The 72,089-nt window shown below is 46.5% G+C and overlaps 1 pseudogene; it reads right to left on the bottom strand.

Moving 5' to 3' along the window:
- Positions 1 to 36,727: 36,727 nt before the first annotated feature.
- LOC118679285 lies at positions 36,728 to 39,313 on the bottom strand (annotated as a pseudogene).
- Between the last annotated feature and the right edge of the window lie 32,776 nt (positions 39,314 to 72,089).

Here is a 72,089-nt window from a genome sequence, read left to right as displayed (position 1 = left end):
CCCCGGCGAGGCGCGCCCAGCGAGTGAGCCCAGGCTAACATCACAGGCACAATCAGAGTGTGTGAGCGATGAGACATTTTATTTTTTTATTTTTATTTTTTAATATATTTTTATTGATTTCAGAGAGGAAAGAAGAGGAAGAGAGAGAGAGAAACATCCATGATGAGAGGGAATCACTGATTGGCTGCCTCCTGCACATCAGACCAAGCCTGCAACCCAGGCATGCGCCCTTGACCGGAATCGAACCCGGGACCCTTCAGTCCGCAGGCCGACGCTCTATCCACTGAGCCAAACCAGCTTGCGTCAATAAGACATTTTAGTTTTCATACTTTCTCTGGCCATATTTGTGGGCTGTCCTGGCTCATGGGGTTGGGAAACGAGGAAATGATAGCTTTGGCCATAAATCCCCAGCCACCCCCACACCTGGGCTTGCACACACCTGAGTGGGGCTCTCACATCACTGTCCTTCCTGTTAAGGACATCTGGGAGTCACCTTGAGGACCGCAAAAGCCTTTGATACATTGTCACTGAAAAGCTTTTAGGCCCCAGCCGGTTTGGCTCAGTGGATAGAGCGTCGGCCTGCAGACTGAAGGGTCTCAGGTTTGATTCTGGCCATGGGCACATGCCCGGGTTGTGGGCCTGATCCCCTGAGAGAGCCATGCAGGAGGCAGCCAATCAATGACTCTCTCTCTCATCAATGTTTCTATCCCTGTCTCTCTTTCTCTCTCCCTTTCCCTTCCTCTCTGAAATCAATAAAAATATATTTAAAAAAAAAAAAAAGCTGTTAGGGCCATGGCTGGGTAGCTCAGTTGGAGCATTGTCCTAATACCCGAAGGTTGTGGGTGCGAACCCTGTCAGGGCACACACAAGAAGCAAGCAATGGTTGCATCAATAAGTGGAACAACAAATCGATGGTTCTCTCTCTCTCTAAAATCAGTCAATAGAAATAATAAACAGAGAAAGAATAGCTGGTAGCAATTTCACAGCTGACAACGGTGCATCTCATTACTGAATTATGAAACGGGAGGCCCAGCCTAAAAAAGCAACATCCTGTCACTTGTCAAGATAAATTCAAGTGAAAAGCTGAGGTACGATTAGGTCGCCTCAGTCCATTCTGCAGCTGAATTTGAAATATCCAAACTCGATGGGCAAGGATACTTAATTGCCTCTGGTACCTGCTTGAAGTTGGACTTGAAACATGAAGGCACGTGTGTGTTTGGTTTCTGCACTGGTCGCTGGGAATGACAGTGCCAACCTTCTGCTATTTTGCAGATTTGGTTCAGGCCCAAAGATTCTTTTCTGAACTTGGATTCTCACCCCACAGATATCACATCTGTGAGATTTCGGTAGAGGAAATAGGTAAGAGCGGGTGGGGTCAAGGTTAGGGAGCAAAGCTGTATAGAATGGCTACCTTTTTAATTCTCTGCACCTGGCACAGAGTAGATGCTCAGTAAATTTCTGTTGAATTAATTTTGATATTTTTTGGCAAAAGTTTGGCATATGGTGGGAAAATACCAAAATTCTAAAGAAATCCTATATAATAAAAGGCTAATATGCAAATCGACTGAACGGCGGAATGACCGGTCGCTATGACGCACACTGACCACCAGGGGGCAGACATTCAACGCAGGAGCTGCCTCCTAGTGTCAGTGTGCTCCCACAGGGGGAGCGCCACTCAGTCAGAAGCCAGGCTCACAGCTGGCGAGCACAACAGCGGTGGCGGAAGCTTCTCCTGTCTCCGAGGCAGCACTAAGAATGTCCGACTGCCGGCTTAGGTCTCCCGAACTGTAAGGACGCAGGCTGGGCTGAGGGACTCCCCGGAGTGCATGAATTTTGTGCACCAGGCCTCTAGTAATATCAATAATATCAGACGGCCCTGTAAGCAAGGTGGTTTCCAATGGCCATGAGAAAAGCTCACCTATTGAAAAATTGCACTTTCTTGCAATGTCACTGAAGAAAGGCATACTACGTCTTGCTGAGGGGTCACTTGAAGACCAGAGGCCTACACACATGTGAGAAATGTTAACATCACATTTTTAGGCTTATTAGAAACAGCCTAAATAATTACGCCATTCCAATTACTAGTGTCTTTGGCTCGTGTCCAGGAGATAGGTCAGGACCCAACATACCGGAATGCTGCATGGCACAAGCGATTGACAGGAGGAGGAAGTGGACTGATACCTTTCATGTGGGAATCACAGATTGCTGCAAATATAAGCAGAAAAGCAGAATGCATATCTGGATTTTTGTGGGGCAAGTTCATTGTGCCCTGATTCAAATTCTCTGTTCCCAAAGTTGAGTGTTTGTTTTTTTTTTAATTGTGATTTATTTACGTGCCTGAGATAAAACAGCTGTGCACCATAATAAAATGCAGGTCGGTATCTATTGGATATTGGCAGCCGGTTACATTCTGCTTCCAGGTTTGGTAGGGATGGCATTTGGAAACTATTTGGCTGTATGGCAGAAATGATCAACCTGTACATTAGACGCCCCTTGAGAGCTTTTAAACAACCCAGCCCACCTCTGACCAACTGGGTGGGGCCCAGGCATTAGTATATTATAGAACTTTGGGGTGATTCCACTGTCCGCCAACACTGAGCACTATTATTAGGTCATAATGCTTTAGACACGCAGACTAACACTGTGTACACCTTAAGCATTGTTTGGGGGTGTTCTTTGTTGATGACTTTAGACATTTTAAAAACCAAACATTCTTTTGCTATTAAAGACTAAAGATGTTCATTTCTCCTTGAAGTGTACAAATCTGAACCAAATTCCATTTCAGGTCTCCTTCGAATACAGAAAAAAACTACTCATAATGATATCCATATTGTGAACTATTTTATTTAATATATTGATATATTAAAATATTCTTATATTACATGAGAGCAGACCATTTGAGGAGCCCATCAGAATATGAGATACTGGGTCTTTCCATTCAGTTCAATGGAATAAACATTTTTTGAATGTTTATTGCATTCTAGGGACACCTAAATAGTGTCCAAACCACTAAAGCATTCATGATCAGTGGGAAATCCAGTTGTATGTGCAAATAACTACAGTCCTTCGAAATAATTTCAGTAGATGAGCTGCTTATTTCAGTATTTTGAGATATGGTCAAGGGCTGATCAGGGGGTCACAGGGAGGCATCAACCTTGTGCTGGAACAAGATAGAGGAGCCCTAGCCAGTTTGGCTCAGCAGATAGCACGTCAGCCTGTGCACTGAAGGGTCCCAGGTCCGATTCTGGTCAGGGCACATGCCCGGATTGCTGGCTCAATCCCCAGTTGGGGGCGTGCAGGGCGCAGCAGATCAATGATTCTCTCTCATCATTGATGTTTCTATCTCCCTCTCCCTTCCTCTCTGAAATCAATACAAATCCTATATAATAAAAGGCTAATATGCAAATCGACCAAAGGGCAGAACAGTCAGTTGCTTTGATGTGCACTGACCACCAGGGGGCAGACGCTCAATGCAGGAGCTGCCCCCTGGTGGTCAGTGTGCTCCCACAGGGGGAACACTACTCAGCCAGAAGCCGGGCTCACGGCTGGTGAGCATAGCAGTGGTGGCGGGAGCCTCTCCTGTCTCCATGGCAGTTGGACATCCTCCGAGGGCGACCCAGACTGCGAGGGGCTGAAGGACCCCGCCTGCCCCCAGTGCACAAATTTCATGCACTGGGCCTCTAGTATTTATATAAAAAAGAAAGATAGAGGAGGATCCATGGGGGTAAAAGGAAGATGGCATTCTGAACAGGGGAACAACAAGCTCCTAGATAAGTGAGTTCATATTGTTTTTGGAATTGGGAAGCAGTCTGGTGGGCCAGTCATGAGGTTTTATACCCCCTAGCCCTATTGTGAAAAAAGAGTTTTCCCTAGTGTCTCAAACAAAAAAAAAGAAAAGAAAAGAAAAGAAGAAAGAAAGAAAGAAAAGAAAAAAGAAAGGAAGGAAACACTCTAATTTTTTGTAAAAAGCTTTTCAGTGAAAGTACTAAGGATATATATATGTGTGTGTGTGTGTGTGTGTGTGTGTGTGTATCCATGTGTTTCTTTATATTATAAAATAAGGCAAAAACTTTTTCGAATTACATGACTCTTCCAAGCACTGTTCTCTAATGTGATGATCATGTAACAACAGTTAGATTTTCCCCAAAGGAATACATCACACGAGGGCAAGCGGCCCCAGCGGACATGCACAAGTTCAGTATTCGTGAGACCACCAGACCAAGTGGAAACAATTGCTTTCAGTCATTTCTGCTTAATTGCGTGCACAGGTGTTCTTGTTTCCAAGAGGAAACTTTAGGTAAAAAGTATGATTAATTCTCATGCCCCTTCCGAGTGCCAGATGAAGAGAAGTTTTCCCCAATTTCGGAGAGAGTAGAGCACGCAGATGTTCAGGTCGTCAGGACGTGAAGAAAGCGTGTCTGACCCTCCGTGGGTTCCCTTCCTCCAGGTTGCCACAGTGCCTCTCTGTGGATCCCAGTGTGGACGCCAATCGGAGCATCCTCTGCATTTATTTCTATTTAGTCCTGGCCCTGTAGGTAGACCCCACATTCTCTGTGTTGTCACCGAAAACCCCACCCCAGCTATGTTACTGGAAAGCCTCCTAGAATAATTCATGACTGTGGACTTGGAACCCAGAAGAGGGATTCGGATAGCCCGCCCAACAGAAATCGCCTACATCAGTGGTCGGCAAACTGCGGCTCGCGAGCCACATGCGGCTCTTTGGCCCCTTGAGTGTGGCTCCTCCACAAAATGCCACGTGCGGGCGCAGATGTACAGTGCGATTGAAACTTCGTGGCCCATGCGCAGAAGTCGGTATTTTGTGGAAGAGCCACGCTCAAGGGGCCAAAGAGCCGCGTGTGGCTCGCGAGCTGCAGTTTGCCGACCACTGGCCTTCATTGACATCTCCAAGCCAGAAATTACACACTTTACACAAAGGAAAGAACATCTTTGCTGAATGGAGGGGACACTGACCTAGAACCCAAGACACAAGCACTGAGGTCCTACCACATTCTAATCTAGCTAATGTCCTTGGTGCAGTCATTCAATGTGATCGTCACATGTTGACCCTCGTGGTCCTTGACTCAAGACGGAGAAAGTAATGCTTTCTTTGTCATACTCTCAGGACTGGAAGAACCTAATCAACATGGGAGAATTTTGGTGTTTTGTTTTTTTTAAATCCTCGCCCAAGGATATTTTCGCATTGATTTTTAGGGAGAGTGGAAGAGAGAGGGAGAGACAGAGAGAAACATTGATGTGAGAGAAACACATCAACTGGTTGCCTCCTGCATGAGCCCCAAGCGGGGCCCAGGCCGGGGAGGAGGAGCCTGCAACCGAGGGCAAGGTGGGGGGATTTTAAAGCCTGTAATGTGTTTACCCAGGTGAAGCAAGGATATTGTGAGCTATTGTTCTTGTTTGGATTTGACAGTTGGTCAAAGCAGACTCTCCTTAAGGTAAAAAAATGTGGGAAACAGAAGAAAAAGACAGGTAAGCAAATCGAAATTCCTAGAGAGAAGCCACAGAAAAATGTTGCATTAAGACTCTCTGAATTATCTTTTCCATAATGAGGGGGCCGTTTAGGAAAAAAAAAAATTATATCTGTATTTTTCACTTTCTAGTTATAAAAATAGCTTTTCTCTGTCTTTAAAAAGTTTTCAAAAAGACTCCACACTCTTCCAATTTATAGATGCCTTTTGTTTATAATTTTAGCTCTATGCATAAAATTTTATCTGGATTGAAATTTCCTAAATCAAAGATATGCAGGAAGGATGTTGTTGGATCAAAATATATAAGCTTTTGATTCATGAGTCCAAGTTGATTTCTGAAAGGTGACACTAATTTATAGCTCATCATCAAGATGGGAGTGTATCCGTTTCAGCAAAACCCTTGTCAGCGTTGCATATTTCGATGTTTAAAAATAAATGCTGTCATTGTTTGGTTTTGCATTTCTTCAGTAACTTGTGAATCTGGGTTTTATTTTAATTGCTTATATTCTCCTTTGACTGGTTTCTTTATTCCCTTTCCCACATACTCATCATGCATTCCTACAGATTTTTATGGCTTCCTGAAATATTAAGACCATTCCATTTTAAATGTTTGCATGAAATGCTTTCTCCCAGATTTTAAAAATCTTTTAATTTGCTTTCTTTTCCACTGTAGAGAGAAATCTTCCTCTTCGTTTTGTCAAAACGATGGTACTTTTTCTTTGTGATTTTTTTTCCCCTTTGGAAAGCAATGTTGTTATTCTTGTTTGGCACCGAGACAAAGCCTTCACTCTCCACACATACAGTTCTTCCCTAATTTCATCCAGTCAATAGATACTCATTAGAAGACCGATACTTGCCAGATATCAAAGTAGATCTTGGCTGACCCGAGCACAAATAATGTATTCCTTCTTCCCAGGAGGAATTTTGCAGCAAATTCAAAATTGGAAGGAGAGGCAGCTTTAGGGCTGGCGTTGGATTTCTTTATTTATAAACTCCTCATTATAGCCAGCGCGTTCCAAACCAAGTCTCCTTCTTTCACTCTGCAAACTCAAAATTACGGCTGTACGAAGCTAAGGAACTTACTTAAAGTCACACTGACAGATTCAAAGTGAGTCTCATGTAGAGATGCTTATGTTATTATTTCTGAAGCGTGTGGACCATAATAATAAAATTGAAGGGGAGGGGGGGTGGGTGGGAAGAGATCAACCAATGAACTTGTATGCATACTAGTATATGCATAACCCATGGACACAGACAGTGGGGTAGTGAGGGGGGTGGGAGCAAGCTGGGAGAGGTTAATGGGGGGAAAAGGAGGACCTATGGAATACTTTCAACAATTTTTTTTTTTGAAAGAAAAAAAAAGGGAAGCCATTTTGATTATTTCTAAATCTAGGATTTTAAGAAACCAGGAAGAGTGCCCAACATGGCAGATGCTTTGTTTATCCAGAATCCAGAGACCCCTGCTTTCCCTTAAGAAGACCTTGGTGGCCTCAAGAACTTCCTCTCATAAGAACCTCCATCCTTCCCTAATCAGGATCCTGGTGGGAAGATGAAATACTTAGATAGAGAGCATAATGAGCAATGATTGGCGGAAACACTGACCTATCCTCCTATCTATAAAGAGGGAATATGCTAATTGACTATCACATACTCACAAGATGGCGGCGCCTGGTCCCCTCAGCTCCGTCTCATCCAGCCAGAGTCCCCCAGTCCCCTCAGCCCCACCTCATCCGGCCTCAGTCCCCCAGTCCCCTCAGCCCCGCAGGGGAAGGCAGTTAGGGGCAATCGGGCCGGTGGAAGAGGGCAGTTAGGGACGATCATGCCAGCAGGGGAGCAGTTAGGCATCAATCAGGCCAGCAGGGGAGCAGTTAGGAAGCTATTAGACTGGTAGGCAGAGTAGTTAGGGGCAATCAGGCAGGCAGGCAAGTGGTTAGGAGCCAGCAGTCACAGATTGTGAGAGGGTGCAGGCTGGGCTGAGGGGCATCCCCCTCCCCATGCACAAATTTCCTGCACCAGGTCTCTAGTCCTATATAATAAAAGGCTAATATGCAAATCGACTGAACGGTGAAACAATCAGTTGCTATGATGCACACTGACCACCAGGGGGCAGATGCTCAATGCAGGAGCTGCCCCCTGGTGGTCAGTGTGCTCCCACAGAGGGAACACCGCTCAGCCAGAAGCCAGGCTCACAGATGGAAAGTGCAGCGGCGATGGCAGGAGCCTCTCCCACCTCTGTGGCAGTGCTAAGGATGTCCGACTGCCGGCTTAGGCCTGCTCCCCGCAGGGACTGGAAGAGGGCACAGGCTGGGCTGAGGAACCCCCTGAGTGCATGGATTTTGTGCACCGGGCCTCTAGTAATCCAATAATAAGAGAATCCTAGAAGCACACAAAATCAGTGGATTCTGCACCAATGGCGGGATTGCCTACTGCCAAGGGTGTGTCCAGCCCCTTATGGTTTTAAGATACGAAGAGTTGATTCATACAATCAATAAAGAAAATATGAACAAGATATATAAAATTAACCAGTCAACTAAGTATAAAAACCTAATAGGGTATATACTTCCAAAGCCACAGAGAACTCACAGGGAACACAGAGCCGTGAGCCACCGCGTAAAGAAGGAAGTAGGCAGCAAGCCACAGCAGTGAGAGGAAGTCCCCATGGATAGGAAACGCGCAGACGTGTGTGACAAAGGTGATGGCAGAATCAAGACGACATCACGCACCTGAGGAAGGCCCTTATTCTCATCTCATTGTGATCCGATCAGAATGACTGAAAATCTTGGTAGACTTTTGTACTCGTCATTATTACGTTAGGGTGTATTTCCGTATCCCCTACTTTTACCATAGAAATTTCCGTTTTATGAATGGGTATCATTTCCTGGTTCTCCTGTTGTCTCAGAACTCCTCAATGGAGTCGGCCATACTAGCTGTCTCTACTTCACGTTTTGTCTAGAACACAATCCTTTGGGCCTTGTGCCCTCCATGGCGATTCAAACACGACTAAGTCACCGACAACCCCTCGTGGTCAGCTCCAAGTTCTGAGCCTGCCTTACTGGGTGGCCCCGCAGCATTTGGTACAGACACATGAAGGACTCCCAATTTTCTTCTCCAGCCCCATCTCTGACCTGAACTTGTGCATATAGCTTCCTCCTCCGAATGTCCACACGGGCCCCTGTTAACCACATCGAATTGAATGTATTTCCACCCCCTAAAACCAATCCTCCCTTCGCTGTACCTATCTCAGTCAAGGGCAAACTCCATTCACCCAACTAGCTGCTCAGGACAAAAGCCTTGCAGTGCTGACCACTCCCCTCTCTCACACCCGTCTCCTGAATCCAACTGTCCTGGGACTCCATGACCAACACCCATCCGAGTCCCTGTCATCTCTTGACATGCAGGCTGCCAGAGCTCCAACCGGCTCTCCCTGCTTCTCTTTCTGTCGCCTGAATTGATTGTCCACACAGCACAGCGACCATCTTACCCAGAAAATACCATGTCACCCCCACCCTCTGCTAAAAATCCTCTATGAATGAACTTGTATGCCTATATGCATAACCCATGGTCACAGACATTGGAGTGGTGAGGGCATGGGTAATAGGGGACAGGAGCGGGCTGGAAGAGGTTAATGGGGTGGGGGGCTGGGAGGAGGGCTCATGTAACGCTTTCAACAATAAAGATTTTAAAAATTCCTCTAATGGCTTTGAATACCCCAATCCAAGACTTTTCTCTTGGTTCTAAGCCCACCTAGGACATGACCCAGACTACCTACCTCCCTGCCTCACTCACTGGCTACCCTCTGTGCCTAGGATGCTCTTTGCCGGATCATTGCATGGCTCCCTCCTTGGCCTCTTGTCCAAATGCCGCATTCTCATCATCCCTTCCCTGACTCCTGGGTCTCACACTAGCCACCCACACACTCTGTGTCCTTACCTTGATTTTTGTTCATAGAGTTCAGGACTCTTAACACTGTGATTGTCTCTATTTCTTCCCTCAAACAGAGAATGCTATTTATTTTACAGATGAAAAAATGGAGGCTTTGAGGTGACGGGTTGAGTCTATGAGGTGTGTGGCTGACAACCCAATGTTCTGAAGTCTACAGGTGCTCTTTTGATTAGACTATGATGCTATGATACTGCACGTAGGAGGCAGGGGGGAGGGAGGGAGGGAGGGAGGGAGGGAGGGAGGAGAGTTAAATGGGAAATTTCTTTTTAATATTGGACAGTGAAGAACAAAGAACTCTTCCTTCAAGCCGTGGCTGTGTCCAGTGAGGAATGAAGCATTTGAATGCCGCTGAGCAGCTAGTACAAGGACTTGGCCACAGAGCTTGGTGACACTGTTTTAAATGCCTGCAGGTGTGGCTTAAAGGCCCCAGAGGAGCCCGAACAGGGTGGAGGTCACCCTTTGGATGCCACAGGCTATTAAGATAATTTGGGCGCTGAGTCAACAAAGATGTGGTCTGTGGCCCCACAAGTCCAAAGGGAAAGGGAAAGCCTTTGAAAGGAGGGGAGGGTAAGTATTCCTGTGTCCCTTTTTGGGAGGGGAAAGGGCAAAGGTCAGCCAGCTGGCCACAATTACGTCTGCGAAAGGGCCAGGGGGCCAGGGGCGAGAGGGAGGACCAGGTAAACGCTGACCTCTACGCCAACTCTGACACAAACCAGCCAGGGCAAAGAAAGTGTGGTCGATTTGCATATTCCCAGACCAATGTTAATGGAGCCATATGTCTACAGGCTCATCTGGAATAGCATAGGCCCGTGGTCGGCAAACCACGGCTCGCGAGCCACATGCGGCTCTTTGGCCCCTTGATTGTGGCTCTTCCACAAAATACCACGTGCGGGTGCGCAGATACAGTGCAATTGATACTTCGTGGTCCATGCACAGAAGTCAGTATTTTGTGGAAGAGCCATACTCAAGGGGCCAAAGAGCCGCATGTGGCTCGCGAGCCGCAGTTTGCCGAGCCGCAGTTTGCCGACCACTGGCATAGGACCCTCACTGAGGACACACTGGTGGCACAAACAGAATGGGGGCCGCAGTCCCTAACAGGGCCTCCCCCCACCCCCCGCAAGCTGATCACAAAGTTCAAGCTCAGTACCCCTCCCCCGTGTTCTCCTTCAGACCAATGGCTACACTCCCTTCACCTCTGGTTTTAGTGCTTTCTCCCCAGCCCTTGTGAATTTCTCTCCCCAGGGCAGAAATCTGTCTTGCTCATCCCCATTTCCCTCAGATCCTGGCATGGATTTTAGCTTATAATGTCTTCAAAAAAATGTGATCAAGGGATTGTGAATGAATGGGGAAAAAAACAACCACCACCACCAATTCCCATTCTGGAACCAACTCTTTGGCTCTGGCCGTTGGAATGAGACCTAAAGGCCGACCATGGAGGAGCAGCGCGCCCAGGGCAGCAGGCAGGACCACGTTCTCTCTGCCCAGCACACGTCTCACATCAGTAACAGGGTGGCCTCATGCACTCAGCGGAAAGGCCTTCGGAGCAAAGCTGGGGGGCGCCCTAAGGAGGAAGAAAGAAGTGCAGCCGGGGACTGCAGAGTCAGCCCCCAGGAGAGTTCCCGGCCTGCACACCTGCCTGCAGGCTGCAGCTCTGCCTCCCCAGCCCCACAATCAAACACACCGATTCCTTTCGCTAAAACCTCACTGTGTCTGTCTATCTATCTAACGATCTATCTATCTATCATCTATCCTCTATCATCTACCTCTCAGTTAACTAACTATCTATCTATCTATCTATCTATCTATCTATCTATCGATTACCTATCCTCTATCATATATTTCTTAGTTATCTGTCTATCTAATAATCTATTATCTATCCTCTACCTCTGTTATCTATCTATCTATATATCTATTATCTATCCTCTATCATCTACCTCTCAGTCATCTATCTATTTATCTATCTATTATCTATCCTCTACCTCTGTTATCTATCTATTATCTATCCTCTATCATCTACCTCTCAGGTGTCTATCCATCATCTGTGTATCTATAGACACGAAGGTTCTGTTTCTCTATTAGACTTGATACAATCGATGCCCATAGGCACCAAGCACACTTGCAAGGGCACATGCCTGTACCCGTCTGCAGTGACTTGTCGCCCACCGTGATCTTGCACATGAATTCCGGCCACAGCGCACAAGAGCGATAAGGTCTTTCAGAAGAGAATTCTGAAGTCTGAGGCACCCTATTACCTTCCACTTGTGGATTCGTCGGTTGCCATAGCAACCTGGGGTCCTTCCCCCAACCACCTGCAGCTGCCGGTCCCCAAACCCTGACTTGATCACAATAGGCAGGAAGAAGGATGCCTTTGTTGTTAGTTCTTCTGTGGATAAGGCGTTTCGATGTTGGGGGGACTGAAAAGTGGGGCGAAATGGAGAAAGGTGGTCAGGAACGAGGGAATTTAGGACATCGTTTTTGTTATCAACCTGGGTTTAATTTTGTTGTTTGCTGGTGTGCTTCTAAGAGAGGACCAGGGGGGCAGAATGAAGTAGTGACTGCGTACCCACGGGCATCGCCCGCCACCAGCTAACTGTGCCTCTGATGTCTTCCCTGGTGTTTTCATCTCCTCGAGAGTATCGCTATGGTGCCCGTAGATACGCGCAGCAATATTTCAATTTCTAATCAGATGTGAAAGCCACTCTAAGACGTCCAACGTGTGATGTTTTATTAATGATTGGAGGGAGCCCCTGGCCTATTCTTTAACGTTCCCAAGCAATTACCCAATTGACGTCCACCTCCCAAAAGAAACACAAGTGTCTGCCTGTGCCTTAGTATAGAGAAACTATCTATATATATAAAAACCTAAGCAACCAACCATCCAACAGTTCAACCATCTGACCGGTAGCTATGATGTGCAATGACCACCAGGGGGCAGACACTCAAGGCAGGAGCTGCAGTTCTCGGGTGAGACACCTGGAACCAGAGAGGAAAGAGCCCGATTCCGGGGTGCATCACCCGAGAGCCACCCTTTCACAATCTGGGACCCATCGGGGGATGTTGGAGAGCTGGTTTCAGCCTGATCCCCACAGGCCAGGCCAAGGGACCCCACCAGTGCACGAATCCGTGCACCAGGCCTCTAGTCCTAAATAATAAAAATGTAGTATGCAAATTGTCCCCTCAACTGGGAGTTAAACCAGGGGGTGGGACCAGCCGGGGGAAGAGAGGGACGCCCCAGATGTCAGCCTGCAGCCAGCAGCCACTAGGGACACTACCAGTTCATGAATTTTGTGCACTGGGCCTCTAGTTATCACACAGTTACCCATTGTGCATGTACTCCAGCACTTTCGATATTGTCATCTCTTGATTCTCCAGCCACACTGCGAGGCAGGGATCAGCAGGACCTATATTATCCTTTCTATCAATGGTTCTCAACCTTCTGGCCCTTAAATGCAGTTCCTCATGTTGTGACCCAACCATGAAATTATTTTCGTGGCTACTTCATAACTGTCATGTTGCTACTGTGATGAATCGTCATGGAAATATCTGATATGCAGGATGGTCTTAGGCGACCCCTGTGAAAGGGTCGTTTGACCGCCAAAGGGGTCGCGACCCCCAGGTTGAGAACCGCTGCTTTATATGGAAGGAGTTAGGCTCAGAGGCATGGAGTGGCTGATTCAAGGTCAGACAGCTGCCAAAGGTCAGAGGCAACATTCAAAGCAAATTCTCTTGGATGTCAAACGTTTATATCCTTGAATATTTCAAATGCCGAGTCTCCTGATCACTGGGCTCTCCGGTAGGACTGAAATCTTGACTCGGCCTGCTCTCGCCGCCACACCCTTGTCCCACAGGTAAATGTCTGAGATCTTAAGGCGAGATGGGTCTCCAGCAAAGTAGTGGTTTGCAGGCCCGTAGAAAAGAGCGCTGGGCCCTGGCTGGGTAGCTCAGCTGGTTAGAGCATCTTCCCTATGTGCCAAGGTTGCAGGTTCGAACCTCAGTCAGGGCAGATACAAGAATCAACCAATGACCCTAGCCCAGTGGTTGGCAAACTGCGGCTCACAAGCCACATGCGGCTCTTTGGCGCCTTGAGTGTGGCTCTTCCACAAAATACCACGTGCGGGCGCGCACGTACAGTGCGATTGAAACTTCGTGGCCCATGCGCAGAAGATGGTTTTCGGCCTGGGCGAGTCTATTTTGAAGAAGTGGCGTTAGAAGAAGTGGGGGGTGTCGGTCGGTCAGGCGACGGGAGACGCGGCACAGGCAGGGCCGAGGGATGCGCAGCGCGTGGGAGGTACATTGTTTTGAGATACGTTCGCTGAGGTAGACCCCTTCCAACTCTCCCATCCACACTCGTCTATCTGAAACAAGTCTACAGATAGACGAGTGTGGATGGGAGAGTTGGAAGGGGTCGACCTCAGCGAACGTACCTCCATCAGATTGAGGACGTTTTTAGCAAAGGCCAGCTTAGGAGGGCCCTAATGAAGTGAATAACAATGTACCTACCTATATAGTTTCAGTTGAAAACATTTGGCTCGCAAAAGAAATTCCAATCGTTGTACTGTTGATATTTGGCTCTGTTGACTAATGAGTTTGCCGACCACTGCCCTAGCCGGTTTGGCTCAGTGGATAGAGCGTCAGCCTCCGGACTGAAGGGTCCCGGGTTCGATTCCGGCCAAGAGCAGGTACCTCGGTTGCAGGCTTGATCCCCAGCCCTGGTCAGGGCTCGTGCAGGAGACAACCAATCTGAGTGTCTCTCTCACATCGATGTTTCTCTCTCTCCCCCCTCCCCCCTATTTCTACTCCCTAAAAATCAATGGAAAAATATCCTCGGGTGAGGATTAACAAAAAAGAGAATCAACCGACGAATGCGTAAATAACTGGAACAACAAATCCACGTTTCTCTCTCTCCCTTCCTCTCTCTCATCGGTAAACAAAGCCTGCGGTGAGGATTAAGGAAAGAAAAAGAAAAAACCTTTGCCTTCCGCTGCCCTTACATCGATGATGTTTCCCTCTCCCGTGACGTCAGCTCGCAGCTTGCCTGCTGGGAGGCACTCCGCCCTCCGTATTTCCTTCCCCTCCTAAGGTGGCTTCAGGCCTCACCTCGGCACTTTGAGGCATAATCGTCCCTGACAAGAGGGTGCCTCACTGACAGGGAGTTGATAAGCATTACACACAGATGACAGGAGCCGGGACATCTCGGATTACTGCTGTGAATATAATAAAAGAGTCTAAACACGCTGGCAGCTCAAACACCAGCCATCTCCTAACTCTCTAGAGGGGCCATTATCTCCCATTTACGGCCGCTGATAACCAGGCGGCCGCCTCCCCGCCATCGCGTCGCAGTTCACTTAACACGTTGCTGGCCGGACGTGATGGAGGAGGCAGGGGCGGTCATCGGGGCTTTGGGGGCATTTATTTTGAACGTTTATCTTCTGTACCCGCTTTGGGATGGATGGGGCCCTACGGGAGGGGCCGTGAAGCGTTCCTGGAGGAGAAGGCTGCGTGGAGGCACCCGCCCTTTCATCTGTGATTCCTTTGCGCATTTGGAGCTGCGCTGTCCGGCCGAGGAAGTGACAGTGGACTTTGTCTCCGCTACCTGGGCCTCAAAGCCCGGAGCAACGAGTGACCAGGCTATTTTTACATCCCGAAGCTCTGAGAAGATACGATTGTTATTTCTTCTGAGCTAGTCCGACCCCCCTGAAGGGACAGATCAAGGGCTGTGTTGTCGGGCGATATAGACAGCCAGCCTCGCCCTGGCTGGTTTGGCTCAGTGGATAGAGCGTCGGCCTGTGGACTGAAGGGTCCCAGGTTCGATTCCGGTCAAGGGCATGTACCTTGGTTGCAGGCACATCCCCAGTTGGGGGTGTGCAGGAGGCAGCTGATCGATGTTTCTCTCTCATCGATGTTTCTAACTCTCTGTCCCTCTCCCTTCCTCTCTGTCAAAAATCAAAAAAATATATATTTTTTTAAGACAGCCAGCCTCAGTGAGGACGTGGCAACAGGCAGCAAGTTCTCGGGCCCTGGACCCAGGGGCCCATCTCCATCTCTCTGGAGGGGGGGATGGTATGAGAGCACAGAACCGAAGGTTTACATACACAGACTGGCAGGGGAGCCCTCCCCACAGACACTCAGCCTGCAGGAATGCATGAGGGGCAGGCTCTTCTCCTAGACGTAGGGCACGTGGTGGGTTGCGAGGGGGGCTCCCTAAGGTGAGGGTGACAAGGCCAGGAAGTGCATTCAATGCGGAACCGTCTAAGCAAGTGACTTTGTGTCTCCGATGTCCCTCTAAGACACGACAGGCCCCAGCATTTGGGTTGTACCTAAAGGTGAAGGCCCTGGGAAAGTCAGATCATTGTACAGGGATGCGGGGGACGAAGGTTGATGGGACTGGTTTCCGGGGATCTGCGTGAGCCTTCCATCTCCTATCTGGGCCCCCAGCGCTTAGAGGCCATCAACGGGCATCTGGTATTCAGAGATGCTGTGAATTCCCTGAAGTGGGTGGCACCTCAGAGGGCTATTTCTGCTCCCTTTAGGTATAAGGACCTGATTTGAAAAGCCAAACGTCCATTTATACAAGGAATTTAAGTACAGTTTGTGTGATGGGAGGTCAAGAACTTCAACTATAGAGCAGGTCTGTCTCCTTATACCTGCCCGGCCTGCCCGGGACCTCTCAGTGTCTTCCCAGACTAACTGGAGATAGTGATCAAGTTATTATGCAATTAAATTACTTTCAAATTCCATTTAAAGTTGGGCTCATAGTGCCCGGCCAGCGTGGCTCAGTGGTTGAGCGTCGACCTATGAATCAGGAGGTCATGGTTCGATTCCCGGTCAGGGCACATGCCTGGGTTGTGTAGGGATGGTGCAGGAGGCAGCTGATCAATCATTCTCTCTCATCACTGATATTTCTGTCTTTCTCTCTCTCCCCCTTCCTCTCTGATAGCAATAAAAATATACTTAAAAAATAAAATAAAGTCGGGCTCATAGTAAACTCAGTAAAGGTAGCTATGATGATGACACCCATTATTATAATTACCTTGCATGCCAAAACATGGAATTTCTGGAGCCTTCTGATTTTAAAGTTAAGGAGATGAATATTTAGAAGAGACTCAAAAAAAAAAGGATGAATTTATAGAATTTGAATATCAAGTTTTCCCATACTATTTCTGAATGTACTTTTATTTTCTTGTTCCTGAAATGTCAATCTTTTTAAATGATAGTTGACGTACAATATTATATTCGTTTCACGACCTAGTGAGATTTCACATGTATACATCTTACAAAGTGATCACCACAAAAGGTCTACTATCTGTCCCTGTGCAGTTATTGTGATAGTATTGATTGCATTTCCTACTCTGTACTTTACAACTCCATGATTTATTTATGTTATAACCAAAAGTTTGTACCTCTTAATCCCCTTCATCTTTTTGCCCATAACTCCATTACCCAACCCTTTGGCAACTATCAGCTTTTCTGTATCTCTGAGTCTGTTTGTTTTTGTTTGTTCATTTGTTTGGTTTTGTGTTGCTTTTCTTAGATTCCACACATCAGTAAAATGATGCAGAAATGCTTGTTATTCTCTGATTTCTTTCATTTGGCATAATTCCCTCTAGGACAGGGGTGGGCAACCTTTTTGTGAGTGCGCGCCAAAACCAGCAAAATCTCTGACTCAAAATTCTTCTGCGTGCCAACCCTAATTTTTTGAGAACATGTTACGCCTACTTGATATCTCTTAAGGTGTACATATGTGAAGAACCTTGAAGAAATAATAAAATTCATTCGAGCGACAAAAACAGTCTATGATGATGAAAAATACATTTATTTTTTCATGTATACATGTACACTGATAGTCCGACAGAAAACTTTATGACTCCGTTTGGTATTATCAGTGGGGCTTTTGCTGCCGCATCACTGATGACAGAGATTTTACATCAGGTTTATATTTCGTGACCTTCAGAGATATGCACGCGCTACTGCTTCCATCCGTCAGGCTACTCCTATTACGAGACTTAGCAAAATTCATCACTGAGAACAAAGATTCACAAGCTTATGTGGATGAAACCAAAACACTGGTCGGATCTAGGAAGGCAGGGAGAGTGAAGGCAGAGGCATAGAAATTGCTCTTCCCCTCTCTCGTCCATCCATGTCTATGGTCTTTAAGATAACTTGTTATGTAAAATTATTTATTTATCTAAGATGCACCTACACTGAATTTATCTGAAAAATAAAAAAGTCGCTATTAAGAAAAAAATTGTAAATGGAAGATTATAAGAGAGGGTTTCGCATGCCAGCAAAAGTTACTGGCGTGCCATGTTTGGCACGCGTGCCAAGGGTTGCCCACCCCTGCTCTAGGGCTAGCCACTTCTTCTTTATCCAGTCATCTATTGGTGGACATCTGGGTTGCTTCTTTACACGGGCTATTGTCAATAATGCTACAGTGAACATAGGGGTGCACCTTTTAAGCAGAAAACTACTGTCCTACGACATGGTACATATGTCATGGATTAGTCCTTTCAATGTGGCCTTCTTTCTAGAAGGTGTTACCAGTAGAAATACTCCTAATTTAGTCACAGGAAGTAAAGTCACCCGACAAAATTGTTTAACATTTGATCATCAAATGTTCACTGGGGGATGATTCAAAAAAAAAAAAAAGATACAATTTGTGGAATTAGTTTCTGACCTGTAAAACCATTGATTTCACAAAATAATTTCCAGTCTTGCAAATAAACTGGTTCCTCCATCTTTGAAAATACCCCTTTGCAAACGCTAAAAGTTAGAAATTGTTCTATTTGTGGGGGGAAAAAAGAGAAAGAAAGCCAGGAATGAATGAAAACGACCTGATTATTTTTAGAAATGCTTACTTACTAACTTTGGAATCAGGTTCCATCCATCAAAGGTAAGTAGATTGGGGTGGAAATAGTTAATAGGATGGCCATTATGCCATAACTGTGAAAGGATCTCTGCTCTCTGAAAACCATTTTCTTAATTATTTTAGGTTAACGCTTATGTCCATGGCAGGGGGAGGGGAGGGGACGTGTGTAATCTGAACCCCCCCGATATGGTGCCTGGCCTGCATGGAGATAACATTAAAGATTTTATTGCTGATACATTATAAATTATTTCTATTACTGCGGTCCTGTGGGTATTGCATTATCAGTGCACTTTGCCTATTACCTCACTTAATGTTATTAACACACTTTGGAGTCTAAAATTACAGTTTTATCATGGAAACCTTAAACACACAATCCAAAGTACTGAATGAAGTTATTATCTTGACTGACCAGACCCGTTTTATTGTCATTTTATCACTCATAAAATCTGAGATTCGATTTGATGTAACTATTAACTGAAGCTCCGTCCGCAGAAGGAGCTGCCCAGCTGTAATATCAATATATTAATATATAAGATGACTTCATTTTATTAAAGGTGAGGTAACTGAGAAAAACCTCTTTTAATGTCTTTCTGCGGCTAAGAGATTGAGCCTGACCTGTTTGCACTTCTGCACCACCAGCAGCGACAAAAAGTTAAGAGCACCTGCTCGCAGCGTGTCGAGCGCCGTCTCTAACCTGCGTCTGGCCTTGATTAAACGCCTGCGATGCATTTTTCAGCCGCAAAGTTGCGTCGCCCATCCAAGTGTCAAGAGGCGATGTCCAGTCTTAAAACAAAAGGCCTTAAGGATTCACCGTCATTAAAGAGACGTGGTCCGCCCGTCAGAAATGTGGACTGGAGACACGTGAGTGTGTCATTTCAACAGCTTCTAAACTAAGATCATGGGGTCATCTCGCCAGATCAAGCCAGCAGTCAGAAAGCCACAGGTCAGAGCAGTGATGGCGAACCTTTTGAGCTCGGCGTGTCAGCATTTTGAAAAACCCTAACTTAACTCTGGTGCCGTGTCACATACAGAAATTTTTTTATCTTTGCAACCATAGTAAAACAAAGACTTATATTTTTGATATTTTATATATTTAAATGCCTTTTAACAGAGAAAAATCAACCAAAATATGAGTTCGTGTGCCACCTCTGACACGCGTGTCATAGGTTCGCCATCACTGGGTTAGAGCTTGGGCTGCTTAAGTTTTCCTACAGGGACCCTCTCCTGGGCTTGGCCCTGTGCCTACAGGATAGAAAGAAAGTTCTCGTCGGGGGGCTGATTTCATTTTTAAAAGGCAATGCTTCTCTTGTCGTGTTAAATGCCATCTTGATATCCGTTAAAAACCCTTTTTATTTTTATTTTTATTTTTTTATTATTGCTTAAAGTATTACAAAGAATATTACATATGTCTCCTTTTTTCCCCCCGCCCTTGACAATCCCCTGGCCTCCCCTAACCCCTAGTGTCTTATGTCCATTGGTTATGCTTATATGCATGCATACAAGTCCTTTGGTTGATCTCTTACCCACCCCCCTCCTTAAAAAAATAATGTTGGAACTATGCTACAGTCAATGGCCAGAAACCATATAAGAGGGTAAAGGATGTGGGTGCCGCTACCCCAAGAATGATCATGATGGGGACACACTGCAATTCCGTAGTATGTAGTAATCCTCGCTTGACTTTGCATACCTTTGGACAAGGTTGGACTCAGGATGGGGCAACGAAGGAAGCATAACAGACTCTCAAAAAACCAGATTCTCGAGGCTCCGAAGAGGCTGGCTGGAGAGAGATTTGGGCTGGCCAAATGTCTGCTACTCTAACCTTCCGTGTTAGCACCGATAAAGAAGAAATACCACCTGCCTCACTATGCAATTATTCAATCATTTCCTCTAGTCCTGTCCTATCACATCAACATGAAATACGGCCCTTGGAGATAGCACGGCTTTGAACCTCTCCACCTCTTCTCTAATCTCACACAATGAAAGTGTGTTTATTGAGCATCTACTGTATGCAAGACACTACACCACAGGGTATATACAGAAGCAACTCTTTCCCTAGCCGGTTTGGCTTGTGGACCAAAGGGCCCGGGTTTGATTCGATTGCAGCCTCCTCCCCGGCCTGGGCCCTGGTCAGGGCTCATGCAGGAGGCAACCAATCGATGTGTTTCTCTCACATCAATGTTTCTCTCTGTCTTTCCCTCTCCCTTCCACTCTCCCTAAAAATCAATGGAAAAATATCCTCGAGTGAAAATTAACCAAAAAAAAAAAAAAGAAGAAGCAACTCTTATTGCCAATGAGATGGCCACCTGGCCACAAAATGACATCAAGTATAAAGTCCATCATGTTCTTATTCCCCAGCAGTTTATTCGGAGTTCTGTCTTAATTGGTTTGTTCAGCTAAAGGACAGAATGGGCCGGGTAACAGATATTAAAACCGTATTATTTGAGTAGCACCCTCAAAACCCACAGGGACTCACTTCATTGTGGGATGTGCAAGACATACACCTCATTCAGTTTTGATTTGCAGATGAAAACAAGTCCAGGCCAAATGAAGAAGACTATGGGTTCGTGAGAGTAGCCACTTGCTACTTCGAATGTCGCAAGTCTATAGGAGAAGGCAGGAGCTTGGAGCTCAAAGACTGGGTCCGTTGAATATAATGCTCTTTGAATGAATCCATTCATTCAGCAAAGGTCTTTCCCAAGCCTTCTGGTATACCAGATGTGTGCCAAGAGCTAGATCTGTGAGGTTTAACTCTTGAATTATGTTCTAGGAGGCTCATCGCTAGAGGGCAAGCCCGTGCATCTTGAAGTATCTGCTCTTTGGACGAGGTTGTGCTCAGTTACAATGGGGCAACCAAGGAAGCATAACAGACTCAGTGGGTCTCAAAAACACAGATTCTTGAGTCTTGGATTCTCTTTGTCCTGGGAGTTTGAGCTGACTCATGGGGATCTTGACTGGATTCAGATAAAGGGATCTGGAGTCCCAACCCCACGTGGATTCACTAGACAAGATGGTGCCCCTTTCAGAACCCCATGGTTGGGGGAGGAGGGGAGGGAATGCACAATATAAACAGAGATTCCACAGACCAGCCCCAGCGATAGGATGAGTATATTCAAGTAACCGGCCCCACACTGGCAGGCACACAAAACCCTCATAGCAACAGAGATGACAGCTTGGTAACAGCAGCTGCTGCTTAATTGAAAACATTAGAAAAATATTACATTATATCTGTATCCCCTGTTTTTATGTTTATTTTCATCCCAAGTGAGAAAATAACCCAGGAAAAAATACAAAAAGAAACATGAAACAAAGGTTCAGGACTCGCCGTGGCAAATGAATAAAGTGTTGCTTGGAACTTAATATCCTGGGGACTCATCCCACTCTTCATAGGACTGGGCAGTCCATTTTTTCTGTGTTCCAAGGGCCAAAAATGCCACCCATGATGTTGGATTTAGTTCCTAGTCAACCGTACACATTTGATTAACTTGGAGGAGAAATGACACGTGTGTGGGTCCTCACGTATGTCTGGGTTTGCGTGTTAGGGAAGCGGTGTTAAGATGTCAAAGTGCCTCTACATATGCAGGGATAGAGTTGATACCCAGCATCTCACTCATGTGAAGCTCATGACACGAGCCCCGCCCTAGTAGAGTGGCCCATGCACCTCAAAACCAACACCAAAGTCTGGGGCCCCGTTAGAAGAGGGTTAGTAAGAGAAGAAGAGTATCCATGAGGTTTTAGGCAAGAAAAGTAGACCACGTACAAGTTTATATCTCAAAATAGGAAGCAAGAAAGGAATTAAGTTTCACGTGGCCTCTCTACTCATTCCGATCAGACGCTTGAAATTTACTTGGGTGACACAGAAAGCCACACAAAGGCAAGAGATGGGGTTGCTTCAGTGGATCTTTGCCCCAAAAAATCATGCCAAAGGCACAACCCTAATACATCTCATGGGCCTTACACATTCCTTGGCGTGAGGTCAGGATCCATCTGGCCACTGGAAACCGGGCAGCCACGTGTGCCAATGACATTTCCAAATGTGGGTGACACCTCAAAGGTTCTCCCTGCGAAATAAACATTGAAAGTTCTACTTGATGGAGGTGCGCTCACCAAGGAAGCGCGCTGTGAACGCATCAGTCAGCGACTCTAGCCTACAGTTATACCTGCTGTGATATGGTTCCAGAATTCAAAGTCTTTTAAAGATTGACGACAGCGGACAAAAGAAAAAACGCTATCCTATAAGCTCCTTGGAGTCAAGAATTGTGTCTTTCTCCTATGTCTACTCTGGCGTATTGCTGGGGTATAACCTTTGCTTGAGTTTTCTGTTTGTTTTTGTTTTAAATCCTCACCCGAGGATATTTTTCCATTGATCTTTAGAAAGAGGGGAAGAGAGAGAGAAAGACAGAGAGAAATATCCGATGTGAGAGAAACACATCGATTGGTTGCCTCCTGCACGTGCTCCGACCAGACCCGGGCCAGGGAGGAGCCTGCAACCGAGGAACGTGCCCTTGACCGGAATCAAACCGGGGACCCTTCAGTCCGTAGGCAGACGCTCTATCCACTGAGCCAAACCGGCCAGGACTGGTGGTATAACTTTTGATCACATATGCCCATGAGTGAGGAATACTGATCAATAAGCCAGTTCCAGCACAGAGCAAAAAGGTTATGTTCACGTCTGGCATCTTCAGGGGTTTCAGGGATTTAGCAAGAAATTGTATTCTAGAGCCGGCAGAGCCTCAAACAAAATTCTGAAGAGAGAAAAGATACACAGGCTTCGTGTGAAAGGCTGCAAACTATACGATTGCCACTAAATGCCATTCTAGGAAGGGCTACACTATGGAGACAATATAAAGATCAGTGATTGCCAGGGGACAGGGGGCGGGGGGCAGGGAGAGAGATGAAAAGGAGAGAATGCTTAGTGCAGGAGCAGTTCTCTGTATGATACTCTTGCAACAGCTACTCTATAATGGTGAGTGCGTGTCATGGCATATTTGTCCAAATCAATAGACTGTGCAGCAGCAAGAGCGAGCCCCACTGTCAACTATGGACTTTGGATGATTACGTGTCAAAGTGGGTTCGTCTCTTGTAATAACTGTCCCCATCATGTTGACAGTGGGGGAAGCTACTACACAGGAACGGGGGTGTATGGGAACGCTCTGTGCTTTCTGCTCAATTTTGCGAAGAACCTAAAACTGCTCTTAAAAAATAGTCTTGCCCTAGCTCGGCGGTTCTCAACCTGTGGGTCGCGACCCCTTTGGGGGTCGAACGACCCTTTCACAGGGGTCGCCCAAGACCATCGGAAAACACATATTGAATATATAATTACATATTGTTTTTTGATGAATCACTATGCTTTCATTATGTTCCATTTGTAACCATGAAAATACATCCTGCATATCAGATATTTACATGACGATTCATAACAGTAGCAACATGACAGTGATGAAGTAGCAACGAAAATAATTTTATGGTTGGGGGTCACCACAACATGAGGAGCTGTATTAAAGGGTTGCAGCATTAGGAAGGTTGAGAACCACTGCCCTAGCTGGTTGGCTCAGTAAACAGAGCTTCGGCCTGTGGACTGAAGGGTCCTGGGTTCGATTCATGGTCAAGCATATGCCCAGGTTGCGGGCTCGATCCCCAGTGTGGGGTGCGCAGGAGCAGCCGACCAATGATTCTCTCTCATCATTGATGTTTCTAGCTCTCTCACTCCCTCTCCCTTCTTCTCTGAAATCAATAAAAATATATTTAAAAATATCTTTTAAAAATTCTACAGGCTTTAGAAAGCCTCAAATGTCATGAAAAGTAAAATTATACATATATATATATATATATATATATATATATATATATATATGATTTAAAATTTCTGGACTTTTGTACTGAGCTGAGGGAGCCCAGTCATGATGGGTAATTACTGAAGAGAAAATCAGAAAGGTGCTCTGTTGACAAGTATGAACACAGAGGTGTGTGGTCAGGAGGGTCAGCTCAGGTGCCCACCTCCCCTGCAAGCCGCATGCAGGCAAGTTTCTTAAAGTCTCTGGGCCGAGTTTATACATCTGCAAAATGGGAATAGGAGCACTCACTTTTCATGGTTGTGAAGCATCTATAATAATAAAAGCGTAATATGCTAATTAGATGGAGGTCCTTCTGGACATCCTTCCGGACGAAGCCAGGGCTACAAGGGAAGCCAGGGTCTCCCGGGTGCCGGAGGGAAGCCGCTGCCGGCAGCCGGGGGAAGGAAGGCCTATTCCTGCACGAATGTTGTGCATCGGGCCTCTAGTATTTGAGATAAAATTTGTGACAGTGCTTAGAATCGTTCAATGATTGATACATAATTGAAACTCCAAAATCCGCCCATTGAATGCAACTGAATGTTTGAGGTCTCACTGGTGTTCTCTTGTATGAATAGAATTAGCAGAAAGGAAATGACCTGTTAATATGGAAATTTTAATTGACTATGATAAAATATCTCTACAAACAATGAGGTATGGGAAAATTAATTCATATTTATGAAGTTTTCTTCTCCAGTGATATTCATAATTTCTATCTGCCAAGCATGGTTAAATTATATTTCTGAGATCAAATGAAAGACTCCTTAAGTTTCCATCAATTGCTCACTCTAAACCTATCATTGCCTATTATGTATCGTAATGTAATTAAAATACTGAATAGCCCATAAAATAAAAATATAAGCATATCTAATGAAAACTAAAAAGCCTTAGAAAATAAATTTTAAAATGCATATTGTAAGAATTATTTACATAAATTTATATTAATTATATGCTAATCACCCTATATAAATCCTGAAATTTTTATGTAGTGCATGAAACAGTTCTTAAAAAAAAAAATGAAGCCAGCACAGAAAATACTGTATGTATGTTATAGTATACTATAGTCAGCATAGTGTATAATATATTATTATATTATGTTTTATATTGTATTGTATTATATTATATTATATTATATTATATAATATCATATTATATCACATTACTTTGGAACATTATTTTGCATTGAAAATCAGAAATGCTAAGACACTATGACTTGGTACACTTAGTCAAACTGTATTTTTGTTTCTATAATACAACCTTGCCATTTTCATATCACCTTGAGAGACAATTTATTTATTAAGCGCTAGATCTGAATTAATGTTCAGTTGATAATAGATTGAAACGCTGCAAAATTTCGTAGCAAAATAAGGTTATTAAAGGTCTTATACACTAAATGATGTTATTTCTGGGTATTAAAAATCTACCAAGTTTTTATTGAAAATTAGAATTTCTCTTAATCCTACTGATTATAATTTCTCCAATCTAAATATATAACAAATAATCTCACATTGACATAGTAAGCCTCTTTCAGATGAATTATGTATGGGAAACATGATCAGATATCTTAGCAACTGAGAATGTCTGATTGGCCTGTAATCTCTCCAGACTCGTGTCTAATAAAGGGGTAATTCCATTTCATGCCGTGATCCTTTCCAGTTCGAGATCTGAGTTCGATATCTCAGTGTTTGTATAATCTCAACGTTTATGTGCAAGCATACTGATTCATCGTGCGGTGGCTCTGTTAGCGGCTATAGGGGGCTTTTACATCAATCCTATAAAAAAAAACACACAAAAAAAACCACAGGTCTATGAAAATGACCATAAATATTGTTACTAACATGCCATTTCCATTTCCGTTGGAGATTAGAGCCAAAAGGGCATTTAAAAAGACAATCTCCCTTCCTGTGAGCATTTTAACATTCTGCGCGACATCCTGAAGATTTCAGAGGACTTGAGAGGAGGTTAAATTAATCTGAAAAGCTTTGGCAAACTTTTGACTGTAATTCACGGTCACTGTGGCAAGCTGAATGAAAGTATCTTTGGAGTTCGCCTCATCACACCACTGACACATTTGCCATCTTTGGCCTTTTGGAACTATGGCTCGGGCCTTTCCCAAAGGTGGGGGGAGGCATGAAGGGGGGAAGGTCAAGGGCAGGTGGAAAGGGAGGTGGGGGAGAGAAGGCACAGGCAGCAGGAGGAGGGAACACCCCTTTGCTAATCACACATCACAAGCAATGAAATTTCTCAGGCGAGGAGCCTGCCAGGTGCATTTCAAAGGGAAGCGTTGGGGGGAGTAGGTGTCACTCAAGGCAGATATTTATGAAAGATGACAGTTTGCAAATATCTCAATCTTGGACAAGCCTGCACCGGTGACACGGAGGAGCGTGGCCAAATTGGACGAGTCAGCAGCCAACATTTATTTCATCAGGACCTGTCCAGTCCCCACGGACGGCTTGATAGTCTGGGAAGAATGGGGAGCAGAGGGGCTCACTCTGCCGGTTACGCTCAGTCCATCTGCACGGAGCACCCCCCAAAGGGTCTAATGAATATGCAAAGCAGGATCCCAAGGAGCTGGGAAAGCTGTGTTTGCAGAGCTAGCCTGCCTCTGGATCTCAGCAATGCCAAAGAGGAAGCGTCGTCATTACAGAAATATTGATGGCTGCTCCTGCCAGCCGACGGGGACAGAGCAGGGAGTCTAGCCAGGGCGGAGACCTTCATCCCCATACAGACACCCTGTGGGTCCAGAGGACGCAGAAGTGACCGTGGTGGACGCCGTTCCCCTGGCAGCTGTCCTGAGGTCCCTGATACACTGAGCAGGTGAACTTGTTAATAACAGAAGTCTATATCCGCCCCCACCACCACCCTCTGCAGGGGATGAAATAGTAGACATGGGTCTGAACGAATGCTAAGATAAATGCCAGGGGGGGATTTTATTAAAAAATATATTCCATTGACTTTTCACAGAGAGGAAGGGAGAGGTACAGAGAGCTAGAAACATCCATGAGAGAGAAACATCGATCAGCTGCCTCCTGCACACCCCTTACTGGGGATGTGCCCGTAACCAAGGTACATGCCCTTGACTGGAATTGAACCTGGGACTCTTCAGTCCACAGGCCGATGCTCTAGACCAGCCGTGGGCAAACTACGGCCCGCGGGCCGGATCCAGCCCGTTTGAAATGAATACAACTATTGAAAAAAAAGACCGTACCCTTTTATGTAATGATGTTTACTTTGAATTTATATTAGTTCACACAAACACTCCATCCATGCTTTTGTCCCGGCCCTCCGGTCCAGTTTAAGAACCCATTGTGACCCTCGAGTCAAAAAGTTTGCCCACCCCTGCTCTAGACACTGAGCCAAACAGGACAAAGCGAGGGGGGAATTTTTGATAGTATTTCTTTGTTGGTTGGTTGGTTGGTTAATACATTTATACCCACTGGGAGGGCAGCCCCTTTATGTATATACTAGAGGCCCAATGCACGAAATTTGCATCTGCCCCTCTGTCTCAGCCCCTGCCCACCACGGCGGCCACCTCAGCCCTCGCAGCCCTGGCTTTGTCCGGAAGGATGTCGAGAAGGATGTCCGGAAGGTGATCCAGAAAGACATCCAGTCTAATTAGCATATTATGCTTTTATTATTATAGGCTAGTGTCCCGGTGCACGAATTTGTGCACATTGAAAGAAAATTAATTAGAAGAAATATTTTAATATTGCTTTTTGCCCTTTCTCTATAATAGAAGTGTCAACCAAATTCACGATCGACAATGACAGACTGAAACACACCAGTATGACTGGCGCGAGAGCTTGACAAGTATATGTATCGTGCATGTGCGAGTCAACTTAGCCTTTTATAGATATAGAACAAACTTGCTTAATTAGACCTGCTTCCTGAAATAGCTAAACTTTTTCCAGTCCAGTGAAGCACCCCAACTTCTCTTTCAGGTAATTGTCAGCAACACAGCAGTAAATATCAACACGAAGCAGATGATTATTGTAGATCAGGCATGGAGAACAAAGGGTAAAATATTGAACTGCAGCAGTGTTTGACTATATTCTGCGCAGTGAGAAAACCTGAAGTCATTTTCCAGGTCCACCATTTCTTACTTCTTTACAGTCAGGTCAAATTTCTAAATTTTCTAAATCTCTGTTTTCTGGCTAATGAAAAGAAAATAGGATTCTACAGAGTCTCCTATGTACCTACTCCAGGACTTCTGTGAGGATCAAATGAGATGAGGCACGGGAAACGCTTCACAGACATTTGGTTAAAGTGTAAAATGTTTGCACCTGGCTATAAAACAAGTCAAGTTCCTGGGCTGAAGAAACTGCAAGGAGGCTAGCTGCTAGGGAGAGGAAGCCGAGCGTTGCTACCTGACATCATTACCCGGCACCCACAGCCACCATTTCTGGGCTGGGCTGGGCTGTGGGCCGCATTTTGCACCATAGGATCTTGGCAGCATTGGCTGCGATTTGGTAGGGTGTCGCTCTGGGGTGGTGGCGGGGCCTGTGTCCCACTTGGGGGGGAGCTGAGTGTTGGTTTGTAGGCACCAGGCCCACGGTGCCGTTTCTTTTTAAATGGCCAGTGTGCATCATGGCAGTTCCTGCGTTGAGCATCTGCCCCCTAGTGGTCAGTGCACATCATAGCTACTAGTCGGATGGATGGACACTTAGCCTTTTATATCTACACTAATAAAAGAGAAAGATGCAAATTGACCATACCTTCACAACACCCACAAACCAATCAGGAGTGAATATACAAATTAACCTCATCGCCTCTATGGAGACTGACAGCAGGGAGGAGGCAGCTCCCAGCATGGCCTGCTTGGCCATCGCTGCAGTGAACTGGGAGCAGGCAAGTGCAGCCCACAGGCAGCTCCCAGCACAGCCAGCTTGGCCGTCCCTGCGGTGTGGAGCAGGCAGGCCTCGCAGAGAACCATGGGGAGCGGGCCTAAGCCATCAGTAGGACATCCCCTGAGGGCTCCCGGATTGGAGAGGGTGCAGGTCAGGCTGAGGGACACCCCCCCCCCCGCATGAATTTTGTGCACCGGGCCTCTAGTATATAGGAAAAAGAGTAATTGCCACAGGGAAGATATGGAGAGGTATTGTTTATTGCAGAGATGAGCAGGAGCGGCGATTTGAATGCACTGAGCAGCCAGGCCACTTGCAGCTACTTTAAAGGGGGACAGGCCCACAGGAGTAAAGGGACACACACAGTGGGAAGTGCTGGAGCTACTTATAGCAGTGTTTCCTCATCTCTTCTGTAAACATAAACAAAAAGGGAAGTCACAGCACCCATTGGCTTCCTCCCCAGCATCTGGGATGAATTATGCCTAATGAGAGGTTTTAAGCCACGTTGTCACCCCCAGGCGCGTGGATGCTGCGCTTAGCGGAGTCGCGGTTGCCAGTGCCGCCGCCCCAGGCTCCCAATTCCCCGTAACCGCACAGACAGAGTGGGGGAGTGCGGGCGGCCAGGCTGGCTAATTGAAAAGGGAGAACATTACATGAAATGTGAGGAGTGCGTAACGTGCTGGGGCGCAGGCAGCACCTGCTGTCGGTGGCTAATTGTGCCGTTCCCTGGCGTGTCGGACCTGCGCATCCCTCCCTGGAACCGAGCTGCCCATGTGCTTCGAAGGCGCCCAGCCGGGTCCTCTGACTCAGGGCTTGGATTACAGGATGGACCAGTTGGGTGACAGCATCCCCCGTGGACTCGCATTTCGTTTCAGTGAACGTACGCACATGTGACCCGCCTTGATCGAACCCTGGCTGGGCTGGGACCGGAGTCATTGCTGCCACTTAACACAGAGACCTCTGGTTAAAGAGGAAAAAATGAATGCAAGGAGGGTATTTGGTTTTAGTACATTTGAAAAAAAAAAAAGAATAAGAAAAGCAGGAGAGAGAGACGTTGGGAAAGAGAAAAGGACAACAACAAAAAAAGGGAAAAAGCAATCAAGCAAAAATAAGAGCTTCGAATACAGGAGAGTTTTTTAAAATCAGAACCAGTGCTCCATAAAAGATGGCAATATTCATAAATGTGCCTCCTCCTTTGCTGTTATTGCTGCAAACAGGCATCAGAAAAGACAGACTTCCTTGTAAAAATTAATTATATTGTCAGCGAACAGTGGCCCTAACAGTGCATTGATTCCAAACCCTAATAGAAGATGCACGTGCCCGTTTATCCTGTTTCCTTACAGAAGCATTAGCGTTCAGCCAAAAATTTATATTTAGAGAAAATGACCCATGCAATCATTTTCATGGAATCTTCATTTAGCAGCTGATAGTCGGTGACAGACATCTATACTAATAAAAGGGTAATATGCTAATTACACAGGGAGACCTTCCAGGAGATGTTCCGGAAGTCCTTCCGGTCAAAGCCATGGTGGCGGGGCTGAGGCAGAGGCGGTTAGGGGCGATCAGACTGGCAGGAGGGGCAGTTGGGGGCAAGCAGGCTGGTAGGGGGGGGCAGTTGGGGGCGACCAGGCCAGCGAGGGGGCAGTTGAGGGCGATCAGTCTGGGAGGATCAGGCAGTTAGGGGTGATCAGGCCAGAAGGGGCAGGGGAGGGGGGTAGTTGGGGTTGATCAGGCCAGCAGCCTGCAGTGGTTAGGGACAATCAGGCAGGAAGGTAAGCACTTGGGAGCCAGCGGTCCTGGATTGCAAGAGGGATGTCCCCCAAGGGGTCCCAGATTGGAGAGGGTGCAGGCTGGGCTGAGGGACACCCCCCTCTACCAGCCCCGTGCACAAATTTCATGCACTGGGCCACTAGTGCTATATAATAAAGAGCTAATATGCTAATTAGACTGAACAACAGAATGACCATCCGGACGACCTTCCGGACAAAGCCGGGGCTGCGAGGGCTGAGGCAGCTGGGGCTGCAAGGGCCGAGCCCCCTTGCACGAATTTCATGCATCAGGCCCCTAGTACTGTAATAAACTAACAAAGGTCTAAATAATTTCCTAAAAGGTCAAACTTGAGAATTTTGCATGCCATAGATCTTGGCTAGTCCTGTTTTTTTTCATCATCCGAATCCTGGGAATGTTTCCGAAAAGAACCTTGCAAATTCTGGCAAGTTTGTTTCTGGATTTACGTCTAAGATGCATTGTGAAACCTGAAGTGGCTTCCATGGATGTTAGAGGCGGTGCGGTTAAGGGTGAGGGGTTTGGGAGTGAGGCAGTCTAAGCCCACAGGGCACTGGCAATAACACATAAGCTGAGTGGCCAAGCAAGGAACATGAGCTCTCTGAGATCCTATGCCTTCGTTTGTAAATTATAATCGAGCCTGTCCATTTAGCAAGGCAGGACGGGGACCAGCGAAAAGATGTAGAAGATATATTTTCAGGATTTTGGAGGAAACCAATGGCCACCTTCTGCTTACTAACTAGACATTAAAACAAGACCCCCTGCCTAACCAGTTTGGTTCAGTGGGTATAGATAGAGTCAGCCCGGGGACTGAAGGGTCCCGGGTTCAATCTTGGTCAAGGGCATATACCTGAGTTGCCGGCTTGATCCCCCAGTAACGGATGTGCAGGAGGGAGCCAATCAAGGATTCTCTCTCATCATTGATGTTTCTGCCTCTCTCTCTCCCTCTCCCTTCCTCTCTCAAATCAATAAAAATATATATTGCCGTAACCAGTTTGGCTCAGTGGATAGAGGGTCGGCCTGAGGACTGAAGGGTCCCAGGTTCGATTCCGGTCAAGGGCATGTACCTTGGTTGTAGGCACATCCCCAGTAGTGGGGTGTGCAGGAGGCAGCTGATTGATGTTTCCCTCTCATCGATGTTTCTAACTCTCTACCCCTCTCCCTTCCTCTCTGTAAAAAATCAATAAAATATATTTAAAATATATATATATTAAAATAATAATAATAAAATAAGAAAGAAAACAAGACACCCTCCCCCCAACGTGCTAAACGCATTAATATAGTCTTCTGAGCTTCACGCAGCAACTACAAATGACAGACAACATCTCTCCTCTGCCTGGCAATCATGTAAATTCTGTACGCAGACACGAGCCTTCCCCCAAAGTGGATCTGTATTGAGTGCTCCCCCCGGGGACACACTGTATACGTAACTCGATGCGTCTGTTACTGTTGTAATTGGGAAGCAGGAAAGCCATGGCCGCGGATAGAGAGCAGAGAGCAGAGCCCAGGCCCTCCGCGATGACAATGAGATAGGATCCGAATGACATCTCCAGCGTCATGTTCGCCAATTAGGTGTTGGGAATATGTGCGCACTGCTCCGGCCACCTGTCATGTCCCCGGCTTCCTAACGGGGCGCGGGAAGGCAAGCAAAAGTCAGGGGCAGACAACAAACAAAGATGAGGGTGAAGGCGAGATTGGCCGAAAACCACAGATTTCAGAAAGCAACTCCCCGAGACCGTGGCTGTGGGATCATTTTCACGGAGAACTGCAATGGTTGCCCAGGCCTGTTTTGGTGCAAATTTTATGGACACCCCTGGCTGGCAGCTTAAGGAAGCTATGGTGCTATATTGTATTTGTTCCCATTTTGTTTTTTTACTTCAAAATAAGATATGTGCAGCGTGCACAGGAATTTGTTCATAGTTTTTTTTAAAACTATAGTCGGGCCCTCCAACGGTCTGAGGGACAGTGAACTGACCCCCTGTTTAAAAAGTTTGAGGACCCCTGCTATGGATCATCTCAGAAGCAACAAAAGGTGCTAGGAGTTGCCCCTTGCTGGGGTGCCACCAAAAAAAAAAAAAAAAAAAAAAAAAAAAAAAAAAAAAAAAAAAAAAAGGAAAAAGGTGCCCATGTTTTCCCAATGAGGTTTTTTCAAAAATGAATTACACCATTAAGTGCCAAGAAGAAAATTAGCTATGAGCGTTTAAATTTCAAATGATCCCCCTTCTAATTGTAAAACAGTGGCACTTAACTGCTATTGATCCTGAGGAGACACATTAGGGAGCAGGGTCACCATAACTGTTAATATTCACGGCCTCCTGAAAGAGCATCAAAGGACATTTTAATGTCATCGGCTTTCTCAGGGAGTTTTTAAGGAAGCTCTGCCTCCGCCAGCCTATGACTGAAAAGGACATGCGGCAGACAAATGTAGAAACAAATGTGACGGCAATTTTCCGCTAATCAAATCATAACTCAAGATTGATTATTATTTTTTTTTTTTTTTTGGCAAAAGTGGATGTCATATAGATTTCCAAAGCCGGGCGACATTTAAAAGTCAGAGCAGTGTATATGTTTTCTATAGACTGGGACGTTCCAGAAGATTGGCCAATGGGGAGTTGGGGTTTTTTTGTTGTTGTTGTTGTTGTTTTAACGCAGAGTTGTAAGAGAGAGTGTTCGGGAGTGAGGGATGTCAACTGTCAGGGGCATTTCATTCAAGGCTCCGTCTGCCCGGCTTTTTTTGAAATGTTTATTAGATGAGACAATAAACCCCACGTGAGTCCTCTGTTTTTTAAAAAAAGGTAGAAATTACATTTAGAGACACATCCGGGGAGCTTTCCTCCCTCTGCCTGGATCCTACAGTGAAAATATTGAATTTGTGGCATTGTCAACATCTACAACGCTGACTTAGTCAAGCTAGGAAGCAGGACAGCAGTGCTTGTTGTTAAAATTAACAACTCTTGCCCGGCCGTCGTGGCTCAGTGGTTGAGTGTCAACCTAGGAACCAGGAGGTCAGGGTTCGATTCCCGGTCAGGGCACAGGCCCAGGTTGCAGGCTCCATCCCTGGTGTGGGGCATGCAGGAAGCAGCCCATCGATGATTCTCTCTCATCATTGATGTTTCTCTCTCTCTCTCTCTCCCTCTCCCTTCCTCTCTGAAATCAATACAAATATATTTAAATTAAAAACTCTTATTCCAAATCCCTCTGTTGCAGCCCAAGAGAAATAACATTGTATTGGACGTCCCCCAAAAAAGCAAACTTGCGTTAATCTTTATTTCCAACCAAATCAAGTCTTTACCTCGTTCCTAAGGGTATTGCTCACTATGCCAATTGATTTTTGCTAAAAGAGTATTATTGTTATTTTGGTTCCTAACTCAAATATGTATCTTCATTGCCTACAGAAACACATTTTTAGGGTGTAAATTTTGGCAAATATAATCTTGTAGGAATTTGCTAAATAAAAAGGGAGTTTGCAAAAGGAGTAAATGATGTCTTTGGGTGGTTTAAATTCTTATTGCTTATAAGAATTTTATTTTTATGAGAGAGAGAGAGAGACAGACAGACAGACAGACAGACATGGATTTGTTGTTCTACCCATCTACGCACTCATTGGTTGATTCTTGTATCTGCCCTGACCAGGGATTGAACCCACAACCTTGGTGTATCGGGATGATGCTCTAACCAACTGAACCACCATTCTTCATGGCATCACGGAGGGTTTTTGGGGAGCACCTGGGAACAGGTAGAAACCCACTGGTGTACAGAATGTATATACTCTTAGACTCAGCGATTTACCAACTGGAAACTAAGCAATATTATTTCTTGTGTGTCTGAAATTTAAACTTACTGCAGAGTCCAGTATGTTCACTGGCTAAGTCTGGGAACACTAGGTGGAAAGCCAAAGACAAAGGAGATGCTGAACAGGCCAGGACCATTTAGTTCAAAGAAATACGAAGCCATGCTGAACTACTTAAAGCAAACAGAAAACTAAATGTTGTGCAAATACATGGCCAATTGACTTTTCATGATGGTGCAAATACAATTCGTTTGGGCAAGGAAAAGATGCTGGACCACCTGCATATGTTAATATAGGGAGGAAAAAAAAAACAAAAACTTGACCCCATCTTACATCATGCACGATAATTAATTCGAAGGAGATCATATACCTAAATGTAAATGTTAAAAAGATAAAGTCCCTAAAGGCAAACACAGGAACATATCTTTACAACATGATAAAGTCCCTGAAGGCAAAAAAAACAGAGAGATTCCCACTGCATTGTTGGAGCAACAGGGTCAGGGACCTGAAGCAAACTCACAAGGTGCAGTCCCCCCTTCCTCCTCCAGCCATGCGGTCTCTCTATCGCCCCCTATTGGCAGAGCCTATAACAGAGGCGGACAGGGGCAACTGGCAAAGCAGGAATGAATGTGGACAGAGTCTTTCGTCAGTATCCCAGACGGCTGGGAGACAATATGTAAATGACTGTCATTGGTTAGTTTCCTGCCCCACTCAGTCTCCAATAATATATACCCAGGGAAACAATGAATTTTAATTAGAAGTCAGTCCAGAAACATACTGAGAAAGTAAGATATAGATATATATATATATATATATATATATATATATATATATATATATATATGTATATACACACACACACACACACACTAGATGCACAAAGATTCGTGCAAGAATAGGCCTTCCTTCCCCTGGCTGCCGGCACCGCCTTCACTCTGGCCAGAGCCGCCTTTTCACCTTCCCACCTTCCCATGCTGCCCAGAGGCCCGGAGCGGCTGGGGCGGTGCGGAATGCCTGTGTCGTCGCCCAGCCACTGGCCGCCTGTATATGCAAATTAACCCGCAATCTTTGGTGGGTTGATTTGCATACTCACTCCTGATTGGCTGGTGGCCGTCGTGAAGGTCCGGTCAATTTGCATCTTTCTCTTTTATTAATGTAGATTTGCTCTGAGTGTGTTAAGCCAGGAGTGTTACAAGAAGAATAAAAAAGAAAAGGGAAAGGAAAGAGAAGAAAAAAGGAAAAGACGGGGGAAACAAAGCTAATATAAACAACATTCTAAGAAACAGAAGAGTGTCGGTCTAACCGTTACTCTTATACGGCCGGTCTAAATTATTGCCGCTTCATTCACTCGGAAATATAATTCATTCATTTTTGGTACACGGGATATCAGTTTATATCTGACTTAAAAAGACCACACCTTTGGCTCTACATCTCAGACCAGTCTATGGACAGAAACAGCACAATTCTGACCCGAAACACGAGAAAACTAAGTGAGTACACGTCACATTTCAGAAAATTCTAGTCGTGGGTCTAGTTGTCGAATTATTTGAACCCTGTTTCCTACACGTGTGATCTAAGTCTTTTTGTCATTGAAAAGGTGAGTATTTTCTATTCAGTAAAAATATCTGTAAAGGCTCCTCCTGTTCGGCCGTGAAAACACACTGGGAAGAGAGTTGTTGCCAAAGCAAATGAACTTTATTAGCATCCCATCTCTGAACAATGGAAAGCCTGCGTATGCGCTGTCAGCGAATGAGACACTGTGGAGTCTGAAGTCCACAGCGGATTTCATCTTCCAACTCTGCTGTTTACTTATCAGCTTTTAGAGAGGACGTGGGAGAAACAATACTGACTACGTCGCTGCACATCACAGTCTTTGTCACTGGGATGCTGACCCTCTTCTTCTTTCTTTCCTTTCTTTTTTCATCTTTTGAAAAGATTTTATTAAAGGTCTTTATAGAGCAGTGATGGCAAACGTTTTGAGCATGTCAGCATTTTGAAAAACCCTAACTTCACTCTGGTGCCGTGTCACATATAGAAATTTTTTGATCTTTGCAACCATAGTAAAACAAAGACTTATATTTTTGATATTTGTTTTATATATTTAAATGCCATTTAACAAAGAAAAATCAACCAAAAAAATGAGTTCGCGTGTCACCTCTGACACGCGTGTCATAGGTTCGCCATCACTGTTACAGAGCAACATCCAGACTCCAGCTCCAGCTGCCGAGGAGACCCTGTGATGCTGTGGGTATGGGCTCGGGCCTGGCAGGCGGCCCTGGCTTCCTACCCGAGATGGGGGTGCTGGGCAGTATCTCATCTTTGGGTCCCACAATGCTCACATGGTCAGGTGGGGGCTTCTTAGGGCCTCTCTTACCACCTGGGTCCCAAGGAAGCGTGACCTTCACTTTGATGCCCAACCCACCTCGCCTGGGCAGCCCATGGCGCACTGCAGTGTCCACGTAGCAGTTAACAGGGTCCCAGCTGCGGATCATCAGACCATCGACAACCTTCACGGATGCAGCCCTCTGTCCTCGGAGTTTCCCAGACACCACAACCTCGCAGCCCTCGGCCCCACTCTCCATGCTGAACTGCGGCACAGCACAGCAGGCCCCCGCACAGCAAGGCCTCCTAGGACCGTGGTCGGCAAACTCATTAGCCAACAGAGCCAAATATCAACAGTACAACGATTGAAATCTCTTTTGAGAGCCTAATTTTTTAAACTGAAACTATATAGGCAGGTACATTGTTATTCACTTAATTAGGGTGCTCCTAAGGCTTAGGAAGAGCCACACTCAAGGGGCCAAAGAGCCGCAGGTGGCTCGCGAGCTGCAGATTGCCGACCACGGTCCTAGGAGTTTATAACACAGAGACTGTGCCTGGGCAAAGGCCCTCAGACGACTCGGGACCACCTCCTCAGCACAGAGCTCTCCGCTGCCCTCAGGGAAGCCAAACCTCTTCTGAACCACAGCAGTCCATTCCCAGATCCGTGGGCCCTTCTCACCAGGAACATTCTGCGTCCCGTGGCCCAAATAATCATTTCTGTCCTGTTCGGTGTCACTCGGACCTCAACTCCAGAGTAGCCAATGTTGAAGTATTTACTTATTTTTCTCAAGTATCAAGCTAAAAAGAGAAAATGTCATTACTTGTAACCCATCCAGTAGCTCACTGGTTTGGCTCAGTGGATAGAGCATCAGCCTGTGGACTGTGGACCAAAGGGTCCTGGGTTCTATTCTGGTTAAGGGTACGTACCTCAGTTGCAGGCTCATGCAGGAGGCAACCAATCGATATGTCTCTTACATCAGCGTTCCGCTCTGTCTCTCCCTCTTCCTTCCAATCTCTCTAAAAATCAATGGGAAAAATACCCTCGATTGAGGATTAACAAATAAATAAACAAAAAGTCCATATCGAGGAAGGCCCTTGCCTTTGGGGTTCAGATATGGAAACCCAGTCCCCCCAAAAGCCAGCATGAAGGAAGCTGCCCTGCTCTGCTCTCAGATCTGCAATTTATTACCCGCTTCTCTAGGCTCAGAGCCCTGCCACCAAGACCACAGGACACCCCGCTCCTGTTCCCTACGTGGGGAGACGAGCTATTTATAGCTGCAGGCCACCAGGCTCGCATGCACTGAGCAGCAGACATGCCCAGGAAGTCCCGCTGCTATTCCAGCTCCCACACTCCACCCTCCTCACGGGCGGGGGAGTGAGAGGAAGAGGAAGACTGTAATTTGGGTTTGTGCGTTTTATTATTCTTTTATTTTATTTTTTTTAACCTGGGATGCCATTTAGAAATCTTAAAGGGGCCCTGGTCCTCGGTGCCCGCCCAGCTGTCCTGATTAGTGGCTCTGCGTATGCAGGTCAGATCCGGGGATTAATGACGGCTAATTTGCCCGAGGTTGGTGCAGCCCAGGCAGCAGGCTCTGCAGGACCAGCTTTCGCTGCCATATGGGCGGAAGCAGCTGTTTCAATTACTTTCAATGCCCAGATGTGTCAGGCGAGCCACCCGTCCTCGGTGGGGTACATCAGCCGCGCGGCAGCTAATTGCTTCAATCGCCGAGGAAGCGTGGTGCCGGGGACCCCGAGAGGGGCTTGGGGACAGCCGAGTCCACCTGTCCTCGCCGCTCACCAGGCCGGCAAGTGGACAGGCCGCAAGGAGACTCCGGCCTCCGCCGGCGGGCCCGCGTGACACCTGAGCGGCCTGTCTCCGTCAGGTGCGCATCGCGCGAGGACAGACCGAGGCCGGTGACACGCCCGTGACCTTGGCGCGTCTCCCTCCCAGGCGGCCGTATCTGCCAGGAGCCGACGGGATGCAGGGCTGGCGCTCCGGGCCCGCCAAGGAAATCAACATCCCCGTGATGCCAATTAACATGCAGCACAGATTGGCCATTTGAATCCGAAGCTTCCAGGCACCTTTTGAAAGGTTAGCCTCCCTCTCCTGGCGCCCAGGCGGTCGGGGAATCAATGAATCGATGTGTGTGTGATGTTTTCTGGTGAATCCGATGGAGGCCGAAGGGGAAGAGGAAAGGACGGTCGCTGCCACCCACTCCCCTCTGCTCTGTGCGGTTCTTGGGGGGCGGGGGAGATCAGAACCAAATATCAGGGAAAGCCGTGTGCTCCCCTTGTGTGGACAGGGAGTGACGAGGAGCAAACCTGGGGGAGATCGGAAGCCGTTACCATCATCATAATACAGCCATTTAGGAAAAGAATAAACATTTGTTTTGTGCTAATTCCGCAGTAATCAGGGTGATTGATTGTACTGTACTTGGCTACCGTGTTGCCATGGTTATTGCAAGCAGCCTGGTTATTAACGGCCTGGCCTCCGCCGCTGTGCTCAGTTTGAGACCATTCATCAGAAACGCGAGTCTGAACTTCCCGGCGGCATCCCAGCCACTTCGCAGCCCAAAAGAAGTGAGCTCTTTCGCGGTTTTGTATTCTGTCGCGTTCCATCTGCGTTATGGCGTGGTCTGTCCCCTCCTGGGGTCGCATTGCTTCTCTTTAAAAAAAAAACACGGCAACAATAGGTCTCCCATGTAAGTCACAGGGTCAGCCTTTTTTCAGATGGGTCTGCTGGTGAGGATATATTAATGCAACTGAGGCAGAAATTGTCTTGAAGAAACAGGGGTGGGTTCTGTGTGGGGGAGCGATTTGGGAGGGCCCGGGCCCAGAGCCTGGGAACTAAAGGTCTCAGGCAGAATAGGCCAGAGTTTAAACCCACGTTCCAACCCGGCCCTCCCTGTCCAAGTGACATCTGAGTCCTCTTTTTTACAGAAAAAAAAAAATAGGTGTCTTTTTTTATTTCAGAGGGGGAGAGAGAGAGAAAGGGAGGGGGGAGAGTGAGAGAGAGGGAGAGAGAAACATCAATGAGAAAATCATTGATTGGCTGCCTCCTGCATGCCCCCTACTGGGGACAGAGCCTGCAACCTGGGCACATGCCCTGACGGGGAATCAAACCAGCAACCTCTTGATGCTCAACCACTGAGCCACACCGGCCAGGGCCTGAGTTGTGTCTTCTTGATCCCAGGATTACTGACTCCTCTTCTCAAGCCGGCCACTCCCAGCGAGTCAGTCTACTTCCTTTGTTCTCCTTACCAGTGGTGGTGGGGGTGGGGTGTGTTCCTGTGTGTTTGGGTTGATAACCATCAAAAACCACGTTTTCAGGAAGAACCTCAGAATTCTCGGAGACTGGGTGCGCACGGGCGCTCACGGACTTATCTGTGACCCCCACTCAGAACCAGGCAGACTGCATCCGCGTTCTGAAGTCACAGCCCGCCTGTGCCTTCCTAACAGATGACTTTAAAGCTTAATAGTGTAGCCCTAACCGGTTTGGCTCAGTGGATAGAGCGTCGGCCTGCGGACTGAAGGGTCCCAGGTTCGATTCCGGTCAAGGGCATGTACCTGGGTTGCGGGCACATCCCCAGTTGGGGGCGTGCAGGAGGCAGCTGGTCGATGTTTCTCTCTCATCGATGTTTCTGACTCTCTATCCCTCTCCCTTCCTCTCTGCAGAAAATCAACAAAATATATTTTTTAAAAAATAACTTAATGGCGAAAGAAGCCACAATGACATCCCATTTCTTAAGCTTCAGAGGTGGGTCTGGATGGTTCAGGTCCCCACACCAGAGGCAACTGCTTCTCTGAACCTCCGTTTCTTCCTCTGAAAATGTCAGTAATGGTCTCTCTGAGCCGTGCTGCTCATAGACTTCAGGAGGCAACTCAGGTGGCACAGCGGGCGGTGCCTGCCCAGCTCACCTACACTCAGCACACGTGGCTGTTTCATCTGCACAGGACGGACCTCGGGGAGGGAGACACGAGAACTGCTTCCACTGTTTTTTTCTTTTTTTTGCGCAGTTAACTTTTTTTTTTAATATTTCAAGAAAAACTATGTTAAATATAATAATATTGCCCTAGCCAGTTTGGCTTAGCAGATAGAGCGTCGGACTGCAGATTGAAGGGTCCTGGGTTCGATTCCAGTCAAGGGCACGTACCTCGGTTGCAGGGCCCTGGTCGGAGCTCATGCAGGAGGCAACCAATCGATGTGTTTCTCTCACATCGATGTTTCTCTCTGTCTTTCCCTCTCTCTTCCACTCTCCCTAAAAAATAATGGAAAAATATCCTAGGGTGAAGATTAACAAAATATCTATATAATAATGTTCCATGCAATAAACATTAATCTTTCAAGGAAAATAATTTTAAATATAATAATATTACCAAAACTATACTAACATAGTATAATATCACAGAAGTTATAGGAAATATTAAAGATCTGCAAATCACAGGATTACTTCTATTAGATTCTAAAATATTCTTTTTCTCTGGCTCTATTTTTGTCCATCCGTTTATGTTGTTCATTAGATTCCACCAATGAGTGAGATCATGTGATATTTATCTTTCTCTGAGTGGCTAATTTCACTTAGCATAATGCTCTCCAGGTCCATCCATGCTGCTGCAAGGATGGTTAAGAATTCCTTCTTTTTTACAGCAGCATAGTATTCCATTGTGTAGATGTACCACAGTTTTCTAATCCACTCGTCTGCTGATGGGCACTTAGGCTGTTTCCAGATCTTAGCTGTGGTGAATTGTGCTGCTGTGAACATAGGGATGCATATGTCCTTTCTGATTGGTGTTTCTGATTTCTTGGGATATTGTCCTAGAAGTGGGATCACTGGGTCAAATGGGACTGCTTCCACCTTTTTAAAAGCCTGTCACATGCAGCTGGTTTCAACCTTTTCTGTGTACTCTGGAGCACAGAGCTTTGGCAGTGCACAGCAGTGCGTTTTACTTCACACAAAAAAAAAGAAGAAGAAAAAAAAACAGATTGAAAGCATAAAAGGACTGCAGAGAAGTGAGCAACTTTCTCCACAGTTTTGTTTTCCCAAGCAAATCTTGCCTTTCTCCTTCCCAGAGATAAATAATGTCAAGAATTTATGCCCTGGCTGGTGTGGCTCAGTGGATAGAGCATCATCCTGCAGACTCAAGGGCTCAGGGTTCAATTCCGGTCAAGGGCACATCCCCGGGTTGTAGGCTCCATCCCCAGTAAGGGGCCGTGCAGGAGGCAGCTGATCGATGATTCTCTCTCATCATTGATGTTTCTCTGTCTCTCCTTCTCCCTTTCTTTCTGAAATCAATAAAAAAAATATTTTTTAAAAAAAGAATTCATGAGTCAGTGGAAGGTCAGGGATCCAAGATGATGACGGACGAAGTGGAAGCTACACTCACCTCCTCCCAAGACCAACCTGGAATTACAACTGAAATGCAGAACAATCTACCCAAGTAACCAACTGAAGGTTAGCTTAAAGCAGTGATGGCGAAGCTTTTGAGCTCGGCGTGTCAGCATTTTGAAAAACCCTAACTTAACTCTGGTGCCGTGTCACATATAGAAATTTTTTGATCTTTGCAACCATAGTAAAACAAAGACTTATATTTTTGATATTTATGTTATATATTTAAATGCCATTTAACAACGAAAAATCAACCAAAAAAATGAGTTCGCCTGTCACCTCTGACACCCGTGTCATAGGTTCGCCATCACTGGTTTAGACACACGGGAGCCTAGCTGCTAGGGGAGTGAGCATGGCCTTGAGGAGACATGAGTACCAAGGACAGAATGAGAAGCAGGGCAGCTCCGGCTCCCAGGGTAGGAATACGATTTCACAACAAAAATCTGTCAAGCTTCCTGAAACCATGTGGCCACGGGAGATTGTCACTAAAAAAGGATTCAGATGACAGCAGAGCCTTTTCTAGTGCCACTGCCTGGGGACGCGAGAGGCGGGCTTTGCTGGGAGGGGGGGCCTTGTCCACAGGCGGCCGGCGGCTCGGAGAGCATCTCCTCCCGGAAAGAATAATGTTTGATGGAATGTCATCTTTTTTAAAATATATTTTTTTATTATCAATTTCAGAGAGAGAGAGAGAGAGAAATAGAAACATCAATGATGAGCAAGAATCATGGATTGGCGGCCTCCCGCACACCCCACACTGGGGACTGAGCCCACAACCCAGGCATGTGTCCTGACCGGGAATCGAACTGTGACCTTCTGGTGCCTAGGTCAATGCTCAACCACTGAGCCACGCCAGCCTGGCTGGCATGTAATTATTTTAAATTTTTTTTCAGAAGACCTCTCAGATAAATACACTTATAAGCCGCGAGGGAGGGGACCCCCACCTTGTTAGATCCTGGTGGCAAAGGGTGCTATTGCGTGTGTGGTCAGTGCACATCATAGCAACTGGTCATTCTGGTCCTTCTCCCATAATGGTCGCTTAGGTTTTTATTATATAGACTAGAGGCCCGTTGCATGAAGATTTGCGCAATAGGCCTTCCTTCCCCTGGCTGCCGGCACCAGTTTTCCTCCAGCACCTGGGACCCAGGCCTTTGGTCCGGCCGCAGCAGAGAAGCCAAGCCTCTTCAGTCTTCAGTCTTCACTCTGGCCGGAGCCTTCAGTCTTCGTTCCGTGCCTGTGTATGCAAATTAACCACCATCTTTGTTGGGTTAATTTGCATACTCATCTGATTGGTTGGTGGGCAAAGCAGAGTGACACCAATTTGCATATTTCTCTTTTATTAGTGTAGATTACTAGCCAAGGCACAGGGAGGTCCCTCTCTGCAGTGTTGATGGTTGTCCTGGGTCGTCCGTTTTGCCGTCTGCCCCAATGATCGCTTGCTTGATGCCTTGGAGACCTGCCGGTGTCTTAGTAGCCACAGCAGGCGAACACTGTGTCTCAGGTGAGTTCCTTCCTCCTAGGGCGGGGCTGGTAGCAATCACCGCACAGACGTAACACGTGGCCACGCTGAGTGTGTTTAAAGGTTTGGCTGAGAGGTCAGGCTTTCATGCTCATCACTCCGCTTCATTAAACAGGGGGACTTCTCAAATATTGTTTTCTCTTTCAGAAACGGAAAAGACAATGAAGCTCACGGAAGGGCCGCAAAAATTCCAGAAGAGAGTTGGGGTCAGGGGTTACTAGTTCAGCTCCTGGCTGGCGCTTTCTCGTTACAAAGAGAACTCGATTCAAATCGACGTTGGCTAAATAAGCATTAAAGGGGGGGCGGGGGTGGTGATGGCGCTGGAAAAGAATTGTGTGTAGTTAAAGCCGTAGAGAGATGGAGGGAAAAGCCCGGATCGGAAGAATGAAGGAACGTCTAAGGAATGTCTTAAAGGACTGGCAGGAAGTGAGGTCTTGGCAGGCAGTGCTACTCAGAACCCAGATGCAACCCTTCATTTGATTCATTCATCGCTGTTCACTGCACATCTGCCCTGAGCGAGAAACTGTGCCGTGATGAAGAGGCTGAGACAAATATTTCAGTCTCTGCTCTGAAGAGATATTCAGTTTACCAGGCAATAAATAAATGAGAAAAACGAAGAAGAAAAGGAAGAGGGTCATCGGAGGACCAAAGCCAAGCCGGTGAGACACCCCCCCCCTCCCGCCCCCGGGCCACAGGCACTTCAGGGACTGAGCAGGAAACGTAAGTAAAAGTTACCAAAGAGTTTTTCTTATCCTCACCCGAGGACATGTGTATTGGTTTTTAGAGAGAGGAAGGGGGAGAGAGAGAGAAAGAAACATCGATGTGAGAGAGAAACATCCATCAATGGCTCCCGTACGTGCCCCTGACCAGAAATAGAACCCAAAACCTTTTGGCGCACAGGGCGATGCTCCAACCAACTGAACCACCCGGCCAGGGCTAGCAAAGATGTTCGACGAAGCTTAATACCAAGGCGGGGATAAACAACAGAAAATATATCAGTTCTAGAAGGAAAGGGATATTTTAATTGGGTGCATAAATGTAGCAGTTATTTTATGTCATTTACACGGGGGAAGTTAAACTCTGAATGTTGATATTCTCCTATGTTGAATAAGGACAGCAATAGAATATCAAAACGGTTAAATAAACTGTTATGTAAAAACATACGAGACCCTCAAACCCTTGTCCCCTTCCCACAGCCTCAACTTACACTGTTTGCTTCCAAGTTTAAGTATAAGCCTTTTTGCACAATCTCTACATCAGTGGTTCTCAACCTTCTGGCCCTTTCAATACAGTTCCTCATGTTGTGACCCAACCATAAAATTATTTCCGTGGCTACTTCATAACTGTCATGTTGCTGCTGTGATGAATCGTCATGTAAATATCTAATAGGCAGGATGGTCTTAGGCGACCCCTGTGAAAGGGTCGTTCGACCGCCAAAGGGGTCGCGACCCACAGGTTGAGAACCGCTGCTCTATACGGACTTAAATTTCATCTCGGCATCTAAGACGGCGTTATGCACCGAGAAGAAATCCAGTTTCTCTTTGCCGATGAGCGGCTCCTTTAATGAACAGGAACCTTCAGAAAGTACACGTGAGTGGCGCCATGGACCTCGGTCTGCAGGGTTCTGTCCCCTCTCTTCGCCCTCTGCTTATTGACAGGCCATCCAAGAATGAAAATTTCCTTTCAATCTGCTGAGAGCAAAGGGAAATGACTCCTTCCCAGCGGAACGAAACCTATTGGCAGCGGTAAAATACACTTTCCTTTAAGCTTTTGGACAGGCTCGATATAAATTTCCATGCCTGGGGAGGCGGGCAGGGGCCACAGGACAAGATAAATGTCATCACTTATGCCTGATGATTGTCTATCTGTCCAGAAGTCCCCCTTTGTTTAAGAGAGAGGGAAACAATCAAGGGTTCAAGTTAGCCCGTCAGCCATGTGGTTTCATTCTCTGATGCATATTGAAATACTTCCGAGAGATTTATCACCCTGGTTCATACAGTCAGAGTTCCAGTAAACGAGGCCCTTTTCTGAAGGTTAAATATTTATGCTCCTACTTTCCTGCCCCAAACGGACGCGAGGAAACCCACACTAGCCACGGAGCCATGGTGACAGGCCGGGTCAGGGCAGGAAATGGCAGTTGGCCCAACACCCGGAGAATCATCTGCTCTCTTATTGTCTTAGAATGAATGAAACAAAGAAATAATGCATGAATAAAGGATGGATGCATGGATAGATGGATGAATGGATGAATGAATGAATGAATGAATGAAACAAAGAAATAATGCACGAATAAAGGATGGATGATGGATGGATGGATGGATGAGTGAATGAATGAAACCAAGAAATAATGAAGAAATAATGCATGAATAAAGGATGGATGGATGAATGAGTGAATGAATGAATGAGACCTCCTAGGTGACCAGTCCCAGGAAGCAGAAGTAAATCTCTCTAGAAAATCCAAGTCTAAGTTAGTCTACAACTCACCCCATATCCAGCCTAGTGAGACGGATCTTAGACAAGATAATTATTATCCTTTAGACCAGCGGTTCTCAACCTGTGGGTCGCGATCCCTTTGGGAGTCAAACGACCCTTTCACGGGGGTCGCCTAAGACCATCAGAAAACACATATATAATCACATACTGTTTTTGTGATTCATCACTATGCTTTAATTATGTTCAATTTGTAACAATGAAAATACATCCTACATATCAGATATTTACATGACAATTCATAACAATAGCAACATGACAGTTATGAAGTAGCAACGAAAATAATTTTATGGTTGGGGGTCACCACAACATGAGGAACTGTATGAAAAGGTCACGGCATTAGGAAGGTTGAGAACCACTGCTTTAGAAGAACAGCCATTATAGTGAATCAAATCCTTCTACAAACAGTTAAGCTTCACAGAATTCCATGGAGTAGACAGAGAGAAATGATTATTTTATTTTACGGATGATTATGTGGTGTTTTAAGTGCATGAAGCTGTGTCCACCGGTGGTTAAGGGCGGGACTATGACAATTACGGTGATCTATCGGGTTTGCTTCTAATTATGACAACCACAACAAAACAATAAATATGTATAAGTCAGTTACAGTTCAACAAGAGTATACCAGGTTTCCACACTTGATCTTCACAGCTATCCTTTAGGCCAGCCGTGGGCAAACTACGGCCCGTGGGCCGCATCCAGCCCGTTTGAAATGAATAAAACTAAAAAAAAAAAAAAAAAAAAAAAAAAAAAGACCGTACCCTTTTATGTAATGATGTTTACTTTGAATTTATATTCGTTCACACAAACACTCCATCCATGCTTTTGTTCCGGCCCCCGGGTCCAGTTTAAGAAGCCATTGTGGCCCTCGAGTCCAAAAGTTTGCCCACCCCTGCTTTAGGCATTTTTTATTTCAGTTTGGTTTCTACCTAATATTTATTGGTAGGAAAGCAAAATGGATGGGTTTTTTGAAGTCCAATAAAATGACTCTACGCACCACAACCCACTCCCTGAGAATAAGCCATTTTTAGCTCTCTCACTTACTGTGTCTACTGCTTATCCTCATGTTTAAAATGGCATTTTTGCATTGCTATTTCTCGATTGTTCCATTTTGGACATTACGTATTGACTTCCACTATGAGAAATAAAAATCAAGTGCTGAACTTCCTCCCCCAACACACACAAATACATACTTCCCCCCTCAATTTATCAATAGCCTTATAACAAAGTTTTGTTAAATCAATATTTAACGAGTATATCATCATGACCACTTAAATGCTGTTGAAAGTTATGACACAAAGTACTAAATTTCCCTTATTTCTCAGTTTTGCTCAACTTCTTCCTTTAATTTTTTCCCCACGAATAAAGGCAGTATTTTTTTCTTAGTTTCCTACATACCTATCAAAAGATTTTAATCCAAAATCGTCTCAACATGAAGAAAATATGTAATCAGGTAATATCATCATTTAGGAAAAACATAAACATTCCGGAGTCTTTGGGCTTGTTGTCCCAAATTCAAAAACAAATAGGAACACCAAAGCAAATTAAAACAATAGTAGGAAGAAGAAAGAAAATAATAAAGATCAAAGTCAATGAAATACATAATACAGAGAAAAATCAATGAAACCAAATATGATTCTTTGAAGAGATTTGTAAAATCGACAAGCTTCTAGCCCACTTATCAGTAAAGACAAAGAGAGAAGAACTAAATTATAAACATCACGACTGTGAGAAGCAGTATCACTTAAGATGCTACGGATATTACAGAGATAATATGGAAATATCATAAACAACACCATGCCAATACATTCAACAACTTAGATGGATTTGGTAAATTTCTCGAAAGACACAAACGACCAAAGCTCATTTAAGAAGAAACAGGTAATCAGAATGGCCCTGTATCTGTTGCAAAAATTAAATTTATGGTTAAAAACTTCTGCAAAGAAAACCCCAGACCTATAAAGCTTCAGAGTTGAGCATTACCAAACATTTAAGAGAGAGAGATAACGCCAATTCCTCACAACCCCTTCCAGAAAACTGAATAGACAATAACACTTCCCAACCTGTTTAATGAGGCCAGCATTACCAAAAGACCAGATTTTGACAAATACATTCCCCCAAAATAGTCTCCTTGACTAAAAAAGCAAAAATTCTAGGTAATACCTTAACAGACTGAATCCAACAATTTATACAACTGATAACACATCATCATGACCAAGTGGGATTTATCATAGGAAAGTAGGGTTGCTGTGTAAAACTTCAAAGATCAATCAATGTAATCTACTACATGAACAAACCCCAAACAGTAAATTATGTAATCATTTTAACACATGGAAAAATAAGCATTTAGCAACTTCCATTTCTGATAGAATTTTTTCAGCCAAGAATAAAAGGGAATTTGCTCAACCTGATAATGCACATCTATAAAAACATATAGCTAACATCATATTTAACGGTGGACTAAACATTTTCCCCTTAAGAACAGGAGTAAGACAAGAATGTCTACTCTGACAATATTAATCCAACATCATCCGAGGGATCCGGCCAACCGAATAAGGCAAGAAAAAGGTATAGATGGCGCCCAGATTGGAAAGGAAAAAATAAAACTGGATTTACTCACAGATCATGTAGGAATCTGATGCAAGCTACAAAAAAAAGGGAGAGATACAAGAGTTAATCAGTGAGTTATAAAGACTGCAGGATATACGATTAGTAGACAAAATTTATAACTAGAAATAAATTAGCACATAAGTAAACAGAAACTGAAGTTTACCTAATGATACCTTTACAAATACATGTGAAAGACCTTATGCTAAAAATGATATTCATGCAGGAACACGTGTCAAAATTGAACAAATTATACGCTTTTAATGCATTCAACTTATTGTCTGTCATTAGACCCCAAGAAACTGTTTTTAAAAAGTTATGCTAAAACCATCTGTTGCATATTATTCTAGCATATCATTTAGCCTTCACATGTTACAAATACATGACTCGTCTCCATATTAAATCCTTCCCTGTTATTTGTTTTATTACCCCATAAAAATTAAAGAGCATACAACTGCAACCAATATGGATGCGTTATTTCTCCAGAGGACAGTTCCTCACAGTGTGAGGAAGAAAACAGCTCTAATCATCACCTTATCACAAAACAAAGAGAAGAGAATTCCGTCTTTTGAATCACCCATTAAAGCAAATAAAACTTAACAAACTGCGACTCAGCAAAGACACTTTCCTTTAATCAATTTTTAATATGTTTTTATTTTTTATTTTAGAGAGCGAGGAAGGGAGGATAGAGAGATAGAAACATCAATGAGAGAGAAGCATCAATCAGCTGCCTCCTGCATGCCCCCTACTTCGAATTGAACCTACAACCATGTGCCCTGACCGGGAATCAAACCAGTGACCTCTTGGTTCATAGGTCCATGCTCTACCACTGACCCACACCGGCCTCCTAGGAAAGAGACTTTCTTGACCAGAATTGCTCATATGCCCATCCCAAAACTCTGCCAGAAGGATAGATCCCCATGTCTGACTTATGGTAAGCAAAGTTAACTGGGGAACAACCTAACTTTCCCCTGAGGGGTCCCGGATTGCGAGAGGGCGCAGACCAGTCTAAGGGACCCCACCGGTGCATGGATGCACTGGGCGTCTAGTAAAAATATATTTTAAAAGGAAGGAAGCAAGGAGAGGGAGGGAGGAAAAGAGAGAGGAAGAGAGGGAGGATGGGAGGGAGGGAAAAAGGAAAGAGAAAAAACAACTCTCCAACACGCAGTCTTTTCTGTCTTACACCCCATCCCCTCCTCCATCACTGATAAATCGATCAATACACCTTCCCAATAGACATGCGTGGAATGGCTCTACAGTAAACCCTAACCATCATCTACTCTTTCCATTCAGCTCCTAGTTTGGTCCTTCCAATGCACAGGCAGGGATCACTTTGGGACAACTGGACATCTGCCCTTCTCCCCCCCACCCGCCCAACCCCCCTTGCATTGCAGCCCTTCGGGACCCACGAAACGAGCACCCGGGATGGTTCTGATAACCCAGAAGTTTTCACGAAACTCTGAAGCTCTCTATCGCCCGGGAGCCTGATTGTATCTCTCATGAAACGTGTTCAAGAGTAAGGAGGCCGCCCTAACCAGTTTGGCTCAGTGGATAGAGCGTCAGCCTGCAGATTCAGGGGTCCTGAGTTCAATTCCGGTCAAGGGCATGCACCTTGGTTGCGGGCACATTCCCAGTGGGGGGCGTGCAGGAGGTGGCTGATCGATGTTTCTCTCTCATCAATGTTTCTAACTCTCTATCCCTCTTCCTTCCTCTCTGTAAAAAATCAATAAAATATATTTAAATATATATATGTATATATATGTGTGTGTGTGTGTATATATATATATATATATATATATATAGAGAGAGAGAGAGAGAGAGAGAGAGAGAGAGAACCCTAACCGGTTTGGCTCAGTGGATAGAGCGTCGGTCTGTGGACTTAAGGGTCCCAGGTTCAATTCCAGTCAAGGGCATGCACCTTGGCTGCGGGCACATTCCCAGTGGGGGGTGTGCAGGAGGTAGCTGATGGATGTTTCTCTCTCATCCATGTTTCTAACTCTCTATCCCTCTCCTTTCCTCTCTGTAAAAAATGAATAAAATATATTTTTTAAAAAAACGAGTAAGGAGGCCTGGGGTCGCGGACTCTGAGTATCGGCCGCATTGCTGGGGAAGGAGCTGTTTGGAGAGAGTAGGATAAAACCCGCCTCCCATGTTTACACACTGAGCGCCCCACACCAGCACTCCTTCGCTTACTGACTCCTTCAGCCTGGAGATTCAGGATGAATAAGGGTTTCCCCACGGCCCTTCCCCGCCATGATTCAGCCCGAAGAGTTAATAAGCCACCTTCAAGCCCCCTCCTGCCCTGAACAGACATTTTTTTCCATTTTTCCACACGGGTGAACACGAAGAAATAATCCGATAGATTTTTCTTCTCAATTAGGCCTCTTGTTTGTAAACGGAAAGAGTGCTCGTGCTGCTCAAGCTCGCTGTGCACCGCACACGGCCATTCTGCCCGGGGGGACTGGCCAGGGGGAGGATGCACGGTTTTGTTCTATTCTTCAGGCTCCTGGTGTGTGCGGGGCCATTCAAGCAATCGGGAATCAATCTCTCTCTCTCTCTCTCTCTCTCTCTCTCTCTCTCTCTCTCTCTCTCTCTCTCTCTCTCTCTTTGATGTGGGCCTCCCGCTACCAGACCTGCCCAGGTGGGTGAGTAGCCCGAGCAGTGAGGGCAGGTGAGTGAGAGAGGAGGATGAGGGGAGGGACAGGCTGATGGTCCTAGAGACAGATTCCCAGATTCCCGCCTGTTCGCTTAGATTCCGCAGGAAGAAAAATGCCCAGCCTTGTGATCACAGAGGTTATGAACCACTGAGACTTCAGAAATGGCCATTAAAAGATCTATGTAATATAAAGAATCAAAGTATTGTTCAAGCTTCTGGCAAAAAGAGAGAAGGGAGTGAGGGAGACTGGGAGGGAGGGAGGGAGGGAGGGAGGGAGGGAGGGAGGGAGGGAGGGAGGGAGGGAAGGAAGGAAGAAAGGAAGAAAGAAAGAAAAGGAAGGAAGGAAGGAGGGAGGGAGGGAGGGAGGGAGGGAGGGAGGGGAGGGAGGGAGGGAGGGAGGAAGGAAGGAAAAGGAAAGGAAGGAAGAAAGACCCCCCTGGTGTAGCTCAGTGGTTGAGCGTCAACCTATGAACCAGGAGATCACAGATCACAGTTCGATTCCCGATCAGGGCACATGCCTGGGTTGCGGGTTTGATTCCCGGGAGGCGTTCAGGAGGCAGGAGGTAGCCAATAAATGATTCTCTCTCATCATTGATGTTTCTGTCTCTCTCTCCCTCTCTGAAATCAATAAAAATATTTTTTAAAAAAGAAGAAGGAAGGAAGGAAGGAAGGAGGAAGGAAGGAAGGAAGGAAGGAAGGAAGGAAGGAAGAAGGAAGAAGAAGAAAGAAAGAAAGAAGAAAGAAAGAAAGAAAGAAAGAAAGAAAGAAAGAAAGAAAGAGAAAAAGAAAACAGAGCCAGAGAGATAAGGGCATTCAGATTACATTCTAAGGAGGCTGGTTGTCAAGGCTGCAAGGAACCCCAGGCCCAGACAGCGTCTGAGGGACAGCCTTAGGCACACTCCTGCCTTCCACCTTCGTGCGAGATTGTGCTGGATTTGGGCCAGACATCAGGAATTAACTTCCGGCCCCCGTGGTGAGGTTACAGTCATGACACAGGCAGGCAACACATGAGAACATCACATTAGCAGTCTACCCTGATCTCCATGGACCAACATGGCAAGGGACACCCCAAAAGTGTGAGCCCACCAGGGAGCTGTGCCCTGTGCGAATTCTTGGCATTCAAGGCTCCCTTTGGTCAGATCTGGGGCATTTTCGTGGCTCTGTCTGGATTAAATGGCTTTTCATTGCCAGGAGGTAGGAACAGATCGGGCCTTGTTCTCCTGTGACCAACCCCTTTCCTCCTCCCTCGGCCACCTGTTTTGTGGGTCCCACCCCATCAAGGAATGAGGGTCTGTCCTCGTCACCAATTTCCCAACATCCAGTGTCAACCCTGTCCAGCAAATCTGCAACAGTGGAATGAGGCAGAGAGATTCAACACGAAATCCTTTCTCTTTTTTTAAAATATATTCTTATTGATTTCAGAGAGGAAGGAAGAGGGAGAGAGAGATAGAAACATCAATGATGTCAGAGAATCACTGATCGGCCGCCTCCTGCACGCCCCACACTGGGGATCGAGCCTGCAACCCAGGCATGTGCCCTTGACCGGAATCAAACCTGAGACCCTTCAGTCCCCAGGCCGATGGTCTATCCACTGAGCCAAACCAGCTAGGGCTCCATTGATTTTCAGAGAGAGGGAAAGACAGAGAGAAACATCGATGTGAGAGAAACATTGATTGGTTGCCTCCTGCATGAGCCCTGACCAGGGCCCGGGCCGGGGAGGCGCCTACAACCAAGGTGCATGCCCTTGACCGGAATCGAACCCGAGACCCTTCAGGCTGCAGAATGACACTCTATCCACTGGGCCAAACCGGCTCAGCTGGTACCATTTGTTCTAAAGGATGAATGTACCCTTCAGCAGCGGCGTGCGTGTTAGGGTTAACTATGCACATTTTGCATCTCAGTGTTTTTTTGTGTTTTGAAACTGCACCCTGATGTGGACTCCTACCTCTGTCCAAATCACCAAAAACAAATAAAACAATAAAATACAATAAAGCAGAACTGCATGGGCAGCTGAGTACCCCGCCGCCCTCCCAGCCCTGGGAGGCACTCCGCCCACCCCTCGCCCAGCAGGTCATCTTTGGTGACTTCCCCGGTCTTCTCCCCTCCACCCCTCAATTATGAAACCCGCCAAACTCTCCGGGGAAGAAGACCCAGAAAAAAACAAGCATGGCAGCCAGAGACAGAGGGATCAATACCTTCCGAGTCCGAGGGTGTAATGGGCCCTGGAGGTCCGTTAATTATCAAACAGAAATTCTCTTTCAAGAAGGGGAGGATGCATTTTAATAGAAGCTCTGTAATCAGCCGGTTCTGTCCCTGGCTTCCTCGTCCTTTTCACGTCTGTCTCCCTTCACCTTTCTTTCCTTTGACAACGCTCGCGTGTAAAATGGCTCACGGAATCGCTCTGCTTCTAATTATTTGCTGGAACAGCCAACGAGCGGAGAGAAAGGCGAGGAAGTGACACAGATGGCTGCAGGGGCTGGGTGGCCTCACCGCTGTGTCCTTCTCACACCTGTGTATGTTTTGTTTCTTTTCTCGTGTGTAATTTGTAAGTATGCACAAAACACTGGCCTGGGTTTTATTTTATGACGATGTTAGATGTTTGGTCTGTGAGTTTGCTTTGATATAGACACACAGCCCAGCCGGTGTGGCTCAGTGGTTGACCTGTGAGCCAGGAGGTCACCTTTCAATTCCCGGTCAGGGCACATGCCCAGGCTCAATCCCCAGTGTGGGGCATGCAGGAGGCCGCCGATCCATGATTCTCTCTCATCATTGGTATTTCTCTCTCTCTCTCCCTCTCCTTCCTCTCTAAAATATATATATACATACATATATATATATATATATGTGTATATATATATGTATATATATGTATATGTGTGTGTGTGTGTGTGTGTGTGTATATATATATATATATATAGAGAGAGAGAGAGAGAGAGAGAGAGAGAGAGAGAGAGAGTTAACATAGACACACAGTTTGCTCAGCCCTCAGTAAAAAGTGGTTCCATGCTGGCCCAGAAGTCACCATTTGCCCAGATGGAGCTGGTGTGACTTGTGTGGGTTGGGGGTGGGGGTGGGGGTGCGGGGGTGGGGAGTGTCTGGAAATCAAAATGTAAAACCAAGAGGAGGTAGGAGTTTGGATGCCGACTCCACAGCAGGGAATAATTGAGAAGGAAAAAAAAAGTCCGATTCCGGGGCAGCAATGAGAAATGAAATCCTTAGTTGGGCCAAAATAAGAGGCCAAATCCCCAGGATACATCAGGGTCAATGTAATGAAAGCAGAATATTCCCAGTGAGGGAAGCCGTCACCCAAGTGTCGCGTCCTCAAAGCTGAAATTGTTAGGCCCCGGCCGGTTTGGCTCAGTGGATAGAGCGTCGGCCTGCAGACTGAAGGGTTCTGGGTTCGACTCCGGTCAAGGGCACATGCCCAGGTTGCGGGCTTGATCTCTAGTAGGGGTCATGCAGGAGGCGGCCGATCAATGATCCTCTCTCATCATCACTGATGTTCCTATCTCTCTCCCTCCCTTCTTTTCTGAAAGCAATAAAAATATATTTTTTTAAAAAAAACAAACTGAAATTGTTGACTCCCCTTTCTGAAAGCCGGTCTTACTAATGTGAGACCCGAAGTTCAGCATCAGACACCACAAACCTTGTACCATGAATAGCAGGAGCTCCGTACTCCGTAGACCCCTGACGTATGGAGAGAGAGCAGGGTCTGGTGTCTGAGCTGGGAGGCAGGTCCCCCCATGGTCCCCCCATCTCCTCTGAGCCACACCAATGGCCATTCCCATCGAGTCGCCATGACTCAGTGATCAAAACACGATGATGGGTGAGGTGGCGATGTGGAACCTGCAGACAGGACGAGGGACCAGAAATAAATGTCGGAGGGGTGACCATTTCCTCGTGACTAAAGGAGCCCAGCCAGTGGCTTCCGAGGTGAGGGGAAGACCAAAGAACCCCAGGGCCTCGTCAGAGCCGGGAAGCGACATGTCAACCATCCCCCAGGGGTCCCCTTTAACGGTAACACCAAGCGTAGATGGACCCACTGGCCGCTGCTGCAGATCCTAATACGTTTTCGACAGAAACAAGCCAGCCCCCACTTTGACGGGACACAATTGTGATGTGATGGTGTAGGAAATGGAGCTCGGAGACCCATCTCCAGCACGGTCAGCTTCGGATGGAATTTGCTGAACCTCCCCAGGGCAAGCAGAACGTAGGGAGGAGGGAAGAGGATGTAGGAACAAAGAACTGTGCACCTGGGCCAGCATCCTGGTGGGAACCCCCACCCCCACCCCCCACCCCCACCCACACCCCGCAAGGCGTCTGCCTCAGTTAGACAGGGGAGGGGGAGGCAGCTAGAAAGGGCTCAGCCCCATTTTTTATTTTATTTTATTTTAAATATATTTTATTGATTTTTTACAGGGAGGAAGGGAGATAGAAAGTTAAAAACATCGATGAGAGAGAAACATCAACCAGCTGCCTCCTGCACACCCCCTACTGAGGATGTGCCCGCAACCAAGGTACATGCCCTTGACCGGAATCAAACCTGGGACCCTTCAGTCCTCAGGCCGACGCTCTAGCCACTGAGCCAAACCCATTAGGGCACAGCCCCATTTTCTAAATGGCCCAATGGGAGACAGCAGGACCCAGGCAATGTTATAAGGAAACAGGTGACCGAATAGTAGTCAGCCAATGAGGAACCGGAGAAGGGACTCTCGTGCAATAGGATGCATACCACCTGTGCTGGCTAATTGCAGTGCAGTGTGCCTGTACAACCAGGAGGGACACCCATGCTCAGGAGTGTATTCAAAGTCTCCTTTTTGCCATACTTCCGTCTCCGAGTCCGTAATTTGAATCTGGACAGGTGAGCTATTTCTCACAAGGGGAGGGGGCCCTCTCTCTAGGAGTCCAGGGCTTGCATGGGGCAGGCATGGGACAGCTTCCTTTCAGCACAAACAAAGGGCAAAGTCCAAGGTCGCCTATGTCAGGCTAGAGCAGTGGTTCTCAACCTGTGGGTCGCGACCCCTTTGGGGGGTCGAACGGCCCTTTCACAGGGGTCACCTAAGACCATCGGAAAACACATATATGATTACATATTGTTTTTGCGATGAATCACTATGCTTTAATTATGTTCCATTTGTAACAATGAAATTGGGGGTCACCACAACATGAGGAACTGTATTAAAGGGTCACGGCATTAGGAAGGTTGAGAACCACTGGGCTAGAGATTCAGAACAAGATGAATGTCTATCCTCCGAGCAGCAATGGTTCCTGGGAAATGATGCCTGCGTGGTTTATTGGCCCATCTCAGAGTTTATTAGGGCTCAGCCCGTGTCAGGAATTCCGCTGTAATAAGCTCATATTTTCTGGGTGGAGGGATCGACCATCAAATTGGGCTGTTCTTGAACCTGAATCTTTGATATCCCATCTCTGTTCAAGGTCACAAGAAGAGAAACTCAAGAGAGGAGGGCAGAGATAAAGAGACGGAAAGACCACCCCATGGCTTTGGGATCAGAATTCCGATATTTACGCATTTATCTCAGCAGGTTTTTCTTATTGTAAAGCTCACCTTTTTTTTCATAGTTTTATTGATTTTTAGTGAGAGAGGGAAGGCAAGAGAGAGAGGGGGAAGCAATGATGTGAGAGTGACATCATCGCTGCCTCCTGCACGCCCCTTACAGAGGGTCTAGCCCTGAAACCTGGGCATATGCCCCGATGGGGCATTGAACTGGCAACCTTGCGGTGCCCAACCACTGAGCAACACCAGCCAAAGCGTTAAGCTTCTATTTACTATGGGACATATATGACAGAGGAATTTTTGAGAGAGAAATTACAGGTAAAGTCAAATTCACTTTTCCTCTCTACAGCGACCACACCCATATGTCTACAAAATGACCAGGTCTTCACCTTTTCATTTGCTACTCAAGTCACCGGAGGAACATGAGATTGAAGGCTGCATAAAACGGCGATCCCCAACCGGTGGTCCACGGTCCACTGGTGGCCCGTGAGGTCCGAAAGGTTGGCGACCGCTGGCATAAAAGCCAAGAGAGAAAAAGGTAATGGTAGCCCTGCCTGGCTTGGCTCAGTGGATAGAGCGTCAGCCTTCAGACTGAAGGGTCCCAGGTTCGATTCCGGCCAAGGGCAGGTGCCTGGGTTGCAGGCTTGATCCCTAGTGGGGGGCGTGCAGGAGGCAGCCAATCAATGATTCTCTCTCATCATGGATGTTTCTATCTCTCCTCCCTTCCTCTTTGAAATCAATAAAGAAATATATTTTTTAAAAGTAATGGTATTTTTACTTGTTGAATTTCTCACCATTCTTTTTATGCCCCCTTTGGGTGATCGTGAGCCATTGGGAGACTTGCGTTAAGGGAAATTTGGATGCTTTTCTCCAGTTAAATAAAATTAAAAAATTAAAAATACCAATGGTTTTGTTTGCTTGCTTTACTCAGACCAGCCTGAAAAAAAAATGGTTTAAACGTGTTAAACGTGCTTCCGGGGCCGCGAGGGCTCACAGAACATCGTTTGTGGGGGACCCGTCGGAAAAGGCCCAGTCTTGCCAGAACGCCCCCGGCAGAGAGAAACCCTCGCTGAAATGACACCACGGCTCTTTTCAACGGATTTTCGAATTCTCCACCTTTGCATTTCATCATGAGTGTTTCAGGGAAATTATGCTGAGATCGTGCCAACCAGTGGCTGCAGACTTCAGGTTGATAATTGCTCTTACTCATTTCGGGTTCCCAGAAGGCCAGACGGGGAACGTCAATGCCCGACAAGACGGGGTTGATGATGTACCGGAACCGGCGTTTTCTTGTTCAACGCGCACCCACACAGGCGTGAGTCTGCAAGCAGCGATTGTCATTACGAGGACCGTGAGGAAAGCGGAATCTTGGCATTTTAAGAACTGGATCTGGATCTGGTGGCGTTGGCCAAAGGACGATGGTTTCTTTTTCCTAGAAAACTGGCACAGCCCTAGCCAGTCTGGCTCCGTGGATAGAGCATCAGCCTGCGGGCTGAAGGTTCCCGGGTTTGATTCCCATCAAGGGCACAGACCTTGGTTGCAGGTTCCCCGGCCCTGGACGGGGCGCGCGCAGGAGGCAACCAATCGATGTGTCTCTCTCACATCAATGTTTCTCTCGGTCTCTCTCTCTCCCTTCCACTCTCTCTAAAAATCAATGGGGAAGAAATATATTCTTAGGTGAGGAAGGAAGGAAGGAAGGAAGGAAGGAAGGAAGGAAGGAAGGAAGGAAGGAAGGAAGGGAGGAAGGGAGAGAGAGAAAGAGAGAGAGAGAGAGAGAGAGAGAGAGAGAGAGAGAGAGAGAGAGAGAGAAAGAAAAGAAAAGAAAGGAAGGAAGGAAGGAAATTGGCATGATCTAACCTTAATTTTATTTTTGCAAATGCCTCTCCCATTTTTTTTTTCAATTCCTCTCTCCAAATAAGAGGCTTGCTTCTAGCCACAGAGTGTATATATGATTAGGGTAAAAACGTGCATACCCATACCTACACACATCCCCATGGGCGTAAACATACCCACTTCTGTCTTCATTAAACGATGTGGTTTCAGAGCCACCAGAGATCTCAGGGAAACGTTACCAAACGACCCTCCACTATCTTACGTGGAAGAACGGAAGGCTTGGGAGCTAATGAGTTTGCTTTAGTTGAGCCTGAATTACATGAGCCTCTTGAGGAAAATGGCTCAAAAAAAGAATCATGCCTCCACCCCCCCCACACACACCCAAAAATAATACCTGTTACAGATGCTAAAAAAAAGAAAAAAAAAACTCACCTGAGGATATTTTCACATTGGTTTTCAGAGAAAGTGGGTGAGAGAGGGAAAGACAGAGAGAAACATCAGTTGGTTGCCTCCTGCACGTGCCCCGACAGGGGCCCGGGCAGAGGAGGAGCCTGCAACCGAGGTACATGCCTTTAACTGGAATCGAACCCGGGACCCTTCAGTCTGCAGGTCGATGCTCCATCCACTGAGCCAAACTGGCCAGGGCGAACCTGACTTTTTTTTTTTTAACTCATCTAGTCAACAGAAATGATTAATTGCTGTGGACGACAAAAGTGTTCACGCTGAAATTTTATCAGAATATTGCTTGGAGGGACCATTACCGTAAGATTATCTTGTGCCATACTGTGAGGATCTTTAGTACTCTGCCTAAATGTATATATAAAACTTGATAACTTGTTGGGTGGAAGCCTAAATAAATCTGCCATGTCTTCTATATCAATGGTGATGAGATGCCACAAGAATAATAACATTTGGAGATCATTTTACAATCCACCAAGAACCTTTACCTGTGGTATTTCTTTTTAATATATTTTATTGATTTTTTACAGAGAGGAAGGGAGAGGGATAGAGAGTTAGAAACATTGATGAGAGAGAAACATCAATCAGCTGCCTCCTGCACACCCCCCGACTGGGGATGTGCCCACAACCAAGGTACATGCCCCCTATTGGAACCGAACCTGGGACCCCTCAGTCTGCGGGCCTATGCTCCATCCACTGAGCCAAACTGGCCAGGGCTATGGTATTCCTTTAATTACAGTTATGTTCACCCAATACCAAAGATGCAGAGTTCAAGAGCAAGAAATTTAGATATCCCAGTGTTATCATCCCCACTTCATTGTTTGGAAAAAAAAGAGCATTTCATTTTCTTAAGTGAAAAAAATCCAGATTGTCAAAGCGAAAATCAGTGTATCCTTGCCTATGCTATCCTGTCTTCCTGTTAGCAAACATTATCATTGATAATATATTTTCAGTAGAAAAAGTGACTGTGGTTCAGCAATCTATAATAATAAAAGCGTAATATGCAAATCAACCGAACGGCCCAACAGTGGAACGACCATCCGGACGACCACGCTATAACACCCAATGGTGCCAGGCCAGCCAAGGCAGGTGCGATGCGATTGGTGGGGGGCCCTGCCATCGCTCCATGATTGCCCCAAAGAGGGAGGCCCAGGCTACCCCGCAGCAGCCCTGTGGTGGGTAGGCGGGGCCTCCCTCTGTGGGGGAAATCCATCCTGGAGCCCTGGCTGAGTGGGCAGGGCCTACCTCTTTGGGGAGATCGATTGTGGGGCTCCTGGACTGTGAGAGGGCACCGGCCAGGCTGATGGACCCCCCCCCCCACTCCAGTGCACGAATTTCATGCACCAGGCCTCTAGTTATGGTTATAATTGTTGTGGTAAGCCACTATTACACAGCTCTGGGCAACGTCTGCTACATACAGGGATGTGAAAATCTACACGATAGGTACCATCACACGTTCAGTGTCAAGCGACCGGAGACTCAAGACAGTCAGACAATATCTCTAGAGTCACGGAATCTGTCAGGGGCATAAGCAGGATTGGAACCTGGTTAGCTCGACCCCAGCTCAATTGTTCTTAACTCTTTGCTGTGCTAACTTCATAATAAGACAAGGCTCACATCCCATAAGACCCTGGCACATTGGAAACAAGCAAAAACAGAAATCAAAGCTCAAACCCCCTAAGGTTCAGTTAGTATAGGAGAAAATCTATTTTAAAATATATTTTGATTTCAGAGAAGAAGGGAGAGGGGTAGAAACATCAATGATGAGAGAATCATTGATCGGCTGCCTCCTGCACGCCCCCTACTGGGGATCAAGCCTGCAACCGGGGCATGTGCCCTTGACTGGAATCGAACCCTGGACCCTTCAGTCTGCAGGCCAATGCTCTATCCACTGAGCCAAACCAGCTGGGGCAAGAAAGAAAATCTTGACAGAAAAAAGAAAATTTCATGAGGAGTGTGTGTGTGTGTGTGAGAGAGAGAGAGAGAGAGAGAGAGAGAGGAGGTAGGTATGTGTATATATAAAAGATATGTCATTTACATATAAATAATACATACGCGTTATATCTATATTTTTATTCATGGATATGTGTACGTTGAAAATAACATGGAGAAATATTAAATATATATTAAAACCTTTTTTCAAAAGAGAAATAACAGATAATATTAGTAAGATCTTTTGCAAAACCCTACAAAACAGGAATTAGAATTTATTTGATAAGTTTGATGCAAGGGACAGATTGCCACCAGCGTTCCAGGCGACTTTTTATCAGGATTTAATTGTTAGAGTTGCTTCATTTCAAGGAAAATGACTTCGCCCCCGGGATATGCAGATTGCTAGAATAATAAGCAACATTTCCTAACGAGGGGAGGGCCTCCGGCGGTTCTTGCAAGAGCAAAAAAATTTCCAGGAATTATCCTTACTGCTATTATAAATTAATAAATTTTCACGGTGCCACACCGCAAATCTTTGGCGCTGACCTCTATGGGGCCATTAATATCTTATGATATTGATTTCAAAGACCAAGTCCAGAACCTGATGGTAAACCTAGAGGAAGTGTGTCTCTCATGATAGATGCTGGTGTGAGAGTCACCGAATAATATCCAAGTATGTCATCGCGCCCACTGGGGCTCAAGCTGGGCTCAGGGATCACATGTGTCCTGTCCAGGCATCTCTGGGCACAGTTCCTATAACCTACCACCTAAAACATCACTGCTTCCTGAGCCCTCTGCACCTGTCACGGGTAAATTAAGTGAAAATCTAGCTTAGCGCCGTTCTGATGGCAAAGATGACTGCCATCGTGCAAATGATTACTCTCATCAGAAATATTGCAAAGACACTGGGATGCCCTAGCTGGTTTGGCTCAGTGAATAGAGCATCAGCCTGGGGACTGAAGGGTCCTGGGTTCAATTCCTGGTCAAGGGCACATGCCCAGGTTGCGGGCTTGATCCCCAGTGTGGGGGGCGTGCAGGAGGCAGCCGATCCACGATTCTCTCTCATTATTGATGTTCCTCTCTCTCTCTCTCTCTCTCCCTCTCTGAAATCAATAAAAATATATATTTTTAAAAATGACAACAGCTCTGGCTGGTTAGGCTCAGTGGATAGAGCATCGGCCTGGGGACTAAAGGGTCCCGGGTTCGATTCCCGGTCAAGGGCACATGCTAGGGTTATGGGCCCAATCCCCAGTGGAGGGCGTGCAGGAGGCAGCCGATCCATGATTCTCTCATCATTGATGTTTCTCTCCCTCTCCCTCTCCTTCCTCTCTGAAATCAATAAAAATAAAAATAAAAATAAAAAAGCAGTGATTCCCTTTCTGCCTCCCCCGCATCCTCCCCTGCCCCCAGTTTACTGCCTTGAACTATGACTTTCATTCACAGGCTGCTAGCTGTGTTTTGCAACCCTGATCCTTTTGGAGCAGCGGTTCTCAACCTGTGGGTCGCGACCCCTTTGGGGGTCGAACGACTGCTGTTTCACAGGGGTCACCTACGACCATCAGAAAACACATATATCATTACATATTGTTTTTGTGATTCATCACTATGCTTTATGTTCAATTTGTAACAATGGAAAAATACATCCTGCCTATCAGATATTTACATGACGATTCATAACAGTAGAAAAATGACAGTTGTGAAGTAGCAACGAAAATAATTTTATGGTTGGGGGTCACCACCACATGAGGAACTGTATGAAAGGGTCGGCATTAGGAAGGTTGAGAACCAATGAGTATCAAAACTAGACAGCAGTACATATAAATAGCCAGAAGCATGCTTAGGAGCGGCCGGTCAGTAAGCCGCCTCCTCAATCCTCTCAATGTCAGGGAGAGGGGGGTGTCTTCCCCTTCTCATCATGGCTATCAGCCCCCCAGGCCACTCTCCCCAAGGGGTCAGCATGGGAGACACACGTCCTCCCGCCTGCTCATCTTTTTTTCTGTCACTATTACTCATCCTCTCTGCTCCTCCTGGAGGCTGACCTTTCGCCAATGTTGCTTCTGCTTCAGAGACGTCCTGGGGTAAAGAAGAGGGCAGAGTACGGAGAGCAAAGGCCGGTGGAGCCAGAGGCCGTGTGGGGACCCGGGAGCCCTGTGCCACCTGCCTGAGGCGAGAGTTCACCTGCCCTCGGCCTTGGGAGGCGCACGGGGTCAGCCCCCACCTCCCACGGCTGCGGCCAGGCTGAGTTTCTTACTATTCCCCCAGGAGAGCACAGCTAACGGTAAGAACAACATGATGGTTGACTCATCTGTTTGCCGTGGGATATTTTGTGGAATAAGGATCAGCAACTATCTGGGTGACTTAGAAGGAGATGTTGGGGACACAAATCAATTCGTTGACGGGGCTGGTGCTGGTCGCTGGAAAATGTTCTGTCCAAGATTCGCATTTGCCATGTTGGTGCAATCCCTGAGGTCGGCATCGATGGAGGAGGAGGACCAAACGGGCCCCGTCATGGAGTTCGTTTGAATGAAAATCATTGCTGTGTCTATCCACAATGCCGTTCCTAGGAGACACGGGATTCTGGTTGGGTGAATGACTCCCCTGAGCCATTTTTTAAAGAACCAGCAATGAAATAAGCATACTAGGCCCTCTCCAAAGGTTGTGTGGAAACACAAGTGAGATCATGCAGATCCACGCACCTCAGAAGAACTGCAAAAACGCTTACAAAGGGCACATGGGACTTGGGTGGACATCATTCAGCAATTCTTTTTTTGTGTTTAAGTTTCAGATGATCAGCCCTAGCTGGTTTGGCTCAGCGGATAGAGCGCCGGTCTGCAGACGGAAGGGTACCAGGTCCGGTTCCCTGGTCAAGGGCAGGTACCTCGGTTGCAGGCTCCTGCTCTGGTCAGGGGGGGTAGGGGAGGGAGGCAACCAATTGATGTGTCTCTCTCAAATCAGTGTTTCTGTCGCTCCCTCTCCCTCCCGCTCTCTCTAAAAATCAGTGGGGAAAAATATCCTCAGGTGAGGATTAAAAAAATAAAAGTTTCAGATGATCAAAAAACAGAGGGGATTCCAAAATGAGGAGAGGGCCAATAATGACTTATTCCTGGGGCCTAATACAGGGAGAGAAGCTTGCCCAGCGGGCGATGGAGAACTCGGTGTTTGCGGCGTCTTGAGTGAACCTGATGTCCCTGAGCAGGCATGTCTGCTTGCTGGTGTCGCTGAAAGGCAAGCAATCTTCAGAGGCAATGAGCTAGCTCACAGCCCACAGGGGCAGCCCTGGGGACTTTCCGGGGTGTCCCCCCCCCCGGGCCCTGATCACTGACAGGTCTCAGGGGACTCTACGCTCAGCTGTGATCTTGGCATCGTCTTTGAATGAGAGCAACAGGCATCATCAAGCTTCTGCATGGCCATCAAAGACTGCAGCAGAGAAAGAGAGAGAGAGAGAGAGAGAGAGAGAGAGAGAGAGAGAGAGAGAGAGAGAGAAGGAACTTCTCACTCGGTTGTGGGAACACCCAGCTCACACTCTGAGTCGGGCTTAGCTCAGAATGCTGCATGTGGAGTCGGCCAGGAGGCCTGGGGGTCGCTTCTTAGGACTGGCTCAGGCAGGAGAGCTTGGAGAAGGCTCCATCCCACCTCCCCTCAGTGCCTCCTACTTACTACTTTTAAAAAATATATATTTTAATTGATTTCAGAGAGGAAGAGAGAGGGGGAGAGAGAGAGAGAAACATCAATGTTGAGAGAGAATCATTGCTAGCTTGACTCCTGTACGCCCCCTACTGGGGACCAAGCCAGTAACCGGGGCCGGTGCCCTGACCAGGAATCAAACCGTGACCTCCTGGTTCATAGGCTGACGCTCAGCCACTGAGCCACACCGGCCGGGCACGCATACTTCTTTTCTGCACCACCTCACTGGCCTTCCCATGACGGGTGGTGAGTTTGCGACCTCTGTCATTTCAGCGGCATTCTGGCATGTTACCATTTTTGCTTTGCAATGCTTTTCTTTTGCAGAAGAACCTCTTTAAGGAAGAAAATGGAAACAGCTCTTCAAACCGCCCTACATTGTGCTGCCACCCCAAGCATTTGCTACGTGAAGACGCCTCCATTGGAGTCTATCTCCAGGTGTGCCCTGCGACCCCCTGATCTATTCTATCGGTTCCCATTCCATGTGCCTTTCTAGATTACTGCCAGTTGAAAAAAATGATTTAATATTTCCCAGGACAAGTCCTCCTTAATTATGCTTTTCTCAGTGTGTTGGGTTATTCCCACTCTTCATTCATCCAATGAGCTTTCTAATCACATAAAGAAGCAGCATAGCCCTAGCCGGTTTGGCTCAGTGGATAGAGCGTTGGCCTGCAGACCAGAGGGTCCCAGGTTCGATTCCAGTCCAGGGCACATGCCCAGGGTTGTGGGCTCAATCCCTAGTAGGGGGCACGCAGGAGGCAGCCAATCAATGATTCTCTCTCATCATTGATGTTTTCTCTCTCGCTCTTTCTCTCTGAAATCAATAAAAATATACTTTAAAATAATAAATAAATACTGTCTGATCCCATTTCTTTGTCTTCTAGCCTTTTTCTTAATGTATAAGTTTTCCTTTCTGTTGTTTCTTTTTATGATATTAGCACACCCAGGTTATTTTACCCACCTGGAGTTAATAGACTTCTATAAGCTTCTGAAAAAGACAATTATTAATTGTAATGACTGCTTTATTTTATTTAACATAAATTTATAGAGAGAGGTCTTATAATTTCTGTCTCTACCCTGGTTGTTAGCCCGTGTCTCAATTCTAATTTTATTTGTACTATCGATTTGATTATCTCGGGAGAATTCTAGAGGCATGTCTGGAATTGTTTCCCTTATAATCTCTGAATGATGAACTCATTTCTTTTGTCTTATTTAATAACTAGAGGCCCGTTGCACAAAGAGATTCATGCAATAGGCCTTCCTCCCCCTGGCTGCTGGCACCGGTTTTCCTCCAGTACCCGGGACCCAGGCCTTCACTCCGGCCGCAGCGGAGAAGCCAAGCCTCTTCAGTCTTCAGTCGTCTTCAGTCTTCAGTCTTCAGTCTTCGCTATGTGCCTGCATATGTAAATTAACCGCCATCTTTGTTGGGTTAATTTGCATACTCATCCTGATTGGCTGTTGGGCGTAGCAGAGTGACACCAATTTGCATGTTTCTCTTTTATCAGTGTAGATGCTATTAATTTGCTTTTTACTGCAGTTTTGGAAGCATCCAATAACTTTCATGAGTAGCATTCCATTTTTGCTTTTAAGATCATTATATTTATAACTTCGTTCTTGATATCACAGATACTTAGAATAGTAATTGAAATTTCTAAATAGACTGATTTAATTTTCTTCACCCATGTAAGTTTTTTTTAAGGGGGGGGGTGTATTTTATGACTCAGAATATGATTCTTTTATCCCCCTTTAATTTTTCAATAGATGCCTAAAAAGGAAGTATTTTTTATAAGCAGGGTACAAATATTTGTGCTTGAGTTACTTTTCAGTGTTATCCTTAATGGTCCTGTGAGCCTCGTAGGGCTAAATGATTAGGAATAGAATCATCGTAAGGGGTTTGTTTGAACACTATGCATACCCAGGTAGCTTTATTTCTTTTTTTTTTCTTCTCAATTTGTATTTCTCTTTAATTTCAGATACAAACACTGGCGATTCGTGGTTAGTGGAATAGTGGTGTTTCTGTTTTCATACACAGCACTATTTTGTGGGAACCCATATGCATACATGGCAGTCACATATTCACTCTAGACTCCCTCGTTCAACCAGAGACCTAAAGGACCCTCGTTAGCACCACTCCCACCTAGTGGGCATTCTCAGAATCACACGCAGAGGTTCTCTGCATTAAAATCACCATCTGTAGGTTTTGGGTCTTTAACATGTAGTAATCTGATTCATAAATGGAAAGAATCATAATAATATACTAGAAAAATATTTCACTACAACAGAAGGATAATAGTCGTTTCACCCTGTCGTATTACATTTTAGACTGAATTAAATTCCAACATTTAAGTTCCAGAATACTGTTAGGTTTATTTTCCTTGAAGGGTTGAGAGAAGTAAAATCGAACTGAAACTAGACGTGTCGTCTATTCTGCACAGACAATAAAACACCGAGGATGAGCTCAAATGTCTGTATTAGAAATCCATAGGAATAAGCCCTTTTGGTTTTGGGGGAAGGGGGTGTTTTAGATTATTCATCTGCATTTCAGTAAACTTCTCCTCTCAGCTTCTCCTGATCACCAGGTTACGTTTGATAACATGACACCTTCGGTGATGCATATGACAGCCGCAGTGGCCCCGTTACGTGGATCTCATGTGAAAAAAAAAAAAAACAGAGAGGAGACGGCAGCCTTCATCCACTGCAGCATCTATCGGCACAGTAACGCATTCCACTTACGAGACTGATGGTGATGTCACAGGACATCGGTCTAAGGACCGAATGAAAGGAATATTTTTCTCTTTAAGAAGTGCTTTAGACACATCTCGAGTGGGTGCCCAATAGAAGAAACAGCTCAAACGTGTATTTCCAGTTCATTTGTGCAATCAGCTCGACCGCTCACAAAGCTAGACACCCTCCCCGGGGCCTTCTCACATCTGCCTGCCCGTAAGTTAACTTTCCAACTGAAAACATCATTCCTCACACCATCATGCTGGCGGGGGTAAAATCGCCCAATATTTTGCCGAAACCGGTTTGGCTCAGTGGATAGAGCGTCGGCCTGTGGACTGAAGGGTCCCAGGTTCGATTCCGGTCAAGGGCATGTACCTTGGTTTCGGGCACATCCCCAGTAGGGGGTGTGCAGGAGGCGGCTGATCGATGTTTCTCTCTCATCGATGTTTCTGACTCTCTATCTCTCTCCCTTCCTCTCTGTAAAAAATCAATAAAATATATTTTTTAAAAAAAATCGCCCAATATTTTAATCTCTCCTACGGATTCCGAAATAACCAGGCTTGTCTTGTAAGGCCCTCCCATGAACGGAAGCTTTTCACCAAGATAACACGACGTACTTACCAACAATAGCCTATTCTCGTCTGACCCGGGGCCTGCCTTCAGAATCCTCCGCAAAAAGAAGGCAGCAAAAGCCTGCCCCAGTTGCATCTTAAAAGTGTAAATAAAGGCAAAAGCGAGAGGTTCCGCTCATGGCAGAGTTATGGCCTTGAAATGCAAAGACTGGAACACAAATAAGTTTTTAATTGCTTTGCATGTTGAGCCTTTCAGTGTTTTTGTTTTCTAGGTTTCTTTTGTAGTTGAAGAAATGTAGTTTGGGGCTAAGCAAAATATAGATATAGATAATAGATATAGATATAGATATAGATATAGATATAGATATAGATGTAGATATAGATATAGATATATAGATATATATCTGTATATATATAATACATAACATATAATATATATTCATGTATATATAAAATATATTTTTATATATAAAATATATATCTGTAATAATAAAAGCTTAATATGCTAATTAGACCAGAAGTCCTTCCGGACGAAGCCAGAGCTGTGAGGGAAGCCAGGGTCCCGGGTGCCAGAGGGAAGCCGGTGCCGGCAGCCGGGGGAAGGAAGGCCTACTCTTGCACGAATTTCGTGCATCAGGCCTCTAGTATTCATATATATATATATATACATATATATATATATATATATATGAATGAAACAAGACATATGCCCAAAGAAGAATCACTTTTAAAATAGAAAGCAACAAATAGTAGCAGAAAAACGGGGAGGGGGAGAGAATTACTGGATGGGGGGGATTACTAAATTAATCGCATTAATTTATAAAACGGACGGAGCTGGGCCCGCTGAGAAGGCGGCCCCTCCCCCAGCCAGCCCTCCCGCCAAACTCCGAGGCATTCTCTCGACACCCCCACCCCCGCCCCCCCAGATCCCAGCCACGGCAAATCGCTGGAAATAAAGATATTCAATTAGCCGTATAACTACAGAAAATGAGAGGCATCCGATTCACTGTCTTTTATGGAGGCATCTCATAACATAAAACGATGATAAAGACCCGGGTGGAGGCGGATCTGTGCGCACAGCTATAAATTAATAAAACATTAACTACAGCGAAGACGCGGCGGCTGGCATTTGGAGCGCATGCCGTGCCTTCCTGCTCAGAGACCCCGGGGAAGTGCTGGCTGGCGGGCCTGAGACCCAGCAGCTGCAGACGGCGGGGTCCTCCCCACGCAGGCACCCCGACACTGGGATCGGGCCTCTGCTCCCTGGACAAGGGCGGCCTTCGCCAGGCCAAGTGCGGGGCCGCGGGAAACAGGCCGTGCGCCCAACTTTAAACGCATCGAAGGCGCCCGAGGGATGAGGGCAGCAGCCCCGGGTGCGTTGTGGCCATTTTCCTGGTGCCTCTTCAAGGGATGGAGCATCTTCAAGACCGGAAGCAGACCCAGGAGGCTGCACACCCACCCCCCAGCCAATGAGAACTTGTTCCAAAAGCCTATGCAGCAGCCGCATGATTCTGATGCTGATTAGTAGTCCTTCCCTCTCACCTGCAAATAATCACATTTCAAGAGTGTGCACCCCGCACATGAGACACCGTAGAGAGCGAGGATTTTGTGGAATTTTCAACTCGCCTGAAGGCGCACGTGACAAATTCTTAAGGGACCTCAGACCTCCCACCTCCCAGATCGGGCAGGGAAGCCTTTCCAAGCATTTAGCATGAGCAGCAAGTGGTGTCGTTTGGAAGCAGAATGAGCCAGGCACCGTTTTGCCTTTAAAGTCTTAAAGGTTCAAGAAAAAGGGGCGCACAGACAGGAGCACGCCAGGGAAGGAGGCGGCGGAGGAGGAGGAGGCGGGCGGTGCACCAGGCCCCTGCCCCCGGCCCCTGCCCCCGGCTGTCACACACAGCGCTGTCCTGGGGAGCCCTCTCGGTGACATCCTTGCCCCCCACCCCGGCTGCGGCCCTCCCCCTCGTCCCATTGAATGGAAACAGATTGTTTGGGGCTACAATACCATGGGGCCTCGCTCTGACCTGCATGGTACAGTGATACTGAGCGGCTCCAGTTTTTACATACAGCTGCATAAAGCAATTTTCATGTAAATCTCTAGGTGACTCGGCCCGCAGTTGGTCTATGCCACGGACACGTACGCAGGAACCCTTACGTTGGATGGAAGATGAGACGCGGGTCTTGTTTCTCGGAAGCCTCTCCGGGCGCCTGGGACAGCGTCTGGGTTAGAAAAGCAGCCGCGTCTGTGCGCCTCCCCCCGGGAGAGTGCCCCTCTTTGCCTGCGTATCAGCCGGGCTGCACGGCCTGGAATCAGAAAAGACCTGCCTGGCAAAGAAAAGAAGTTTGGCATGAAAACCAACCCTCAGCCCTCGCCGGTTCGGCTCAGTGGATAGAGCATCAGGCCTGCACACCAAAGGGTCCCGGGTTCGATTCCGGTCAAGGGCATGTACCTCGGGCGCAGGCTTCTCCGGGCCCTGGCCCTGAGGAGCTCCTGCAGGAAGCAATCAATTCACCATGTTTCTCTCACATCGATATTTCTCTGTCTTCCCCCTCTCTCTTCTACTCTCTGTGAAAAAAAAAAGCAATGGAAAAATATCCTCGGGTGAGAATTTAAAAAAAAAAAAAAATCTGCCCTAACCAGTTTGGCTCAATGGATAGAGCGTCAGCCTGCGGACTCAAGGGTCCCAGGTTCGAATCCGGCCAAGGGCATGTACCTGGGTTGCAGGCACATCCCCAGTAGGGAGTGTGCAGGAGGCAGCTGATGGGTGTTTCTCTCTCATCGATGTTTCTAACTCTCTATCCCTCTCCCTTCCTCTCTGTAAAAAAAAAATCAATAAAATATATATTTTTTTAAAAAAATCAACCCTCAGATGAGCAGGGGGAGTCGGACTCCGGTATCCTGACTCCTAGAAGGTGCAGGGGATGCGAGCACACAGCCCCGGTGGCCCCAGCGGCCCCACCGCTCCCATCAGGGCAGCCAGGCCGGATCACCAAACTCTCAGCAGGTGGAGAGGGTTCCAGACATCAGTTCTGCAAGAGGCACCTTCCCCTGAGAGCTGGGAGCAGGCAGCCAGGAGCCGGGAGCGTCTGCGCCCAGCCAGTAACAGGAGTTAACAGCCATCTGCAGCCGTATCCCAGGCTCTCCTCTCCATCTAAATGCATCCCTGCCCAAAGGAGGCTCATTCCTCCAACATGTTCTCTTAGGGTGACCGCGTCCACACGGCTCAGGGCGCAAGAGGTCACCCCAACCTGGCCTGGGATGTTTGCTTATGCAATCTTTCAATAGCTCGCCCTCATCCCCGCGGCCTGGTGTCAGCAATACCGGTGCCGCCTGCCTCGGCCTACTGTTTGCCGCGGAGGCCTGTCGCGCGGGCGGGAAATATTACAGGGACGCGGGGAGATACACGCAGGAGTGCGACCTTTCGCGGCACTCCCCACAACCAATCTCATCAAATTAAAGCGCTGTGTATTTCCTTAATAATCTCTGATTAGGCCGAGGCGATGAGTGGGCACGGACAGCCGCCATTGCTATGCAGCCGGATGCGTGCTCCGCCACCAGCCCGGCGTCTGGGAATAAGTGAGCAAAATGCTTTAATTTGATAGGGTTAGAATCCTGCAGGCTCCGGGGTCAGAGGGCCCCAACAGCTCCCCGCGCGCGCGGAATATGCAGAAATAAAAAAGTAAATTGCTTGCATCTGCTGCGGGCGGCGGGGAAAGCGATCTGATTGGGCCGGCCGAGGGCTCTCCATCTCTTTTGGGTTAGAGAGAGGGTTTTAGAGCATCAAAAGCTTGTAATTGGACTAATTCCGAATTAATGGACACGCGTGCGGGCACACGCGCACACACACGCACACAGG

This window comes from Myotis myotis, unplaced genomic scaffold, assembly GCF_014108235.1.
Source record: "Myotis myotis isolate mMyoMyo1 unplaced genomic scaffold, mMyoMyo1.p scaffold_m19_p_23, whole genome shotgun sequence".
In the NCBI taxonomy this organism is placed as follows: domain Eukaryota; kingdom Metazoa; phylum Chordata; class Mammalia; order Chiroptera; family Vespertilionidae; genus Myotis; species Myotis myotis.
This window is presented reverse-complemented; position numbering and strand designations above follow the sequence as displayed.